Consider the following 57,539-nt stretch of genomic DNA (forward strand, 5'->3'; position numbering starts at 1 on the left):
AAGAGCAGTCAGTGCTCTTAACTGCTGAGCCATCTCTCTAGCCCCTTAAAATATTTTTAACCTGAATGTGATAGTTAATAGTGTACACTTGTAATTCCAGACTTGGGATGAGGCAGAAGGATTTGGAATTCAAGGACTAGAAACATAGCTCAGTGGTAGAGTGCTTGCCTACTGGTATCCTAAGTCCCTGGTTCAAGTGGGCCACATGTGCCTGACCTGTTCTATGACATTCCACAATTGCTTTTTTGGGGGAACGGGTCTTTTTGAAACAAGGTCTCCCTGTAGCCCCAGCCGGCCTGGAACTCACTATGTAGACTAGACCAGGCTGGCCTTGAACTCACAGAGATCCACCTGCCTCTGCCTCCCGAGTGCTGGGATTAAAGGCATGTGACACCACGCCTGGCTCCACATTTGCTTTTACAATTGAGCTGAATTCTTGTTGGTAAATTATAAATAGCTCTGAACCCAGTGTGCCATAAAGGAAAACACAGGAACTCTCAGGACCCTATAGCACAGCAAGGTTATTCTTTCCCTGTCCACAGAACTCCAAAATATGTAGAGTTTATGAAGGTTTTGTTCAGACAGGGAGAGTTACAAGTGCACTTAGGACAGAAAGGAACCATTTACTTCCCCAGAGTATTCTGCTCCAGGTATTTTTCCCCCAATTAGGCCAAGATCAATACACAGAGAACGAGGTGATCAGTGACAAAAGAATAATTAAACTAAAGAGGGTGCAACTGGTCCCAGGGATTGGGGAAAGCTGAAGGGAAATGGAGATCTGATACCATTGACCAGACTCTCCTCAGCCTCACCCCAGCTTCAGTGCTGCTGTGGGTTGGACTGTTACCCTCTCCCTGAAAAAGGCATGTTGATGTCCTCTCTCCTGGTACCTGCACAGGATTGTTTTTAGACAAGGCAATTTTAAGCCAGGCGTGTTGGCGCATGCCTTTAATCCCAGCACTCAGGAGGCAGAGGCAGGTGGATCTCTGTGAGTTCAAGGCCAGCCTGGCCTACATAGTGAGTTCCAGGTCAGCTGAGGCTACAGGATAACCAAAACAACCCTGAGCACAAACAGCAATGTTGGGGAGGAGTACTATACTAGACCTCAAACTATATTTCAGAGTTATAGTCATAAAAACTGCATGGACTGGCACAAAAATAGACACATAGATCAATGGAACATAATTGAAGACCCAAACATGAGTACATGAAATTTCAGTCATTTGATATTTGACAAAGGTGCCAACAAATGGTGCTGGCAAAACTGATCTCCACCTGCAGAAGAATGAAACAAGACCCTTATCTTTCACCTTGCACAAGAGTCAACTCCAAATGGATCAAAGACCTCAGTGTGAAACTTGAAATTGAAACTGCTAGAAGAAAATACTGTCAGTAACCTACAAGATATAGGTGTAGGAAAGGAATTAAGGTCAATAATCAACAAGTGGGACCTCATTAAACCAAAAAGCCTCTGTACACAAAAGAAACAATCAAGAAAGTAAGAAAAAAACACACAGGGTAGGAGAAAATCTTCACCAGCAACACATTTGACAAAGGTTTAACGTCCAGAATATATAAAGAACTCAAAAAACAAAGACTCAAGAAAAAACTGACCCAATTAAAAGATGGGTTAAAGATCTGAACAAAGAATTCTCAAAAGAAAAAATAAAGATAGCTAAGAAACATCTTGAAAAGTGTTCAATATTGCTAGTAATTAGGGAAATGCAAATTAAAACCGCCTTAAGATTTCATCTTACTCTAGTCAGACTGGCTAAGATCAAGAGAACAAATGATACCAAATGCTGGTGAGGATGTGGGGAAAGGGGTATGCTCATTCATTGCTGGTGGGATTGCAAACTTGTGCAACCCCTATGGAAAGCAGTGTGGAGAACTTGTAAAAAACTAAAAGTGCTCTGGGCCTAATGGCCCACACCCTTTTTTTTTTGTCTTTTTGAGACAGGGTTTCCCTGTAGCCCCAGCTGTCCTGGAACTCACTATGTAGACCAGGCTGGCCTTGAACTCACAGAGATCTGACTGCCTCTGCTTCCCAAGTGCTGGGATTAAAGGCATGCACTACCATGCGATGGCCCACACCTTTAATCCCAGCACTTGGGAGGCAAAGGCAGGCAGATCTTTGTGAGTTTGAGGACAGCCTGGTCTACATAGGGATTCCAGGCCAACTGGGACTACAGGAAGCCCCTGTCTCAAAAAAGACAAAAAAACAAAACAAAACAAAACAAAACAAAACAAATGACAAACCCACCCAAAAAAACAAAAACTAAAAATGAACCTACCATATGATCTGGTTATATTACTCCTTGGCATATACCCAAAGGACTTATCCTATTGCAGAGATACTTGCACAATCATGCTTGTTGTCATTCTTTTCACAATAGCTAAGAGATAGAGGCAATTTAAGTGTCCCTCAACTGATGAGTGGATAACGAAAATGTGGTACATTTACACAATGGAGTTCTACTCAGCAGTAAAGAAAGATGAAATAATGAAAATTTCAGGTAATGGATGGAACTAGAAACTGTTATACTAAGTGAAGTAACACAAGCTCATAGAAACAATGTATGTGCTTCCTCTTAAGCCATCTCGACAGACATCCCCTATAATACTTTTTGAAAAATTATTTTTTGATTAATTTCTTTCTGTGTGCTGAGAGGGGGCTGCTGTTTTCTCCACAGATGAGCGCCCTTACAAGTGTGCCAAATGTGGAAAGAGCTTCCGGGAGTCAGGTGCACTGATGAGGCATCTCAAGTCTCTCACTCCATGCACAGAAAAAATTCGCTTCAACATGAGCAAGGACACGGTTGTGGGCAAAGAGGAAGTACCTGCAGGTCAGCCTGGTGAGGAGCTGCCCAAGTTTTCAGTGCTGTTGTTCCCAGCATTAGCTGCCAGGCTCATCATGGGCTCTGCCTTAAAGGGTCCAGTGACTCCACTGTGGGGACAGTTCCACCATCCTCAGTGACAGGAGAACCCATGGAAACATCACCTGTGATCCACCTGGTGACAGATGCCAAGGGCACCGTCATCCATGAAGTCCATGTCCAGATGCAGGAGCTGCCCTTGGGCATGAAAGCCCTGGCTCCAGAGGTAGGGGCTTCTCTGCCCTCTGCCTGCTCTGCTTTCAGACACTGGTGTCAGCAGGACCAGGACAGACTTACACCTACCCCCTCTTTAGTAGATGGCATTCCACAAGGCAGGGAAGGGGCAGAGGAGAGTGAGCTGAAGTCTAGGGAGAAGGGGAGGGGGCTGGGCTTCCCTGAGTGAGAGCAAAGGCAACTGGCAGTGCACTGAGGGGCTCCTGGGTGGGTCTGTCATGAGTCTGCCATGTGGGGCGGCTGCGGGTAAGTGCCTGTGCTGGGCTTCCTGGCAGGCCTCCCTCCTCCTTTCCCTCCCTCTACCTCCCCTGCAGCCCCCAGGCCCAGAGGACCTTCCCTGTTCCAGTGAGAGCAACCGTGAGAACCTGCTACACCAGGCCATGCAGAATTCTGGCATCGTCCTGGAGCGGGTCACTGGGGAGGAGGGTGTCCTGGAGCCGGCCCCTCCCTCTGGGTCCAGTCCTCAGTCTCTGGGAGATGGATCCCCGGAACTGCCACTGCTGGAGGTGGACCAGATGGAGACAGTAAGTGTCTGGTGCTGGCATGTTCCTTCTCAGTGCCTGGTTATCACACTGGCCTGGGCTGCCAGCCTCCTCATGCAACAGAAAGTAGCATTTTTGTTTGTTTTGAGACAGGGTCTCATGTAGCCCTGGTTGGCCTGGAACTCACAGAGATTACCCTGTCTTTGCCTTTAAAGGCCTGTGCCACTCTACTCAGCTGTTTTTGCTTTTGTTTGAGACAGTCTTACATAGCCCAGACTGGCTTCCAGCTCCTTAATGTAGTCAGGGTTGGTGTGGAGCTCTTGGTCCTCCTGCCTACATCTCCCAAGTGCTGGGATTACAGGCCTGCACCAGCATGGGGCTAGAAAGCAGCATTGCTTCCTGCTGTAACTTTGCCCTCTGCTCTGTTGACTGCTTTTCCTGGGCCAGGAGGGAAGATGGCCACGGTCTTGTCTTTGGAATCATTGGGGCACAGCTTGCATTGGGTGCTAGAGGTCTGCCTGTGGTTCCCCAGCAGGTGGCCAGTGAGGCCTCAGCTGTGCCCAGGACGCACCTGTGCCCTCAGTGCAGTGAGACTTTCCCGACAGCAGCCACCTTGGAGGCCCACAGAAGAGGCCACGAAGGTGGGTAGGTCCGTGGGTAGGCAGCTGGGGGTCAGGTGGGCTGTGGGTGGTGGACCTGGCCTGATGTTGCATGTGGCCCCAGGGCCGAGGCCGTTCACCTGTACACAGTGTGGCAAAGCCTTCCCCAAGGCCTATCTGCTCAAGAAGCATCAGGAGGTACATGTGCGTGAGCGCCGCTTCCGTTGTGGAGACTGTGGGAAGCTTTATAAGACCATCGCCCATGTGCGCGGCCACCGGCGTGTCCACTCAGATGAGCGGCCCTTCCCTTGTCCCCAGTGTGGCAAGCGCTACAAGACCAAGGTGGGCCTCTCGTCCCTGGGTCCCGATGCGTGACCCCCGCCCTCCACTCCTCAGTCAGAGGGGCTGGCTATACCCCTTGCCTCTGCCACACCCAGAGGTGGGGAGTGGGTAGGAGGCTGCAGTCTTGTGGCTGAGGTCAGGCTGTCACAGACTGGGTCTCCCTAGATTGCCCAGCAGGTGCACTTCCGGACGCATCTGGAGGAGAAGCCCCACGTGTGCCAGTTCTGCAGCCGAGGCTTCCGGGAGAAGGGCTCGCTGGTGCGACATGTGAGGCACCACACAGGCGAGAAGCCCTTCAAGTGCTACAAGTGTGGCCGTGGTTTTGCAGAGCACGGCACACTCAACCGGCACCTGCGCACCAAAGGTCTGGGCCAAAGGTGGCAGGAGGGGGTGAGGGCTGGGATGGCCCGGCCCTGACTGAGCTCCCCGTTGGCAGGGGGCTGCCTGCTGGAAGTGGAGGAGTTGCTGGTGTCGGAAGAGAGCCCCTCGGCAGCTGCCACTGTGCTTGCAGAAGACCCCCACACTGTGCTGGTGGAGTTCTCGTCTGTGGTGGCTGACACCCAAGAGTACATCATTGAGGTGGGTGTGGGGCTGCTGGGGCAGGGATGCATTTGCGTCAGCACAGGCTGACTTCTGACTGTTTCCCCAGGCCACTGCAGATGACACAGAGACCAGTGAAGCCACAGAGATCATCGAGGGCACCCAGTCTGAGGTGAGAGTCTGGGTGAAGTGTGGCAATGTCGTCTGACCACTGAGCAGCCCCCGAGTCTGAGCCACGGTCTTTGCAGGTGGATAGCCACATCATGAAGGTGGTGCAGCAGATTGTGCACCAGGCTACCTTGATAGTCTCTTGATGCTGCCCTACTCAGTTGGATCTGTGACCTCAGCTTCCTCAGCTCTGTCAGTATGTGAGGTGCTCAACTTCTGATCTTGGGTTGCTATGGGTTGGTGAGTAGGTCTAGAGACATAAGACCTTGGGTACATCGAGGTTTGTTTGCCCCACAGAGCTGAGGCTCCACCCATCTTCTTCCAGACTCTTGCCATTGGCAACCATTTTCTTGTGGAAGGGACCTTCAAGTCTCATTGACACCTGAGGTGGTTAGGATATGCCATCTGCATACTCTGGCCACCAGCAATGGACCCATTGAGGATTCAGGGCACAGTCGGCTGGTATAAACCAATGACCATGGACATATGACAGAATTACTCATCTCTAAGATGTTAACACAACCTAGCTCATAGAGTTGTAAAGAGTACTCATGAAGGACACCAGATCAGTGCCTGGCACATATTCGTGTGCTTAATATACAATCCACTTTGGGCCAGGACTACACACAGGTTGGATGAGGACTTTGACCTTTCTGAGGACCCAGCCATTCTAGAATGCAAGCATTATTCTTACTGCCCACTGGAGCTGTTTCCATTGCTCTTGCCCACCTCATATTGTGATGGAAATTGGCTACCTCTAGACCATGTGTGTGTGCCTTTGGAGGTCAGAAGAGGGTGTCAGATCTTCTGGAGCTGGAGTTACAGAGAGTTGTGAACCACCTGATGTGGGTGCTAGGAACTGAACTCAGGTGTACTTAACCCCTGAAACATGTCTCTAGCCCTGTGCTGGTTTGTCAACTTAACACAAACTAGAATCAACTGAAAAGAGGTACCCTCAGTTGAGGAATTGTCCCCATCAGACTGTCTTGTGGACATGTCTATGGGGTATCTTGATTGTTAATTGATGTAGGAAGGTCTGGCCCACTATGGGCAGTGCCATCCCTGGACATGTGGGTCTGGGATATATATAAAGGTAGCTGAGCAAGTCAGTAAGCAGCATTCCTCCATGGTCTCTGCTTCAGTTCATGACTCCAGGTTCCTGTACTGACTTCCCTCAACCTTTAGATTATAACCTGTGTCATAAACTGAAACGAATCCTTTCCTTTCGTAGTTTTTTGGTTAGAGCATTTATCATAGCAACAGAAAGCAAGCTAGGACAGTATCCTTGCTTCCTTTGGGCAAACTCAAATGCTTCCATGAATTTCATTCTAGATGCAGTAGGGCAGTTATGGTTTCCTGGACCCTGGTGCCCATCCTGGCTCAGGGATCCTTACACACTAATCTGAATCAGAGGCTGTGTCTCATCCAGTACTGCAAAAGGTGGTCAGAGAGGCTGGGCCTATGCCCCAGCAAGTCAGCTCTTCAGGGAGTCCTGCAAATAAGGCAGGCTGTTGGGGGCTTAGATCCTGCACATTTGCCTGGGTACAGACCTTTGGTGGTACTCTCCTGTATAGTTTCTTCCCTAAAAGCTTGGGCTGGGAAAGGACTTGGAGGATGGGGGCTTTGAGCTTAAGTGGGCCATTACTTTAGGAGCAGGAACAAACAGGTCTGTGAATACAAGGGCTTCATGAAGTTTCTGGTTATTTCTTCTTTTTTTTCTTTAATGTGTATGAGTGTATTGCTTGCATGTGTGTAAGTGCACCCTGTCATGCAATGCTCAGGGAGGTCAGAAGAAGGTGTCAGAGTCCCCTGGAATTGGAGTTACTGATTGTTGTTAGCCGCCATGTGGTTGCTGGGAATTGAACCCGGGTCCTCTGTAAGAGCAGTCAGTGCTCTTAACTGCTGAGCCATCTCCTTTTTTTTGGTCTTTTTGAGACAGGGTCTCCCTGCAGCCCCAGCTGGCCTGGAACTCGATACATAGACCAGGTTGGCCTTGAAATCACAGAGATCCACCTGCCTCTGCCTCCCAAGTGCTGGGATTAAAGGTGTGCACCACCACACCCAACTAGTTTCTGGTTATTAAAACATCTCATCTCTGTGTGTGTGTGTGTGTGTGTGTGTGTGTGTGTGTGTGTGTGTACCTGCAGGCGTGCTTGTGGAGGCTCAAAGACAATAAAATATCTCATCTTTGGTAGTATTAGAGAACAGGCCTGAATCATATGGGAAGAAACTTTTTTTTTTAAATGGATCAGACAAGTTTGACTCTCTTTTTAAAAAAAATTATTTAAATTTATGTATATGAGTGTTCTCCATGCATGCATGGAGTGTACCACATGCATACAATACCCATAGAAGCCAGAAGAGGGCATTGGATACCTTGGAACTGGAGTTATAGATAGTTATTAGTCATCATGTAGGTGCTAGGAACTGAACCCGAGTCTGCTCCAAGAGCAGCCAGTGCTCTTAACTGCTGAATCACCTCTCCAGCCTGGTTCTGTTTTTTGTCTGTCTTAGTGTGTTGCTGAGAATAAAACCCAAGGCCTGGTGCATACTAGGCAGGTGCTCAATGGATGCTCATTCCCCAGCTGACAAGTACGGTTCTTAAAAACTCTTTCTAAAGATTCAAGACTAAGCAGAATAAGCAGGCTGGGGATGCAGCGAGGTTGGTATAGTGCTGGAAACCATGGGTTTGACACCTAGTACTACATAAACCAGGAATGGTGATGTGCCCCTGTGACCCCAGCACTGAGGAAATGGAGCAAGAAAATCAGGAGTTCAGGGTAATCTTCAGTTAAATAGCAAGTTTGAAGGCCATCCTGGCTACATGAGACCTTGTCTAGAAATTTTTGTTTTTTTATTTTTTTTGGTCTTTTTGAGACAGGGTCTCCTTGTAGCCCCAGCTGTCCTGGAACTCACTATGTAGACCAGGCTGGCCTTGAACTCACAAAGATCCGCCTGCCTCTGCTTCCCAAGTGCTGGGATTAAAGGCGTGCACCACCAAGCCGATCCAGAATTTTTTTTTTTAAAGGGAATCCTTACTGTCATCTTCCTCCACATTTAGTTCCTCAGGTTCCTCTGATACTCTTCTTTCAGAAGGTGGACACCAAGTGAGACCTTATAAGGCCCAGAGGGCCTTCTGCTGTTTACCAAGTAGAAAGATACTTGTAGCTGGGTCTTAGGGCAATGGACTTCAAAAAACCAGGAACTTCTGTGTGTGTGTATATTCGTGTGTGTCAACCTTGGGTGTCATTCCTCAGGAACCATCATGTTTATAGACAGGGTCTCTCACTGAGATCTGGGACTCACTGATTAGGCTGGCTGGGAAACAAGCTGCAGCAAACTGCCAGTATCCATCTATCCAATACTGGGGGTACAAGAACACACTACCATACCATGCAGAACTGAACTCAGGTCGTTATGTTTGTATACCAAGTACTTTACTAACAGAGTGATTCCCTCATTCCAAGGAAGAAGACTTTTGAAAATCACATAAAATAAAGCCAAAAGAATCTCAAAGTGGAAAAATACCTTGTTTATAACCCACTTGGGGCCAGTGGGTCCCTGGAAGGCACATGTGAGTGAACACCCAAGCGCAGCCTTGCTTTAGCCTTTCTTTTGCTTGAGCTTTTCTAAGTACGTGTGCAGGGACTTCTGGATGGAGTCTCTGGAAATGAAGCTGACGAAATTCTGGATGTCAGCCTCCCGCTGCTTGATCAGGTTGTCTGCCATGGCCTTTCGCATCATGTTCTTGGTCAGCTGTCGAGAGTGGTCTTAAAGAAAATGGGGTTACCTGTGACACTCACCTTCAGAGACAGGGGGGTCATTCCCATTGTTCAACAAGTTCTTCAAGTATTCAAACACAAACTCTGGTAGAGAGTTTAGAAAAATCACAGATAAAATGGGGTGTGGGGGCTCATGCCTGTAATCCTGCATTTGGGAGCCTGAGGCCGGAGGATAGGTACTTCAAAGCCAGCCTATGAAGGCTGCATATGAACACCTTGTATATACATACTAAGATAAATAGCAGATAGGATGAGACTGTAAAATCTTTTGTTGTTACCACTGTTATTGTATTATGGAGCATCTTACTAGGTGGCTTAAGATGATCTTGAATTTGTAGCAATCTTCCTTTGGTCTTCCAAGTGCTGGGATTGCAGGTATATACCACCATGCCTGGTTCTTAAAATTTTGTTTGCGTAAATTTTCAGGGCTGGGTATACAGCTCAGTGGTAAAGCAGCTGTCTGGCATCCACAAAGCCCTGCGTGCTAGCCACAGGACCACAAACAACTGATGTGTCATTTTTGTTAGTCATTATTAACAATATTTTCTGTGTCACTAAATACTCATTTATGCATATAGGGATTGGCACACTTGCTCCCCAAGAGAGGAAGGCTGCCAGGATATAATTTTTAGATATGATTTCTTTTTCAAAAAATATTTGGTCTCCCTATAGCCCCAGCTGGCCTGAAACTCACTATGTAGACCAGGCCAGCCTTGAACTCATCAAGATCTGCCTGCCTCTGCCTCCTGAATGCTAGGACTAAAGGTGTAAGCCACCACACCCCACTTAAAATATTCTTATGTATACGAATGTATTGCCTACATGTATGTAAGTGCACCCCTGTTGTGCAGTGCCCACAGAGATCAGAAGAGGGCATCTTATTCCTGTGAAACTGGAGTTACAGATAGTTGTTAGCTACTGTATGGGTGCTGGGAATTAAACCCCTGTCCTCTGCAAGAGCAGCCAGTTCTCTTAACTGCTGAACTATCTCTCCAGCCCCTAGATATGATTTCTCAGGATTTTATGATATTCTATTTATTTTTATTTTATTTGTATGAGTGTATGCCTGCATGTATGTAAGTGCACCTGTATCTTACAATGCTCACAGAGACAAAGTGGGCATTGGATCCCCTAGAACTGGAGTTTCGGGCATTTGTTAGCTGCCATGTGGGTTCTGGGAATCGAACCTGGGTACTTTCTTTGCAAGAGCAGTCAGTGCTCTTAACCCTGAGCCATCTCTCCAGTCCCTAGATATGATTTCTCAAGATTTTATTTTTTAATGTGTACATGTACATGTATATGTACATGAATACTGGAACCGATGGAACCGAAGTGTTGAATTCCTGGAGCTGGAATTACAGGTGGTTGTTCACCTGTTATGAGATGGATGAGAGAATTGATGAGGTGATGAGAATTGAATTCAGGTCCTATGGAAGAGCAGTTACATGCTCCTAAACCCTGAGCCATCTCTCTAGCCTCGATTTTTACTTTTGTTTGTTTTCTTGAGACAAGGTCTCATTATGTAGCCCTGGCTAGCCTGGAACTCACTAAGTAGGCCCACCTGGCCTCATACTCACAGAGATCTGTCTGCTTCTGCCTCCTGAGTGCTGGGACCAATTTTTACATTTTGAAATAACTGGGAAAAAATTCAAAAGGAAACTTTGTGACATGTGGGAAATACATGACACTCAAGTTTGGGTATCTTAGTTGGGCATGGTGGCAGGACTACAAATTTGAACCTACAAATTTGATTGCTGCAGGCCAGTAAGTAACTATGTAGTGAGACCCTATTTCAAAAAATAAAGCAAAAACCAAGAAGTCTCAGTGTCCCTGTAGTTTCACAGGGTGCAGCAGCTGTGTTCCTTCTGGCTGCCCTCTTGCTGTAAAAGCCCCATGCAACACCTACTTCATGACCCATGAAGCTGATCCCTGCTCCTAATCATCATGGATATGACTGGCTCTATTTCTTTCTTTCTTTCTTTTTCTTTTTTTTTTTTCGTCTTTTTGAGACAGGGTCTCCCTGTAGCCCCAGCTGTCCTGGAACTCACTATGTAGACCAGGCTGGCCTTGAACTCACAGAGATCCACCTGCCTCTGCCTCCCGAGTGCTGGCATTAAAAGTGTGTGTCACCATGCCTGGCTTCGGCTCTATTTCTATAAGCAGACTGACAGTGTTTTAATTGTCTTTGCCGTGGGTTGAATAGCAACAGGAGCTACTTTTCTTTCTTTCTTTTTTTTTTTGGTCTTTTTGAGACAGGGTCTCCGTAGCTCCAGGTGCCTGGAACTCACTCTGTAGACCAGGCTGGCCTTGAACTCACAGAGGATCTGCCTGCCTCTGCCTCCTGAGTGCTGGGACTAAAGGTGTGCTCCACCTGGCCAGGAGCTACTTTTCAAAAGGTGTATCAGAGTTCTGGAACCTAAATATGTGACCTGACTTAGAAAAAAATTTCCATAGATGTGATTAAGATGAGAGCATCTTAGCTACAGGGAACTACCAGATCTAGTGGAGGTATCCTAGGAACAGAGGGAGATGTGGGACAGATAGTCTTGAGAAAGATCACTATGGTGGGAGACAGAGACAGAACAGATGGGGGCACAAGTCATGGAATGCTTGGAGTTATCAGAAGTTGGAAGAGGCGGCAAGGGAGGATTCCACCCAGGATAGCCCTGATGACACCTTGAGTCTGGACTTGGTGTCTAGGAATAACTTTTTTTTTTTTTTTTTGAGATAGGGCCTCCCTGTAGCCCCAGCTTGCCTGGAACTAGCTATGTGGACCAGGCTGGGCTCGATCTCACAAAGACCCACCTGCCTCTGCCTCCCAAGTGCTGGGATTAAAGGCATGAGTTACCATGCCTGCCTAGGAATGACTTATGTTTATAAGCTACCTGGGTTCTGGTCCTTTGTCCCTGCAGCTGTGGACACCAGCACAGCCTACTTCACAGAACTTCTGGTTTCATCAGGATGGATCACCAGGACAGGGAGGAAGGAGGGAGGGAGGGAGAGAAAGTTCCCTTAGCCACCTGTTCCAAAGCTACTGCCCTTCCCCATGCTCCTCACCTGGAATGGCCATCCACTGGGCCATCACTGATTGAGCCTTGCTGTGTACCTGGTCTTCGGGTACCACCTCATCTACTATACCCAGCTTGAGGGCTTCTGCAGGTGGGAAGAGCAGCCCCAGTTGCAGGGCATGCTCTGCAGTTCGGTAACCGACAGTGTTCACGAAATTGTCTTTAAACCTGGAATGCAGATATCCATCAACTTTGAGCTAGGTAGAGGGATGGTATGTTGGGCTTGGGTTCAAGTAGTGTAGGTGCAGTCCCCTGTCTTACCAGAAGGGGGCAACAATTCCCAGCTGGCTCTCATTCAGTCCTATGGTGTACTTGGGATTGTCAGCCATAATCCTGTGGTCGCAGGTGAGGGCCATGAGGCAGCCTCCAGCAGGAGAGGTGCCCTGCAGGGAGAAGCAAGAGTCTTGGCCTATGGAAGCTGCTGGACCCATGAGTATTCCTGAGAGTCAGGGTAGAGGTCACCCAAGGAAGGGCTGAGGGTGGGCCTGGGCTCTTAGCCCCACCAGGTGCTGCACTCGCATCTGGGCAGGCTGTGCATGATAGGCATGTGAGCAGAGACCAGAGGACAAGCTAGGGTTTCAGGGGGTGGAGGGTGGCATGGGAGTAGGGGGAGGTCCAAAGGCCCTGACACAAGGTTCTTCAGCTTTTAGGACCCAAAAAACGACTCCCTTTAGGATGGCAAGTTGCTTCTCCTTTTGTAGCTTTTATCTGATGCTAATGCTCAAAATGAACATTTAGCTAGAGCTATCAGGCCCCACAGGGCTGTTATCACCCCCAGCTGCCAACCATACCAGGTGCTCTGGGAGCTCCAAAATAACAAAGTCCTCACATCATGCACCCCAATTCTCCCCACCAAGATGGATCATCAGCATCTCTTCTCCAGACTCCTACATCTGCCTATCACCTAACTGTCTCTTGTCTGCCCACCATCCTTCAATTTCCTCTGGGTTTGATCCCAAGTGTCTGGGCCCCACTCCCCATAGTACCCCACTTCCTGAAGTTGAGCGTTATTTCTTCCTCAACCTCCCTGTCTTTCCAAGGTTAGAACACAGTGCCACATCTAAAAATGCAGATCTGTTCTGGGTTCATTCTGGATAGCCTCTCAGCCAGTTCCTTGCATGCAGTTCCTGCATGTTCCTTGCCCTGAAGAACTGGGGACGGAGTGTGGGTGGAGACACTCACATTGATGGCACACACCAATATCATGTTGGACAGGTAAAGCCTCAACCACAGCTCCTGCACAGCCCTCCAGTACTCAGCATAGTGGGCTGGGTTCCGCCCATACATCTCCATCAAGTCCAGGCCGGCTGAGAAGACACCTGGGCGTTCCTGGGGGTCGGGGGAAAAGCCAGAAGTCATGTTTAGGTGGCAACATACTGCTTCTAAAGAATCTAGAACAAGGAGCTCCAAGGACAAACTGTGGACTTGCTTCTGGAACTTCCCAAAATGTTCCTTTTATCAGTTCAAACTGGAAATGACAGAACAGGTAAGGTTGGGTACTGCTCAGAGATAACTATGTACCAGCTGTGCACACGTCTGCATTTCTTATTCTGTAATCCAGGCTGAAGACCTCAGGAGCAATAGGAATCCTGATACACTGTGCAAGGGTACATGTTCTGACTTACTTTCAAGGGTCAAGCAAGGGCAGAAAGTGCTAGTGCAGGAAAAAGATCTAGAGGACTTGTTGGTTCTCGGTTAGATGACTCATGACTAACACAGCTACCAGAGAGGGGCTGGGGAGAACACAGGTAGAAAAAGAACTGATGGGCTCCAGAAAAGCTAAGCAAGACAAGGCCATGTATCAAATCCTGGGCACTTTCTTTAGGATTTCCAGAGAAATGGCCCAGTAGTGGCCAGGTAGAAAAACAGTCAGGGATGTCCTCTGTGTGCTGGCACGTGTTTTCCTCCCCTGGGCTCCTTGGTGGAAGACTTGTTACATCCCCAGACCCATCCTGCCTTCCAGGAGCAAGAACTGGATGCCCCACAGCATCTCCTGTCAGGAGGTGAGGGCGTGGACATAGATATGTTTGGAGTCTTTACACAAGGGAGAGTCAGTGTGGGCAACTTCACTCTTCTGACACAATTTCTCCTGTGCACAGTATCTGTGTGGGCTGCTCTCATGTTTTAATCCATGAAACACATTCCTCTTTTGTAACTTAAAAGACTCAACAGAGATGAAAAGATGAGTGACTACTATGCTAAACTCAGATGCTTCTTATGAGACTGGGTTCAGAGGATGGCAGGAGGGAGAAGGCAGAGGGGGCAACAGCCATGGGGGAACAACAGGAGCTTTTTATTTTGGACTTGGTGGCAAATGCCTACAATCTTAGCACTTGGAAGGCAGAGACAGATTTTAAAGTAAAAAAATAGACTGAAGTACTCCTACTGGTCACACCACTTGCCAAATGGATTCGAAGAGCTTTGGGTCAGCCCATTTCTGTGCTTTCAGAACATACCTGTTGTTGGCTGAACTGGTGTCCTTCTAGGTCACATTCAAATTCTTTTTTTTTTTTGAGACAGGGTCTCCCTGTAGCCCCAACTGGCCTGGAACTTGCTACATAAACTAGGTTGGGCATGAACTCAGAGATCTGCCTGCCTCTGCCTTCTGAGAGCTGGGATTAAAGGCATGCCACCTTGCCTTGGCTGCATTCAAATTCTTATCTCTAGACTAGAATAAGACCTATGAAGAAAGGGAGTTGTTAAAAAGCTAGAGATTAAAGAGAGTAGGCCTAGTGGCACACTGGTAATCCCAGCATGCAGCAGTGGAGGCAGGATGATCATGAGTTCAAAGCCAACCTGACCTACATAGCCAGACCCTAATTAAGAGAGGGGGAGGTAGAACCAGAGACACAGGGAGAAACCATCTGAAGGAAGACCAGAGGGACTCTGCCATAAGCTCAGAAGCCAGGGGAGCTAGAAGAGCAGCAAAGGATTCTCCCCTGGAGCATCCAGATACCACCTCTGTGAGTTCTGTCATTTTGAACTTTGCCCTACAGAACTGTGAGAGAATCAATTTCTATTGATTAATACATTTTACTCAGGGTTAGAGAGATAGGTCAGTGGTTAAGAGCACCTGCTGCTCTTCCAGGGGACCCAAGTGTGTTCCCAGTTCCCTTATCAACAACAGCCTCTACCTCTAGCTCCAGGGGATCTGTTATCCTCTTCTGGCTTCTATGGGCACCTACATACATGGCATACACTCACAGACACATACACATAAAATAAAAATAAAAAAAAATTTATTGGTCGCCATAGAAATTTTATACACGATGATTATCTGTTGAGTACTTATGTTCAGTCAGAACCTGTGCTATGTACATAGTAGGTGCACAATACAGAACACAAACGCACCAACAAACTGGCTTCTGAGGGACAAATGTTACCCTCTTCTCCCAGCATGGGGAGACTAAGGAGAGTGAGGCTGTGGGACCCTCAGTGTTGTACATGTGATGTGATACCTATACGCGTGCCCAGATTAGACTGGGTAAGAAGCAGTTGTCTTCATTTGGAAAGCTCTATATTAGTAACATGAAGCTCTCCCATTTCTAGAGCATTACAGAGATGTCATGCTACAAAATGCCATCTAGAATGAAGTACTCCAGGAAGAATTTGGGAAGACATTCCCAGTAGGTTGGCTGGGACTGTGGGAAAGCTCCTTGGGATTCTGCTGTTACTAGAACTCCAGTCTACCCATCAGCAGCAGGCCTGCCATGGGAGGAGCACAGCAACCTCTGCCCAAAGGCCAGGGCAGGACTGTGCTCTACAGCCCCAGCTCCCCAGGGTTAACAGTCAACCTGGTCTGGAGATGCCCCTGGTGTTTCCTGTCCATGGTAGTGATGGTTCCCTATTAGGCAGCCAGGCCCTTTGGAGATGTGACAGGTAGCTGCCACACCAAACCTTGACTATTGGCTTCCTACTCCTTTACTGACCACAACACTAAGACATACTATTGGTGCCTGGCCTGGTCAGGTCTCTTATTACTGTGGCACTTAGCACTCGGGAAAATCTGTGTTTTCATCCTAACTTGAAAAGTGGTGGGAGTGTCATCCTACTTTAATAAGGGGCTGAGGGAAGAAATTTAGTGGCAGAGCACTTGCCTAACATTCCGAACGCTGTGCGTTCATCCCCAGTACCACAAACAAGAAAGGAAAAAAAGTATTAGGGGCTGGAGATGTAGCTCGGTTAGTAGAGTATATGTCTAGCTTGCACAAAGCCCTGGGTTCAATTCCCAGGACCTTATTAAACTGGTATGGTGGTACTCCAGCCTTGGCTACATACGAAGTTGAAGGCCAGCTTGGAATACATATGAACTTGTCACAAAACCCAACCAACCAACCAACCAAAAACAACCAAGGGGCTGAGAGCTGACACCACATCTGACTTTCTGTCCTGGCAATGGTGTAGGGGAGGGGACATGATGCCCCTCAAAGGTGCTCAGTGAGTCTAGAAGCCAAACCTGAGAACTTTCTTAATACTGTACAACCTCCTCTCTGGGGCCACTTACTACTGCAGTGATGCTGTTGTCACTGGTATTGTTCCTGGCCTTTGCCTGCACTTAGGGGCAATGCCAAGATTCCCCTCAAGAATTCAGATGGGAGAAGAATTTGTCCCCTGAAAACTTGACCTCAGATGGCCCAAAGAGCAGAGTACATGGCTCTTAGGGCATGTGTCCTGGTGGGACCAGCTTAGGTATCAGTAGCTCCTGGAAGGAGGCACCCCAGGAGCCCCGGTCATGTTTGCTTATGGTTGCTTGACTTCTGGTGGCCCTTGGGAAGAACTCTGTCCTCCACAGGTTCCCATCTAGACTGTTGAGCAGAGTCCTCTAAGGACAGCCCAGGCTGGGCAGTGCCTTGGAGCCTGCCCTATAGAGAACGATATGGCTCAGAGGATCCTAGTGGTGTCTAGGGCTACCTGGTGACTCTGCACTCCATGGAGGGCTACAGTGTTTCCCAGGTTTCTCCTCTGAGCACAGATGTGGCCCCTGAACTACTGAAACACCTACCGAAGTAAGGATGACACCACGGAAGTTCTTGTTGTTCTCTAGCTTCTCCAGGCTTATGAGGAACTCGGTCAGAAACTCCAGGCTGAGGCTGTTTACGGGAGGATTTTTTAACTTCATCACTGCAATCCCTAAATAAAGAGGAAGAACCTTGCATCCAGCACTGGAAAAGTACTCTGGCCAGACCACACCCGGTCCTAAGCCTGGCTATAGGAGCTGCAGTTTTGAGGTTTAAAAACTGGTAAGATGGTTTAGCAGGTAAAGGCAACATGCAATCTGGAAATTCAGGTTTCTGGTGAAGATGCAGATGGTGAGTCCTGTGTGCCTTGGGCAGCCTCAATCCGTTACCCTTGCTTTTCAGAGTATTAGCAAGGTCTCAAATTCCCTGGATGATGTCACCTGTCTCTTCAAGATGAAAGCTGAGAACTGTCTCAAGTACTCTGAACAATGTCCTGAACCTGAAGCTTCCTGTAGTACCTGGAACATATGGATGAACCCAAGTATATTCTAAAACATGAATGACCTGAAACATGTAGAGGGGACACATGTAGACACATGTAGATGTGGACCATCATTATTAGGACTGGAGGAGCCTGTCCTTGTATTTCTCTAACTACTGTGTGCTGCAGAAGACAGGGGGCCCTCAGAAGGCAGGACCTGGGGATGGGGTGGGAAATTAGCTATTATTAGCCTGGGGCACAAAGCCAAGTTTGCCAGAAACTTCCACTTCCACTTTGGGTAGTAGTACAGGAGGCCCTGAGGCCTGCAAAATTAGAACTACTACAGCCAGGCAGCCCTGTCAGCACTACTTTACAGATAAAGTATGATTTTTATACATTCTACTTTGGTTTTGAGACTTTGAACTCAAAGTCTTCTTGCCTCTGAGTGCTGGCATAACAGGCATGTACTATGACCCTTAGTCTAACATCCATGTTCAACCTTCAAGCCTGCAACATGATATCATCATCTACAAAGTTCACATTTGAGAACTGCATAGCCTAGTTACAAAAACAAAAACCAAAAAAACCCTATAGTGTTTTAAATAGATTTATAATTTTGTGTTAGGCTATCACATGCAGCCCACATGTAGCCCACGGGCCACAGGGTAGACATACCAAAAAACTGTCACTTTAATACAGGCTTGAATATTAAGGCTCATCCCCACAAAGAAGCCCACAGCTGTGCTCTTGGGCAGGCTAGGACACTCTGGATGCCCCACTTCTGACTCTGTCTACCTTTTAGGTCCATCCTTTCAGATAGATTTCATCCAAAAGCAGGAGGCAGGTTCTGTGGTGGTTCAGTCAGACCTTGCTGGCTTTACTTAGGTAGGTAATGCCTTTAGGGGAGATACAAGATTCTAGGAAGCAATCACTGAGACCTACCCGAGAAGAAACTTTGGGAAAACCAGGTAGATGGGGTCACTCCACAGGCCAAGTCCCAGAAAGGGGAGGGGAAGCAGAAAATATACCCTGCAGTAATGTTTTTGTCATTAAACCAGTTTTGTGTGGACAAGTAATCTCCACACAATTTTAACATTTGAGACAGGAGTCTGCTTTCCTTTTTCACAAAGCAAGAAAACTTGATAACTTGATAAACAGGAACAAAATATTAAAAAAATATGAATCACAGGCTGGGCGTGGTAGCACACACCTTTAGTCCCAGCACTTGGGAGGCAGAGGCAGGTAGATCTCTGTGAGTTCAAGGCCAGCCTGGCCTACACAGTTAGTTCCAGGACAGCTGGAGCTACAGGGAGACCCTGTCTCAAAAAAACAAATCAAAACAGAAAAAGAATCACAAATATCATCCTATAGTTTCTAAGGATTTTGACCCAGTGGCTGGGTCAAAGTGTCTTTGGAAGTGAACTTAAAAATGTCCTGAGAGTATTTGCTGACCTTCCACTTCAGAAAAACTTTACACCAGGGAGTATTTTCAGTTTTGCAGGCCAGAGTCACAAGTAACCAGTAGGAAGGCAGCAAGTTACAGAATGTGTGTAGCTCTGTGCCAGAAGAAATAATTTATAACCTCAATATGGTGGTATGTACTTACAGTTTCTCACCTGGGATGAGGATTTGGAGTTCAAGGTCTGCCTGTGCTACACAGAGTTTGGCCCAGACTAGCTTGAGTTCCACAGCAAGATATCAAAGTACCGTTTCAAAATCAAGGTCAGTCTGGTGAGATGGCTCAGTGAATAAAAGTTTGCCATAAAAGTTTGACAACTTGAGTTTGATCCCTGGATACCCAGTAGAAGGAAAAAAGTGTCTCCTGAAAGCATCTCTCTGCCATGGCATGTGCCCCAACTCACATACACATCTCTTACATAAGACCAATAAATAAAAAGTATTTTTTAGCTGGGCATGCTGGCACACGCCTTCAATCCCAACACTTGGGAGGCAGAGGCAGGCGGATCTCTTTGAGTTCCAGGCCAGCCTGGTCTACATAGTGAGTTACCGGTCAGCTAGGGTTGCAGGGAGACCCTGTTTCGAAAAGACACCCCTCCGCCCCCCCCCAAAAGTAAAGGTTTCCCTTGACATTCAGGTCTACACTCAAACCTGACAACAGTGTGGCTGTTTGTCACTTCCACTCTGGGCAGACTGCTTCAAGGACATTAAGGAGTTGTCACCAGAGATAGAGTCCCATGGATCTGGGTCACTGACTCTGACCTCTTACAAAATGACAGTGGGTAGAGTTGGTCACTGATCTCCTGAGTTGCTTCTCATCAGCTTGTTCTTTGTGTCTGTCCGTCCTATAATTCATTGATTTCTGTAATTCCTCCTTGTTTTTCTCTACTAGCAAGTCCTGAGTTTTCAGGGGAAGTACAGCCCTGGTTCCCTGAGAAGCAAGAAAAATCAAAGAACTGAATGTGGAGGAGGGTTCTAGTGTGGCTCAGCTCACACTGTTAGGGACTATGGCTAAACATGTCAAAGGCGATGTCCTTTCACTGTCCTTGGCCCATTGATCATTCTGCCTACAGCACACAGGCAAGTAAAGGGGCCCACAAGGGACATTGCAGCTGCTAGCCTCCATCATCTCTCTTTGCCTGCAGCCCCCAGGACTTCCAAAACAATCACGAGGCATTTCCTTCTGAGGACTGGAGTCTCTGGATGTCAATACAAACCCACTCCCTTGAATGAGTACCAAGGCTCAAATGGACTCTTTTAGTATCTTTGATTTAAAAGAAAGAGGTAACTGACCTAGTCACAGGCATGCATAAAATAAACTCCTCAAGCTTAGTTGGGAGGAAATTATCTGAAGTTGGCCTTGAAGTCTAGTAGGACAGGGGACACTAGGGGAAAGGTAAGGAGGCAAAAGGTAAACACTGAGTTAACAAAGAAAATTTGGATGAACTTGGCTATCTTGGGATAAGCAACCAAATTCCTGGCACAGAGTGGGTATTAAATAAATGCTTCTTGAATGATGTGAATAGAATCTAAATTAACTTTAATATGGCACTTTAAACACTTTTTTTAGACAGGGTCTCCCTGTAGCCCAGCTGGCCTGGAACTTACTATGTAGACCAGGCTGCTTATGTGTTTGGGACTACAAGGCTTTAAAAATGTGAGCTAGAGGCTGAAGATAAACCAAATAATCCCAGCACTTGGTAGATGGAGGCAGGTGGTCAAAAATTCAAGGTCATTCTGCATTTTGGTATAGTTACATACTGAGTATAAATGAGCTCCTGTCTCAAATAATCAAAATAATCTCTTGAGCTAAAGGTACATTTTTTTCACTAGGGAACATTCCATTTGTTTTTCAACTGGAACCTTTACCTACAAAACAATAACAAAAACCAAACAAAACAACAAAAATTAAAATAGTTGCTATTTCACTTTTGTTTTCTAGTGCAGATATATGTTTATATATACTTAAATTATGGTAAAATACGCATGACATAAAGTCTAAAATTCTAATTTTTAGGTATATAATCTATTGACTTTGGCATGGTGTATAGTTACCACTACCCATTCTAATATTTTATTGTTGTGGTACTAAGGGATTAAAATTACAGCCTTAGCCAGGCATGGTGGCACACGCCTGTAGTCCCAGCACTTGGGAGGCAGAGGCAGGCAGATCTCTGTGAGTTTAAGGCCAGCCTGTTCTACATAGTGAGTTCCAGGACAGCTGGGGCTACAGAGAGACACTGCTTCAAAAAGACAAAAAAAAAAAAAAATACAGCCTTGTGCTGGGCGTGGTGGTGCATGCCTTTAATCCCAGCACTCTGTGAGTTCGAGGCCAGCCTGGTCTACATACTGAGTTCCAGGCCAGCTGGGGCTACTAGGAGACCCCGTCTCAAAACGACCAAAAAAAAAAAATTACAGCCTTTTACATGCTAGATAAGCATGCTAGATAAGTTTGTGTTTTCTGTGCTATTTGAAATAGCACAGAAATACGTTTGTGTTTTTTGTGCTATTTGAAATAAATTCAAATATGTTACAGAAATGATTCTTTCAACATTTCAACCTTCTGTTGGATTCATCCCGTTTGAGCCCAGGGTCTTCACTGCTCCATTTGGGAAGTCCCAACTATCAAGAACCAAGTAGGGAGGCACAGAGAACAGAGACCGTGACCTGCAGGCCTACCTTGGGTAGCACTTCCGCCCAGAGATGGCAACACCTGGAGCTGAGAGGACACAGGGCAGCCTGCTCTAAATAGGAAATGCTGCTGGTCTCCAATTCTAAGCTCTGGGCCCAGCTATTCTCCAGTCTCAGGATTTTCTTTCAAAAGCCTGTTATCTGTTTATCTTGGAAAATTCCTGCCTTACTATTCCCATCTGTTTTTTTTTCCCCTCTTAAAAGCAGAGGCTCAGCCGGGCGTGGTGGCACCTTTAATCCCAGCACTTGGGAGGCAGAGGCAAGCAGATCTCTGTGAGTTCAAGGCCAGCCTGGTCTACATAGTGAGTTCCAGGACAGCTGGGGCTACAGGGAGACCCTGTCTCAAAAAGACAAAAAAAAAAAAAAAAAAAGAAAAAGTAGAGGCTCTTTATGTAGCCCAAGCAGGCCTTAAACTCCTTCACCTGTCTCCAGTCTCAGCCTTGTGAGAGGAGGCGGTTCCTAGGGAGTAACCTACTTGTGTTTCCTGACTTCAATTAGGAAAATACTTGCTGGCTCTGTGCCAAGCGCAAGTATTAGGGTATTAGGAAAATATTCGGAAAAAATTTCCAATTCTTTTCTTTCCCTTCATTGCCTTTTTTCATTTTTTTTTTTCTGACACATGGTTTCATGCAGCCCAGACTCTCCTAGAACTGACAATCCTCTTGCAGAATGCTGGGTTTATAAGCCTGAGCAACCACGCACAGCAGGCTACCATCATTTTAAACTAGTTTAGTTGGTGTTCTCCAAACTTTAAAAAAGACACACTTCTATCTTCATAACAAACAAGGCACATTTAAACTCCCTGGTGTGAACTTCAGTTTTAAACTGAAGCCGCGTTTACACGGGTTTTTTTCTCATTGCTTTCGGAAAATCCAGACGCTCACTGCAGCTGGTTTCCCACGGACTTGCAGCTGCAGACACTGATGTCCACCACTGGTGGACATCTCCGCCGTGGAACCGGGGAGCTGCGGCGCCCACTCACCTGCGGCCTCGTCGGCCTCCACCTCCACCCGCTTGTTTGCAAAGCGTCGCGCGCCATCCACGACTTCCCTGCGCCCGAGCCGGGAACCTGCGGGCAGTGAGCACCATCAGCAAGTGCGCCCGGGCCTGCCGTGCGCTCGCCGCTCGGCCTCTGCGGCCATGTACCGGGCCGCCAGCATGCCCTTCCCTTCCCGACGCCGCCCGGCACAGGCCACTCACCTGCCTGCAGCAGAACGCGCCCCGCGGCTGCCAGCGCCATCTTGACTTTCCGTAGGGGTTGTGGAGCAGCCTAGTGGCCGGAGGCGTTCCCTACAGGACTTCCTCTGGGGCTTTTCTGCCCCTCGCCAAGGTAGCCATTCGAAGGGCCTCGCGAGAGCCTGGGAACTGCTGGTTCAGGTCCAGGGCGCCCGCCCTCAAGGCCCGGGCTGCAGCAGTACTGAGCAGGCAGCCCGTGCCAGGGGCGGAAGGGGAGGGGTGGGGAGCGGCTGGAATCAGCCCGAGGGGCTCACCTCTCTGCAGCAGGCAGCCCGACCTCACCACACCCAAGCCGTGCAGCGAAGTTGGGGCTTCTGGAAGATAAATTAAGGATGGAGATCGGGTTGTAGAAAGTGGGTGGCAGGAGCTTGGTAGCCTGCGTTCCCCTCCCAGGAGTAAACCTGGAAGGCCTGGGGTGTGGGGGGGAAAATTCCCTCGTGTGTATTTTTATTTGTATCAATAGTGAAAGTGGCTTCCTGTATTTATTTAAAAACATTTTTATAAAATTATGTTTATGCGTGTATTGCCTGCATGCAGGTAAGTGCACCCGTGTCATGCAATGCCTGTGCAGGTCAGAAGAGGTTGTTGGATCCCCTAGAACAGGAGTTAGGGACAGTTAGCTGCCATGTGGGTGCTGGGATTCAAACCCGGGTCTTCTGCAAGAAAACTAGTGTTCTTAACTGCTGAGCCATCTCTTTAGCTCCTATTTTTGTGTGTATGAGTGTATCACCTGCATGTATGTCAGTGCGCTGCTGTCATGGAATGCTGCAAAGGTCAGAAGAGGGTGTGGGATTCCCCTGGAATTGGAGTTAAGGTCGGTTTGTAGCCACCATGTGGGTGCTGGAAACTGAACCTGGGTCCTCTGTAAGAGCAGTCAGTGCTCTTTACTGCTGAGCCATCTCTCCATGACCGGCAACTTCTACTCCATCATTTAAAATGTGTTTTACTTGCACTGTACCAAGGTGCACAGCAGGCATTGCAGTGCCCAGGGAGGTCAGAAGAGGGCATCCAATCCCCTGGAACTGGAGTTATGGTTGTTGGTTTGCTACCAAGTGGGTACTGGGAACTGAACCCTGGTCCTCTGCAAAAACCACTGCTAACCACTGAAACTCTCCAGATCCTCCTCTATCATTTTAAACATTTCCAAATCTTCCTTGTGGCATGAACCCCTTTTTTCTTCGGTGCTGAGGATGTAATCAGACAGAGTTCCAGCAGGCCAGAACCAGTATTTGAGGCAGAAAAGCTTGTTATTCCACAGCTTCCTAACATAGTCTCAGGTAGAATGTGAAGCTTATTTGCTCTGCTGTTCACGTTTATGACCAGCCTCATCCCAGGCACACAAATGCTGTGCTCTCCTGGAGAGGAGCCTTGGGAGCTGTCCGTTGGGCACCAGAAATCATCAGTTGCAGGAAGAGGCAGTAAAACCAGTACTCAAATTGCATTCTAATTCTGTTTATTTAACACATTTTTTTTTTTTTTTTGTTTTTTTGAGACAGGGTCTTCCTGTAGCCCCAGCTGTCCTGGAACTCACTATGTAGACCAGGCTGGTCTTGAACTCACAAAGATCCACCTGCCTCTGCCTCCCGAGTGCTGGGATTAAAGGTGTGTGCCACCACGCCCGGCTTCAACACAATTCTTTTACTCTACACAAAGTACAAACACAGCCTTATCTAAAATGCTACCAAGTTACAAAACTCAAAAAACAAATTTTATAGTACTGACTGTACAATAAAAGAAAAAAAGCAATATACACATTGCCTGCAATTTAACCTGCAAGACCAAGAATGGCAGGTGAAATGGGGGTGGGGTAGACTCCATGATGACCCTGTAGAACTGGCTCACCAGTTTCAGTGAGTATGACAGACATGGAGGCATGAAAGACAGCCATCTATGGGGTGGAGGGACCCTTCCAAGGTGTTTAACCTTAGAAGTTGAAAAGGACTCAGCAAGAACCATGGCCAGGCCTAACAGCAGCTTGGTCCTCTTTCCTACAGATGTGGCACAGCATCAGCAAGGATGTAACAAGGTTGCCTGACTGTTCCTAGGTGGCCATAATGAGGTTTGTTTGCCCCAATTGGCTCTGCCATCAGACTCTCAGGAATTGGGAAGGGTGAACTTTCTAGCCAGAAAACTACAGGGCACTGTTATGAACACAGTCTGAACCAATAGCAGCTCTGCAGCAAGAATCCTCCTGCAGAGAGCCGTCTCAACTGATGTCTTCAAAGACTGGGTAAGGGATCCTTCCCTACTGATCCTCCTTTGGCTAGAAGTGACAAAACTGAGCTGGGGGAACTTAAGTTACAGGAGTGAGCTTTAATGGCTTTGCTTATCGGGAGGAATTGGAGCTGGAGCGGCTCCTGTGGCGTCGGCGGCCAGGAGAGCGGGACCTCCGGCGCACAGGTGATCTGCGTCTTGGGGAGCGAGACCTGTAGGAAGAGCGAAACCATGTCAGTCAAAACCAAAACCTCCAAGCAGCAAAGCTGTGGAGGCAAAATTGCCTTTTTTTTTTTTTGGTCTTTTTGAGACAGGGTCTCCCTGTAGCCCCAGCTGTCCTGGAACTCACTATGTAGACCAGGCTGGCCTCAAACTCACAAAGATCCACCTGCCTCTGCCTCCCAAGTGCTGGGATTAAAGGCATGCACCACCATGCCTGGCTTAAAATTGCCTTTTCTAAAAACAATCCTGTGCTTTAGTTCACAACTGTGGCTTCTGCTATGCCCCTGATGGCCTAGTGTTGTCTCAGCTGTTAAAGGGCAGAGGGCCTGTACTGACCTCACAGGACCCAGGACAGCTCAGACTCAAGAAGTAGTACATGTAGCCAGGCATAATGGTAGCATATGCCTTTAGTCCCAGCACTGGGGATAAGGCGGAGAGTAGGTAGTGCTGGCAGAGATTAGCTGGGTGTAGCAAGTTCTAGGTCAGCTAGGGCTAAAGGGAGACCCTGCCTAAAAACAAAGAAGCAAACATGTAGTGCACCTGGCTGTCACTGTCATGCACTGATGATCCCTTTCCCTGACCAGTCCCAATGCCACCAACTTAGGTGTTTGAGTGTTTTTGTTTTGTTTGAGCAGGGTCTTCTGTAGCCTGGTTAGCCTGGAATTCAGAGATCACTTGTCTCTGGCTCCTGAGTGCTGATGCACACCTGGCTCACTTAGGTTTGTAAATCACACAAGGAGGCCAGATGGGTCCAGAAAGACTCCAAATTGACTCACCTCCTCCTCATCCGTGGGGGTGACCTGCGCCACATGGGAGGTGGTGGTAGCATTCTCCTGGGAGGGCTGAATCGCCGAGGGGGTGGCCGAGGCCAAGGGGCCAATACAGCAGTAGCAGTGATCTCCTGGCCATCAATTTGCCCTGTAGAATAAAGAACCGAACCATAAGATCTCTAAATAAACATTTATACCATGCCAGATACGGTTTTTATCTGAAATCCCAGTACTCAGGAGGATGAAGCAGGTGGGTCACAGTTTGAGAAACATACTGAGAGATAGTCTCAAAACAAAACAAAAACACACCTACTGAGTACTGAGCATGCTAAAGTGAACAAGAACAGGTCTATTCCAGAAACAGCTACATCTTCACTTAAGTTTCACCAGGAAAAGCTACAACAGGCATGAGACCTAGAAAGGGGCAGTAATTGAGGCATTAGGAGAGCTGCTCAGAGGATTCACTACCCAAGCAAAGCTAAAGAGAATGTGCTGGAACCTGCTAGGTAGAGGCACAGAGACCAGCAGTGGAACAAATGGCAGGTAAGCCCAGGGGTCGAGGGCCGGATGGAAGCTCCTGGTAGGACCGGGCTCCTGACCTGAGGACAGTGGGAAGCTAGGGCTGGGTGAGAAAATGGACACCTGATGGTGGCCTGCTCTCCTGGCTGCCACCACAGGAGCCACTCCAGGGCCAATTCCTCCCAATAAGCAAACCATTAAAGCTGACCCCTGTAACTTAAGCTCCCCCAGCTCAGTTTGGTGGTGTTCACTTCTATAACACTTCTACAACTAATATATGATCAAAGGAGAAAGAATTCAGAAGATGACTAAGAAGTTAAAACAGTCATAACTGGGGCTAGAGCGATGGGCTCATTGGTTAAGAATAGATACTGTTCTTGTAGAAGCCCCAAGGCTGATTCCAGCACTCATGTCTGGCTGTTCAAAATTGCCTGTAACTACAGTTCAGGGGATTCTAATATTTCTGACCTCCTCATACAACTCTTACGTACCCCCGCCCCCAATAATAATAAATCTTAAGAAGTCTCAGGAGGTATCAAGCACTTTGCCTTAAAAGTCTGAAAAGGGGGGCTGGAGATATGGCTCAGTGGTTAAAAGCATGTACGAGTCTTCCAGAGGACCTTAGTTCCACTCCCAGCACCCATGCCAGATGGCTACTAACCACTTGTAATTCCAGTTCCAAGGGATCTGATGTCTCTGGCCTACCTGGGCTCCAGTACTTAGGTGCACAGACAGACAGACACATACATATATGCAGAGTAAAAATAAATCTTAAAAAAATAAAGTCTAAAAAAGAGACCTCTAGGATGTTAGTTTGTAGACAGTATTTAAGCAGGTGACATGCACGTACGTATATGCACCACAGTATATGCAAAAGGGAGAGAAGATGGCAGTACCTGAAAGAAGCCCTGGGAACTTTCCATGTCTCAGGGAGAAAAAAGCAAAGGACACTGAACTGCAGACCTAGGAACCCAAACCCAGCTCCTTCAGTGTCAACTAAGGGCATAGGGCTGTCATCCTCTCAGTTCCTACCCTGAGAGAAGCTAACCCAGGTACACTCATTTATACTCAAGAGGCCTAGCTAAACCCAGCCTAAGGTAGCCCCTGGCCCATAGGCAAAATAGCTCAAATAAAGATTTCACTGCACTAACTAGATAAGAGAGAGCACCTGGCCAGTTCCAGTAAGGGTCACATACACAAAAGTTTATCGGAACCTTAGTCAGGCTTAATGGCATACCTTTAATCTCAGCACTCAGGAGGCTGATTGCTTGTTGAGTTCAAGGCCAGTCTGGTCTACACAGTGAGTTCCATGCCAGCTGGGGCTAAAGTTTAGCATTCTTTTTTAAAATTTATTTATTATTTTATGTGTGTGCGTGTATTGTTGTGCAATGCCCTTGGAGGACAGAAGAGGCTGTCGGATCCCCTGGACCTGTGGACAGTTGTTAGCTGCCACATGGGTGCTGGGATTTGAACCTGGGTCTTCCTCAAGAACTGCCAGTGTTCTTAACTGCTGAGCAATCTCTCCAGCCCCATGGTTAGAATTCTTATAGTTAAACCCACCCTGGAGGTCTCCAAGTTCCCTGAGTTCTTAGCTGATTAGCAAATGCTCAGACTCTGACAAACACCAGATGATGGGCAGACTCTAATAAAGGTGTGATTCATAGGCTTAGGTGAATGACAGGGGCAGCTTATACTGAGCTCCTGCAACATTTTAGAGGGACTAAAATGAATTAAAAGAAAAATGGCCAAGTGTCAAAGAAAATCCATACTCAACAGCAATTATCAAAAACAACCAACCAACCTAGGAGCTAGAGAGACAGCTTAGTGGTTAAGAGTACTTGCTGCTCTTGGAGAAGACCAGGGTTCAGTTCCCAGCACCTATAGGGTGGCTAACAACCACCTATGGCTCTAGTTCCAGGATATCCAACACCCCTTCTGGCCTCCCTGGGCACTGTATGCATGTGGGGCACTCACATACATGTAGGCAAAATACACATAAAATAAAAATTAAAAACTGGCCACCTAAACTATTTCATAGGTGCTCAGGTGCTCCAAAAACACTCTGACCCACAAATCAGCTATAAATATTACAGTTAAAATTACAATGTTAAAGAGATGGATGCATTTTGTGAATTTAGCAAATGTATCATCCAGCAAAGTAATCCTAAAAACCCTGAAATGTTGACAGAATAGAAAATGACTCTCAGAAATGACTAAAGGAAATAAATATTCACACATCAAGAGTCAAATATATTCTTTGTAAGAAAAGTTTCATGTGATCCATAAATTTAACAGATTGAAAATTTCTTAAAATGCTAATATATTCATATTTGCAGAATTTTTCTTCTCAGAGTAGTGCTCCATCAAACATGTTTTTGGTAAACACACCCATACTGCATAAGAAGCAGAACCTGGAAAGAACTCTAGTGTGAGTCTGAGAGGCATCTGGGTAGGAAAACAGCTCCAAAGGTCCCCACAAGGTATAGGGTTTCTGCAAGAAGAGGTGGTATGTGTGGGGGGGGTGTTTGCTCCCAGATCACCCACCTCCATCCATGTGTTTCAGTGCTTTCTCGGCTTCATCTGGATTCTCAAATTCCACATATGCATAGCCTTTGGACAGATGAGGATGCATCCTTTCTACAGGCATGTCAATCATTTTAATTTTCCCATAGGTGGAAAATATCTCCATGATGTGATCCTAGAGGGAAAGGTCACACTATTGTTCTCCCATCCATCATTTAAGAGTCAAAAAGAATTCATGAGATGCTGAGTAAAACCTCAGTAATGTGGAAACATTCTGAAGTCCATTAAAAGGACTCAAATCATGGACCACCACACCAATCCTCTAGAAGAAAGTCTGCATTCTAGATGCACGTGTGGTCACAGGCCTGCTAGTCTCTTCCTCCCGGATTGCCCCATGGATGTGATCCTTACCTTGGTCACATTCCTGGTGAGCCTCCCAATGTGCACTTTGGTGGGTTTTGGGGAAGGGCTCCGCCTTTTCCTCTCCTTTTCATCTCTTTTAGGTGGTTTGGATCTGACAAAACATAAAACATCAGAAAGAGTCAGCTTCTGTCAATTCAGAATATAATGGAATTGGCTGAGGCTGCAGTTCAATGCAAGGCCCCAGGTTTGGCACCTAGCACTTCAAGGAAAAAAAAAGGGGTGGGGGAGATAATGAAAAAGTATTAGCTGGATGTGGTAGCACATTCCTATAATCCCAGCGAACAAGTTGAGGAAGGAGGACTGCCCTGAGTTGGCTGCCAGCACTTCAAGAAAGGGAAAACAAAACCAGGAAATGCAATTAGCAGGGCCTGGTGGTACAAGCCTATAATCCTAGCACTCATGAGGCCGAGGCAGGAAGACTGTCAAGAGTGCAGCAGTAGCCTAGGCTGTATAGTGAGACCATGCCTCAACCAGAATATATTGAAATTCCCTTTTACTGTGATATTATCTGTAACAGCTTCTGCAAAGAAGGAAGGAAAACTCTTTAAAGAGAGTTTTAAGAGAGTTTTACTGTATAGCTCTGGCTGGCCACAAACTATGTAGACTAAGATGACTTTGACCCATAGAGATCTGCCTGCCTCTTCCCAACGCTGGGACTAAAGGTATGTACCACCATGCTCAGCTTGATCTACAACAACAAAATACATTTGCCTGTGAGCTACAATGTATGTGTGGTAGTCAGAAGACAATTTGAACTATTGTTCTCACCCACCACATGACTCCCCAGGGATCAAACTCAGGCTTGTCATAGGCTCGGCAGCATCTAGCCAGCCCTGGATCTACTTTTCTAATAAACAGAGTAATGTACAATCTATGCTTATCAACTTGGGACTCACTTGGAGCGGGAGCGCCGTCTATTGTCGTGCCTTCGTCGAGAAGGGCTTGGAGAGCCAGAGGAGCTGCTGGAACTGGAGCTGCGGGATGTGCTAGAGCTTCCTGAGCGGCTAGATGCAGAAGAGGAGCTGGAGCCACTGCTGGAACCCGTGCTGGTGCTGGAGCCCGAGCTGGAGGTTGAGCTGGACCGAGACCTGAGGACATGGCAGGGTGTAACAGCAATGAAAAAGAGCCACATATCTACACTGGAAACTGTCCTGTAGAGGAAATGCTGTCCTAGTATCTTCAAGCCTCACTGCTTTTCCCAGTGAGGAACATACTCCCTTCTCTGACAAGTACCAACATTGTAGGGAGACAGGAAAAGGACAGGCTGCTGTCACCTGTATAGACCCCTTACTTTCTTTTTTTTTTTTTTTTTGGTCTTTTTGAGACAGGGTCTCCCTGTAGCTCCCGCTGTCCGGGAACTCCCTATTTAAACCAGGTTGCGCTTGAACTCACAGAGATCGACCTGCCTCTACCTCCCGAGAGCTGGGATTAAAGGCATGCGCCACCACGCCCGGCAACCCCTTACTTTCTTTTTTTTTTTTTTTGGCTTTTTTGAGACAGGGCCTCCCTTTAGCCCCAGCTTTCCTGGAACTCACTATGTAGACCGGGCTGCCCTTAAACTCACAGAGACCCCCCTGCCTCTACCTCCCGAGAGCTGGGATTAAAGGCATGCGCCACCACGCCCGGCAACCCCTTACTTTCTTTTTTTTTTTTTTTGGCTTTTTTGAGACAGGGCCTCCCTTTAGCCCCAGCTTTCCTGGAACTCACTATGTAGACCGGGCTGCCCTTAAACTCACAGAGACCCCCCTGCCTCTACCTCCCGAGAGCTGGGATTAAAGGCATGCGCCACCACGCCCGGCAACCCCTTACTTTCTTAATGAAGGTAAAGCAGGAGTCCAGCACAAGTCAGACCCCCAACTCAACTACAAAAGGGCTATAGGAGGGACAAAGGATAGTTTTCAAGTACAAAAACAAAACCCAAATAACTCAACAAGCTCTAGATTTGGAGCCACCCAATCACAATTCTGAATGAAGACACACTTAAGAGCATATCCAGATACAATGTACATCATATATTAAGACTGTGTTCCATACACAATGAGAGCAGATACCAAACCAGTATGCCCTAACTTAGGATCTTAATAACCTGAGGGTATAGATGCTTGTAAACTAGTTAAGAAAAGGTAGCCTTCCCTTGGCCAGGCAGCTCTACTGAATTGGTGAGTGTCTCAAAAACCAAAATGAACTGCTCTTGAGGAATGACACTCAAAGCTGCCCTCTGGCCTCCATCAAGCATACATGAGCATCCCTCTCACCCTACCCTTCCATGAGGAGGAAAAAAAGAGGAAAAAGTAGCTCTCTCAGGACTTCACAGGAAGGGAGACATGGCTATAGCAGTGGCCCATCTGCCCCTACCTGGTACTGCTACTTCCACTTGAAGCACTGCGCCTCTTCCGAGTCTTATCCCTGCCACGGTCCTTCTCACTTGATTCCTTAGTAGCCCCTTTATCTTTAGAACGATCCTTGGACTTCTCATCAGAACGGTCCTTGCGTTTGGTAGGAGAGGGAGCCCTGCATGGTGAGGAACAGAGTGAGGTGGCATGTTCCCCTGACCAAACCCTGAAACAGCACAACCCAAAAGAGAATTCCAAAAAAAGACTACAGAGATCCCAGAGCAAAATGATCTGTGGCTTAGGACATTCACTGTAGAATGCAAAAATCTCCCCTCTCTAAGGGTCCCTAGCAGCAAGCACCCCCAAAATAGCACTAGAAAAATCTTACAGAAGGATTACCTAGTGGACTTTTTATTATTTTCTTTGACTCCTAGCAAGCTCTTCTTTTTCACTCCTGATAAATCCATTCTCCCCTTCTGAGGTGTTCAAAGCAGCAATGGCGGCCTCACTTATCTGAACTCTCACTTCTAACTTGAGTCTGAGAAACGATCCCTAATCGATTGCAATTTACGCCAAAGAGCAGCCTAATAACAAGATAAAAGGATTTACATAGAGTGAACGAATTGGTAAGGCAATGAATCTACGTTGCAATAAAAAGTTGAGCGCACAAGGGAGCAAGGGAATAGAGTAAAAAGCAAGTGTCCACACAGTGAGTACACTCAGGGGGACAGTCATGTCCTCATGGACAATCCTCTACCCCTATAAGAGGAACAGTCACCTTGGTTTGTCTTACTTTTTTTGTAAACTGGAAAAAGACCATAAATAATTTATTACATGTCTAAGGCATAGGAGCATTAAGATTCTTCAGTTTGTGTTTTCCCTAAGGAGGTGGGTGGTAGCTGCATCTACCAGTTATTTTAGAAGTTCCACAACATTAGCAGTCACTTAAAAAAAAAAAAATTATTATTTTTATTTTATATGTACGGGTATACTGCCTGCATGTAGGTAAGTGCACCCGTGTTGTGCAATGCCCACAGAGGTCAGAAGAGGCCGTTGGATCCCCAGGAACTAGAGTTATGGACAGTTGTTACCTGCCATGTGGGTTCTGGGATTTGAACCCGGGTCTTCTGCAAGAACAACCAGTGTTCTTAACCGCTGAGCCATCTCTCCAGCCCCTAGAGGTCACTTTTTAAGTTTGATGATGAGCCCTCTATAGTCCTTTCAGAATACCACACTGGTTACAGACGAGAAATATTGAACATGTAGACCTCCTGACAGGCTCATTTGTGTCTTACTGTGGTAATTTCCTTTGGAGATAAACTGGATGACGATGAGTAGAGGCAAAAATCATTTTGAGTGACCAGCAGCAGCATCAAAACATTTAACACCAAATACAAATGGATAAAACATTCCTTAGGAGCATTAAAAAGCAGGAAAAAAAAAAAAAAGTCTGGAGACACAGCTCATCAGTTAAGAGCACTCGCTGTTCTTCTAGAGGACCAGGGTTTGGTTCCCAGCACCCACACGGTGGCTAACAACCACCTGTAATTCCAGTTTCAGGGGATTTGATGCCCTCTTCTGGCCTCCACTGCCACTGTATACACATGGTGTACTTACATATGCAAGCAAAATAGACAGAAAAATGGACACATACACACACACAGTAGCAGCAGCAGTATGCTGAATCTGATGGCACAGGCTTTTAATCCCAGTACTTCGGAGTCAGTGACGCAGATTTCTGAGAGATTGAAGCCAGCCTAGTCTACATAGTGAGTTCCAGGTCAGCTGGGGCTACAGAGAGCCCCTGTCTCAAAAAGCAAAATTAACAACAAAAAGCAGCAAAAGGGCTTAAGGTGGTTATTGAAAACACCCAACTTTTTTGTTAATGATTTATCAGGCATATAGAATTCAATTTATTACTACTTTAAAAATGAAAGGTGAGATCATCATGTGGGTAAAATGATATAGAAAAATATGACTTGTTAGACCTAGATAGCAGTCATGTGGGCATAACTAATTGTACAATACGTTCAACCTTTCTACACCTTGAAGTTTTTCAAAAATAGGATGGAAGGAGATGCTGGAATGGGGTGAGATCTTATGTGCCACATACGGTTTAACAATGTGCTTGATAAGAGTAACAATTACTCAAAGACTAAATTATTCCTCATGTTCCCTACTGTTAGGGAGCAAAATACAAGCAAAGGCCTCAGGATGTTACCTGAACTTTTCCTGCCTCATGTTCCTTGACTGTAACTAAGATAAGACATAGCACACCATTGAGATTCTGATTTTACACAGGCAGGGTGTGTCTAAATACTGTGGAATAAATATTCTGACAGAAGAACCCTTGACTTAGGACAAATGAATGGAAGGTATTATCTGTGTAGGTCCTTTCCAGAACTACAAAAATTTTCCAAGCTGTCTTGCCCTAGAACTACATGTTCCAGACACCCACCCACCAGACAACCCCTGATAAGGTTAGGGTTCTTAGACAACCAGTGGGCATAATCCAGTAGCTCAGTAAACATGCCTGGGTTTGATTTCAGGCTTCCCTGAGTAATCTTGGACACATCACTCATCTTTTAATACTTTATCTTTAAAGACAAGGTCTCTAGCCCAGGCTGGCCTCAAACTCCCCATGTAACTGATGATCTGGAACTTCTAATTCTCTGACCTCTGAGTGCTGGGATTACAGGAGTATACCACCATGCTGTTATGTGGTTGACCCCAGGACTGAATGTATGCTAGGCAAGCACTCTACCAAATTACTCTATAAATCTGATGTGGCACCCAGGAAAAGCTCAGTGTTAGCTGCTATTTGAAGAGTTGCTTCTCCACCTAGGAGCTCTATGCCACACTATACCACATCCACTCTTACCTTGTTACACCTCCATTCTGAATGCTTAACAAAGTCCTAACAGTTCACCTTAAAATCACTGGGGGAGGGTGTCACTTAGAGCAGCACCATCCAAAAGTGTGTGAGCCAGGTATACAATCTCCAATTTCCTAGTGTAGTCACACCAGAAAATAAGTGCAACCTATTTCTCTGATTTCTTCCTTGCAGTGATAGAAAACAAGAGTCCAGGGCTTGGGGCATACTAGACAAGCACTCTATCACTGATATATACCAGAAGTCCAAAATTAAGTTTAATATGATAATAAGTATTATCTTTTTTTTTTTTTTTTTTTGAGACGGTCTCACTATAGCCCCAACTGCCCTGGAACTCGCTGTGTAGACTAAGCTAGCCTTGAATTCAGAGAGATCCACCTGCCTCTGCCTCTTGAGTGCTGGGACTAAAGGCGTGCGCCACCACACTTGGCAATAAGTCTTTCTTAGAATATTTTATTTATTAATTTTTAGTTTATATGTATGAGTGTTATGGTAGCTAGCTGTCATGTGGGTGCTGGGATTCAAACCTGGGTCTTCTGGAAGAGCAACCAGTGCTCTTAAAGGCTGAGCTGTCTCTTCAGTCCCAAGTACTATCTTTCTAACATATCAATATAAAATTACTAAATACTTGTGGTTTTTCCACACTAAATCACTCAAACCTGGTATGAACTTTAACATTGCGGTTTGGGTTGCTATCCAAGGGCTACCAGTGGCCAATAATTACGTACTGAATAGGACTGATCTACGCCCCTCCCCAGTCTATCCAAATAAAACAAGCACCACCTGTTACTTTTAAGCAGTCTAAAAAGAAAGAATCACAGAGGAAGCGAACACTTTGCTGGGTGTGGTCGAGTGCTAGAAAGCAAAGGTTGAGGTTCTCTGTTCACACAAATTCAGGTAACAGCTCAGGACTTTGGTCACCTCCCCCATCCTCCGGAAAGGTGTGCATCCAATAGCCAAAGAGAGGAGAGAACAATTAGTCAAATCTCGAGCAGAAGGCGTTTCAGCACAAATCTTCAGAGCACTCTCCACATATAAAAAGTACATTTCAGACACTGCATGCAAAGTAACAAAAGGCAGAGAAAGCCTACTCCACATCGCTCTGCCATTAATCACAACCTTCCCAGATCCTCCCTGTGAGCTCGGTAAGCGTGCGAGCCGGATCCCCAAGACCTACGAAAACGGCCCGCAGGAGCTTGATAAACACCCCTGGAATGAATGAATAAATGACTCCGGAAGGAGGCCCGCTTTCTAGGCCAGCCGGCAATCCGAACCCGCCCTCACACGCCCCGAACACCAACCTCGTCTCCCGCCCTTTTTCCACTCACTACGACTCAGGTAGGGCCCAAGTCTACCGTCCAGCGAGCGACCGCCGGAAGAGGCCGCGCTCGCAAGCGCCCTAAGTCCTGCAGGCTTGGCTGGGTCGCTGCCGCGGAGACGAAGCGGGGTCGCCCTTCCGTCGGCGATAGCCACGACCACTTCCGGGCCGCGGCCTCGACACCTCCCACTCCGCCCGTCCCCGGCCAACACTCTTTCTCCTAGAGTTCTGCACCTCGCCGGCAGGTCTCTACCCAACCGCGGGACTGCGGAGCAGATCAGCTCCAAAATGCGCCCCGCCACGCCTGGCAGACGGTTCCCGAAGCTCGGATGCCGCCGGATTCCTCCCCGGACTTACATCTTCCCGCGGCCGCAACCTCCTCCAGCTCTTTTCAGACGCTAAGGCCGGCGCGACTCTGTCGTCAGAGTTGAGGAGCGGGAAGGCGCTGCCATCCGGCGCGCAGTGATGACGTCAAGGCCCCCCCCGCCGTTGCATGCGAGCATCCCAGTGTTAAAGGGCAAAAGCTGTTTGTAGGCGGAGCGACGCGGCGCTTACTATATTATTCTGAGTAGCAGAGTCTGGGGTTGCCGGGAGTCGTTCTCTCATGCTGGATCTCGAGGACTATTGGCTGGTTGGGGCTGGGAGGGCTGTGCCTCCTGGCAGCCTCGCGGACCTGGGTGGACGTGATTATCCTGCAGGCTCTCCCTGCTACGCCTGCGCTTTGGGACCGGGGCGGCTCCAGGCTCTGTGGCTCGGCTTTGTGTAGTACTGCGGCCCCAGTCAAAGCCAGTAAAGCCCAGGGAGTTCAGAAGGGATGGGCCAGTAAGGACAGTGGGTTCGTGCAATCAAAAGTGTCTGGGGGTCGTGTAGACGCGGTCTCTGAGCCTGCGGAATTTAGCAAGCTTTTGCGGCGGTCGGCTAGTGAGGCCAGAAAGAAAGAGCTTGACGAAATGAAGACGCAGAGGGTGAGGTGCCTCTGAGGAGGATACCTCCCTGAAAGGGCATGTACGGCAGAGGGAGCAGCAAGTGCAAAGGCACCCAGGCTTGCTGGGAGAAAAGGGAGTCCAGTTGTATGGCTAGACTGAACGAGGGTCACTCATTGCGTAGATGTCCCGGGCCATGCCCAAGGCTATTTAGTAAGTCCCGCCGTGGTGCCTCTGCTTACCCACTCTGCCTGGCACTTTCCTTGCTCTGATTATTTGCAGAAGGAATGGAGACGCAAAGAGCCCCAAAGATTATCTAAACAAGTCTGAAACAGCAAGGAAGAGAGAAAGGGGCAGATCCAACATGAGTTTTAGGAGAAAAGAACTAAGGTGACTAAGAATTCCATTATATTTTGAAGTGAAGGACAGGAAGAGGCCAGGGTGCAACTTGGTGACCCTGGAGAGAGAAGATATCGTCCAAGGAGCTGGGCACTGGATACTGGGAAGAAGTATTCAGTTGAATTTCCTTTTTTACTATCTTATCTGCCTTGGTCAGGCATGAAGGGTGAGTGTATGTAATAGGGTTCTCTAGAAGAACAGAACTGATAGACTATGATACACATTAGATTTACTTACAGGATTCTGTCTGCATAGTCCAACAATGGCTGTCTTCACACTTCACAGTTAGCTTCTCAGCCTAAGAGATTAGATGCCTTCACATTCTCAGTCTGGCACTGAGGCCTGGAGGATTCTTAGTCTTCAGTTCCAAGATGGGAGCACAACAGAATAGGTGAACTAGCCAGCAAGGAACAATGAAAGCAAACCTTGGACCTCCTTATATATGGGAGGCCACTGGAAGTTGCAGCTTACATTTAGGGTGGGTCTTCCCACGTCATTTAACCTAATCATGAAAATCCCTAACAGGTGTGGGAAGAGGTCTTTTTGTTAATTTCAGATTCAATCAAATTGATGAGCAAGATTCACCAGCAAAGTGAGTCTAAAAGGGCAGCCTCTTGGGGGCTTGCTGTAGGAAAGAGGCCTGGAGGTTCTGAGATGAGTGTGGGGTGGCTTTATGGTCAAGCAGGCAGTATGTAGTGTTCTGAGGATTCAGTGGAGCCAGTGATCAGAGAGGCTTCTGGCAGCCTTAGACCTCAGAGCCTTGGGTCCAGAACAGCAGTGATGAGGGGTCAGCCCAGTGATCTCAGCATAACCAGAAGATGGTGAGGACAGAACTAGCTAACAGCCCCTCTGCTTTTCCCCCTAATCTTCCAAAGTAACTTAATTTGGTATGTCTACAAGCTTTAACACATTTTATATTAAATTTAAGAGCATGATTTACTCAAACATTTTGATCATATTGTTGGTAAATATGGATTTTCCTAATCAAATCTACTATAAGCTGTTGGGCTTTGGAAGATGAAGGTCTTGGGTTTTGTGGGTTTTTTTTTTTAATATTTTGTTTTTATATGTATGCATGTATTGCCTGCATGTAAGTAAGTGCACCCATGTCGTGCAATGCCTTCAGAGGACAGAAGAGGCCATTGGATCCCCTGGAACTGAGTTATGGACAGTTGTTAGCTGCCATGTGGGTGCTGGGATTTGAACCCAGGTCTTCTGCAAGAACAGCTAGTGTTCTTAACCGCTGAGCCATCTCTCCAGCCCTTGTGTTTTGCTTAATATTTTTGAGACAAAAAGTCTCTCTTGTAGCCCCAGCTGGCTGGGAACTTGCTGTGTAGACCAGGCTGGTCTCCGTCACAAGGAGATCTGCCTGCCTCTGCCTCTGCCTCTGCCTCCTGAGTGCTGGGCCTAAAGGCATACGCCACCAAGCCCAGCTTTTTATTTAAAAAAAAAATTTTTTTTTTGGTGTTTTTGAGACAGGGTCTCCCTGTAGCCCCAGCTGTCCTGGAACTCACTATGTAGACCAGCTGGCCTTGAACTCACAGAGATCCACCTGCCTCTGTCTCCCGAGTGCTGGGATTAAAGGCGTGCGCCACCACACCCGGCTAAATTTTTGAGACATAGCCTCACTGTGTAGCCCTGGAACTTGATGTGTAGACTAGGTTGGCCTCAATCTCACAGAGATCTGCCTGCCTCTGCCTCCTAAGAGCTGGGATTAAAGACATGTATTACCATGCCTTACCTGACCTTTGCCATTTATGGATTAGCAGAAACATTTAGAATAGTGAGAGCTGCAGCTCTGGACCCCTTCCAGGAATTCTAACAGCTCTTATCCTAGCCTAGTGCCAACCTGCTGAGGCCATGGTGGCTAAGGCTCATGGAGCTGGGGTCTTTGGGAACAGAGGTGTCCTTGGCCCTGTTTTGCTGGAGGGTGCATTAGTAGTTGGCCACAGCCCATCATCACAGGAATGCTGTGAGCTCTGGCCATTGTTCTGAGCTCTCTCCCTTCTTCCCCTTCCCAGGGCTCACAATCTACTGCTGGTGATATCAGAGCATTTTTTTTTTTTCCCCCTGTCCCTGTAGCCCCAGCCATCCTGGAACTTACTATGTAGAACAGGCTGGAGCCTGGATATCAGAGATCCATCTGCTTCTGCATCCTGAGTGCTGGGATTAAAGGTGTGGGCTACCATGCCCAGCAAGCAAAGAGTCATTTTAACTTTGAGAATTAACCAATGTTAAGGCAGAGCATTTTCCCAGGCCTAATGGCCTCTGAGATGTCCAACTTTGGAGACTGACAGCTGAGACACTGCCAGGGTTAAGGCCAACCTGGGCTGTGGTAGAGGCCAGGCCCAACCTTTGGATGGGCATCACAACCTCTCAAGTTGTGTCAAAGAAGCTCTTTTATCCACTGCTCAAACCAGGTTGCATGCCAAGGCCAGGTTAGGCCTGGTAGGTTGAAGAGAGGGAGGTGTTGGGGAAACGGAAGAAGGCAGCTGAGGGTCTGGTCACCAAGGCCTGGGGCCTGACTTAGGAGGGATGGAGTGGGGAAGAGGTGATAACCAGAATCCTTGAAAGGGCTATCAGTTTTCATTGTAAGGGGTGACCCTGAGGGTCTGAGTCTCTAGCAGGTAGAATTTGCAATACAGACCAGGGTGGCTTGAATCTCATAGAGACCCACCTACTTCTGACTCAAGGTGTGGGTCACCATACCTGACTACACCTCTGGACTCTTTATGTGTATGAGTGTATTGCTTGTATGTGTGTAGGTGTACCTGTGTCGTGTGGTGCTCTTGGGAGGTCAGAAGAGGGTGTCGGAGCCCCTGGAACTGGAGTTATAAACTGTTGTTAGCCACCATATGCGTACTGGAAATTGGACCCAGGTCCCCTGTAAGAGCAGTCTGTACTGAGCCATCTCTCTAACCCTACCTCTGGACTCTTGTACTAGGCACAAGATGCCCTCTGGAACAGCCCATGGCTTCTAAACTGCAGGGTTGGGAGCCTGGGCTTTTCCTCAGCTTAAAGCAATGTGTCCGTTTCTGCAAAGAAATCAAAGGTGTTGATATCTGAGCTGTTTTTGAGGGTATATTCCTGTGGTGGAGTGGGTGTGGTCTCATGTGGCAAAGCCATGAACTGTGTCAGCTGATCCTGGAGCAAGTCTGCAGTTAAGCTTGCCAATATGACCAACTATATCCTGGTGACAAACTGCTCCAACCTTGGAGGCATTGGATGCTCATATTTGTGGGGTGTGGGCTGGGCCCTAGGAGTGTCTGGGAAGTCCCATGTGTTGAAGAAGGCAAGGACCCCACTTCAGTTCCCTCCTGCCTGCCCAAAGCTCTGACCAGAAGGACCTGTTAGGTGAGGAGAGGACCTGGCTTAGCACTGTCACCAGCTCAGGTGGACAGTGCTGGCACACATGGTAGGGGGAGCCACCCACCCTCTGCTGGACATGTCCTGGTATCCAGGTTTCCTTGTACCAGTGTAGAAGAATGTCTGTGCTTTGGACAACACAGTGAATGATGTCCTGGAGCTGCTGAAGGTTTGGGGTCAGCTGTGCCTTCCTTGCCCCGACTCCCCACAGCCCCAGCTTCCTACAGATTCTGTACCTGGAAAAGTAACTTCAAGGGGGGAGGCCCTCTGTGGGATGGCAGAAAAGGTGGATGGATGGAGCTCTAAAGATGAAAAGCTCTGTACTGCCTTCTCTATACTTCATACATGGCTGAGAAACTTCTAACTAGTGATCTGAAATTTCTGATGTTTGTAGCAGGCCCTTTCCAGGGACCTGGGAGTGAGTTCTCCTTGACCTGTAACCTATATTGTCTTGGATGAGGACAGCTCTTCTATTTGTTTTAGACAGAGTCTGTCTATGTAGCCCAGGCTGGTCTCAAATTTCTGGTGATCATCCTGCGTCTGCCTTCCAAGTGCTGGGATTACAGGCATGGGCCACCATTCCTGGCAGTCCTTTCCCTTCAAACCTAGGAAAGCAATGAGGGGTTGGCCACAGCCCACATAGGGCTTCCTACCCTCTCTCTATCCTCTCTCCCCTACTCCCATGTTCTATGTACAGACACTGAGTATTTCAGTTGAGCTACATTGTTGGAGCAGGCAGGATTAAAGCATAAAATACATAAGCTGTCCCACAGGCCTTGTTCTTGGCCCCATGGGAACTGGGTCAGGCCATGGGGAGCAGAGGAGACAACCTCTACAGCCTGGTGCAGCAGCCAACTGGAAAGAGCTTGAGCCTTAGTGGTCTGGGAGTGAACATGAAGGGGACAGGCTACACTGTTGTCCCAGGAATCTATTGCTCCTCCCCTTGCTATCCCCAGAACTGCAACAGTTCAAAAAAGCCAACGGATATGGGCTCCTGAGGTTTGGTCTTGGCTGTGCCACTGATGACACTCCAGTACTGACTATTCAGCCTTGTAGATGCCCTAGAGGGGCCACATTGGATCCTTCCTGCAGCTCCTGGGGTCCCCTCTAACTAGGTTTGCTCCCTCAGAATTTGCTTGGGTGCCACTTTGGGCTCCTCCCACAGACATTCTGAGTCCAGGATCCTGTCCATAGCTGTGTATTGTATGTGTTTGCCCCTCCTGATCCCTATGCAGTGGCCTGGGCCTCCTTTCATGGCTAAGGATGAGTTTGTCTTGATTAGCCTTAATTGTTAACTTGACAAGCCTAAAGACATCTGAGAATCCTCAGTTGAGTTACTGCCTGGGTCAGGTTGGGCATGTCTGTAAGAGATTGCCTTGGCAATTAGTTGATGTAGGAGGCCTGTCCACTGTGGGTGGCACCACTCCTCAGGGCTGTGTACAGAAGTTAGCTAAGCATGAGCCAGTAAGCAGTGTTCCTCCAAGTTTTCTGCTTCAAGTGCCTATTTAAGTTTCTGCTGACTTCCCTCAATGATGAACTGTGACCTAGAAGTGTAAGCCAAATAAATCCCTTCCTCCCCAAGTTGCTTTTGGTAGAGTGTTTCATCATCAGCATGAGAAAGAAAACCAGGACAATCCTCCTAAAAGGATCTGGTTGTGACAGTCCTCATAATTTGTTGGCAGCTTCATCCCGCTCTTGAGAAGACAGCAAGTTCTCTATATGTACTGATGTAGACTTATTTCATATGTATGTCTTATATAGCTGTCCCCCCTGAGTCAAAATACCTTTTTTAAAAAAATATTTTTATTTTATGTATATGAATGTTATGCCTGCATGTAAGTAAGTGTACCCATGTCGTGAAGTGCCTACGGAGGACAGAAGAGGCTGTTGGATCCCCTGGAACTGGAGTTATGGGCAGTTGTTAGCTGCCATGTGGGTGCTGGGATTCAAACCCAAGTCTTCTGCTAGAACAGTCAGTGTTCTTAACCGCTGAGCCATCTCTCCAGCCCCGAAATACCCTTTTGTACCCTTTTAAAAAGGTGGGAATACCTTAGAGACAAAAGTTATGCAATTTGGGAGTCTTAGACCCACTGAAGGGGTACTCCAGTTGCCTCATACTGCATCCCTGTTCAAAAATGGAAGAAGCCAGAGTGGTTGGTGTCCCTATTCCCTATTGGCAATTTGGGTAACCCCTTCAGATGATAGTGTGATAAGAATAGGAGGTAGGAATTGGCTAGGCAGTTAGGGTAAAAAGACCCCAAAGAAATGTAGCCAGTTTCTTGGCTAAAAGTCAAAATGTCCTTGGGCCTGGTAGCTTCATACTCTGTTCCAAGGCCAAAAATGTCAAAGTATTTGGGAGCTTGTATCTAATCCTTAAAAGATTTTAGAGTTACCTCTTCAGAGGGCGGAATGTTGGAGGGGGAGGGAGTGGGCATGGATTTGATCAAAACACCTTATATGCATGTATGAAATTCTCAAAGTTTTTGTAAAAATTAAAAAAAAAAAGGTGGGGATACTGGGCATGGTGGCACATGCCTTTAACTCCAGCACTTGGGAAGCAGAGGCAGGGGGAATCTCTGTGAGTTCGAGGCCAGCCTTGCTACATAGTGAGTTCCAGGCCAACTGAAGCTATAGGGAGACCCTGTCTCAAAAAGACTAAATAAACAAATAAATAAAAATAAAAAAATAAAAATATGGGGGTTTGGGAGAAGGGGAAGGAGAATCATTAAAACACACAGTTTGAAAATATAATGATATGGGGCTGGGGAGATGGCTCAGCAGTTAAGAACACTGACTGTTCTTGGAGAAGACTCGGGTTCGAATCCTAGCACCCACATGGCAGCTAACAACTGTCGGTAATTCCAGTTCCAGGGGATCCAACAGCTTCTGTCTTCTGTGGGTGTTGCATGACACGGGTGCACTTACCTACAGGCAGGCAATACATGTATACACATAAAAATAATAAAATATTTTTAAAAATATATAACGCCTTATATTCTCATTTAAAAGTTTTTCTTTTTGAGACAGGGTCTCCCTGTAGCCCCAGCTGGCTTGGAACTCACTATGTAGACCAGACTGGCCTTGAACTCACAGAGATCCGCCTGCCTTTGCCTCCCAAGTGCTAGAATTAAAGGCTTGCGCCACCACTCCTAGCAAAAATTTTTTTTTTTTAATGTCAAAAGACCTGGGTGTGGTGGCACACACCTTTAATCCCAGCACTCAGGAGGCAGAGGCAGGCGGGTCTCTGTGAGTTCCAGGCCAGCTGGGCCTACAAGGAAACTGTCTCAAAAAAGACCGAAAGAATAAAAAAATGTTATCGAAGGAGAAAAATGGCAGATTCTTAAATCTCTAATATGGGCTTAGATCAAGTTCAAGGATGCCTCCCTGTGGCAGGGCTCTTGGGCAGGTGTGGATGTGGCCAGGTAGCCATGTTCTCTCTGGACTCTATTTCCTAGCACTTTCGACAAGAGTTCAATTCTAGGCCAAACCCAGAGACTGCAGACCTGCTAGTGAATCATTTCTCTTGGGCAGTGTTTAAATCACTTGGGACATGGTCTTCTGGGCATGCCCCTGAAGGATTCTCTTAGGTTAACTGAGGTGGTTAACTTAGGTTAACTGACCTGTCCACTATGGTTTGCAATGTTCCCTGGGATCATATCCTGGACTTATAAAATGGAGATATTGAGTTGAGCAGAAGCATTTGTTGCTCTTTATTTGATTGTAGATGTAATGTGACCAGCTATCTCAATCCACAATGGGAGTCTAACCTGGAACTGTGAACCCAAATTAACCCTTTCTTAAGTGAAACTTTCGGCATGTGTTACTCAGACTGTGATCATGCCTCTCAGTCTTTTTCTGGACAGCCACAATATCTTCAGTGTATCTTCAAGAGATGGCCACTCAACTCTATAGTGGCCCCTGACTGTCCCTAGTGGTCCCTGACTGTCCTGTGGCCAGTGACTTCTCAAAGGCAAAGTTTTCCTAAAACTAAATTCTAGAATGCAGAGATTTCTAGAAAGTCACAAGAAGTAATAGTGCATAAGAGGGACTCATGTTGAAAAAAATTCTGGAAATTTTCTGTGTGCCTATTGGTGATGTTGGAATCAGGGGTCCTATACTAACCCACATAGTTTTCTTGGTTGTTGTAGATGGGATTTGTTAATTGGGCAGTTATCTGACCTGCTTTTTCACTTATCTTTGGGCTTTTTGGGACCAAAGATGGTTAATCATTTTTTTTTAAATCATCTTTTTGAGACAGGGTCTCCCTGTAGCCCTAGACAGCCTGGTACTCAGTGTAGACCAGGCTGGCCTCAAACAGAGCTCTGCCTGCCTCTGCCTCCCAAGTGCTGGGGCTAAAGACATGCAATACCACACCCAGCTTTAATCTTGTTTTCTTTGAAAAGATTTATTATGTTTCTGTGTGTGTGTTGTATGTGTGCCTGACTGCATGTAATGTGCACTACCTGCATGCAGTGCCCATGGAGGCCAGAATAGCCAGGGTCCTTTAAAACTGGAGTTATAGGTGGTTGTGAGCACCCATGTGAGAACTGAACTCATATCATCTGCAAATGCAGCAAATGCTCTTAACTGCTGAGTCATCTCTCTGGCACCCCTGCCCACCTTTTTTGAGGCAGAGTCTCATGAGGTAGACCAGGCTGGCCTGGAGCTCACAGTGATCCACCTGCTTCCGCCACTCAAGTGCTGAGATTAAAGGAATGTGACACCATTCCTGGCCATTATAGTTAATCTTGATGACTGTCAACTTGATTTAGACTCACTATAGAAACAAATGTTTGAGCATGTATGTTGGGGAGTTTCTAGATTGAATTAATTTAGGTCTGGTCTCAGTTGCTGTTTATCTCCCTCTTCCAGCCTCCTTTGCTTGGCCCCCTTCTTGGCAGACTGAGCCAATGCCAGGAAATGTGGGTGGTATCATTCCATGTGCTAGGGTCCTGTACTGAAAAAAAGGAAAAAGCAAAGCGAGCTGAGCACCAGTGTTCCTGAATACAGATGCAATATGACCAACCATCTCAAACCCTGCCACCATGACTTCCACCACGATAAGCCTACCTTGAACTGTGAGCCAAAACAAACCCTTAAGTTGCTTTGTCAGGTATTTTGTTTTTAATATTTCATTATATGTGTATTAGTGTATTGCCTGCATGTATATAAGTGCACCCATGTCCTACAATGCCCATGGAGGTTAGAAGAGGGCATCAGATCTCCTGGAACTATAGTTACAGATGGTTGTTAGCAGTCATGTAGGTTCTGGGAACCCAACTGAGTCCTCCAAGAATAGCCAGTGCTCTTAACTGCTGAGCCAGCTCTCCAGCTCCTTTGTCAGGTATTTTATTACAAGAAAAGTAGCCCAGGCCTGTTCCTTTACCTCCTAGATTAAATTAATCTTCACCTCCTAGCAGTAAATCCTGTAAGCTTCCTCTCTGTTGAGAAAAGCCAATTCCTGCTTTTGTTTATCTGAAACTTGGTAATGAGATCATTGTATTTGAAAATTGGATTATGGGACAGTGATCGAGTCCCACACCCCCTCCCTCTCAGAAAATGTGTGACTCCAAGACTGATCATGTCCCTTCAGCCTTTATTTTCTGGACAGAATCACAATATATTTAGTGTATCCTCACGAGATGTCCACTCAGTCCTGTAATGATCCCTGACTGTCCTGTGACCTCTCGAAAGGCACAGAGTTGGGAACAGAGGATTGTGCTTCAAGTCTGGCCACATCTTTCCTGTGCTGCAGATCCTGTGGGATGACACCTGGCTCAGGATCAGCTCAGCCTGGTGTAGTGTCCATACCCTAAGGAACACTGATGCCCAGGATGCATCTTCAGATGCACTGGAAGCCAAGGTTTCAGCACCTAGTCACAGCCGACATCTTCCCTTCTTGGATAGTGATTTGCAACTTTTCTGCCCATTCATGGAAGCCTGGAGGTCCATGTTGTAGCTAATCCTTGTTGGCTTCCTTTTTCTTCCTCAGTGAAGCTTAGTAGCATATGTAAACCTGGGTACTCTCTGTGAGCCAGTAGAGAAATTCAACCCCCTTCCCCAGGCCAGCTACAGTCTGACCTGGACCAACTTTCCATCTAAAGACCACAGCCTGTCTGCATACACTGCAGGGTGGCTTTGGGTCTGGGACTAGAATTCCAGAGTCTGCCTTTAGGAGTGGATATCTGCATACTGATTCCAGCCTGTAGGCGTTGACACATTTGGTCCAATCTCTGCATACTGCCTTGATTTTTTTTATGTCCATCATAGAAAAGAATGATTAAAAATAAAGGAAAAGAATAACTGGGGAGGAGAGGATGCACAACTGAGCACTGGCTTGCCCCTTCCTTGCCTGGTGCCCTAGAGGCAGCAGACAGGTCCTCATCATCCTTCCTCAGTGGCAGGGGGCTGCAGGTGGGCAAAGCTCAGAAAGACTTGCTCCAGAGAGATCTGGCTCACTGAGTAGTCGTCCACTCCATACTTCTCCTTGGCCTTTTCCAGGATACCAAACACCTTTTTGAAACAGAAAAGCTAATGGTAAGTGAGCCCAGGGCTCAGGTAATGAGACCTCTGGCAATGGGAAGCTTCCCTCAGGCCCTACCATTGCCCACCCCTGTCCTACAGCCCCTGGAAAAATCAGTCCCGTGAGGTCAGCCATGTTCCTAGGAGAGGACACAGGCTGTACAGGGGCAGTAAGGTAGAAGCCAAGCTTCCTCCTGGTTCTGCTTTCAGCTCAAAGCATGACCTTTAGTAAACTGGTTTCCCCTCTCTGGGACTATTTCCTTTCATGCAATTGATTCCTTTCACCTCAAATATTTTATATATAAAAACCTAAGCCTGGTAGATATTAGGCTGAGTGTTAAAATAGAAGGTAATTCTACCCTGAAAAGAGCCTGGGATCATATAGAAGGGGGAGCTCCTAGGGGGTGCTCTAGAAGTCCTTCCTAGTCCCTGCTAGGACCTTGTGGGATTCTGGGGTCTAGACTCACCTTTGCCCAGCTGAGGTCATGGCCAGATAGATGGTAATGGACCATGTCTTGGTGCTCATCTTCTAGGATGCTGCCTGCACAAGAGACCAACATGTTCCCAAGTGGGTCAGTCTAGGAAGATGACTGGGGGTCTTTGTCCCAGGGGTCAGCCATGTGGCAGTGGCTAATAAGCCTAGAGAGGGGCCCAGGGTTCATCTAGCATCAGCACACACCTGGGAAGGTCAGGTCCACAAATGCCTTGAACTCCTCTAGCACTTCTTGCTGCCCTTCGCTCCGGACCTTGGCCTGCAGGGAGTAGCCACTGCCAAACTTGCTCTTGAGGTGTTGTGGACTGCCCAGGCACTTGAATTGACCCTGTACCATGATGGCCAGCCGGGTACACAAGGCCTCACACTCCTCCATGCTGGAGAAATGGGAGAGGCCTGAGATAGGGGCTCAGGGAGGCTGATACCCACCCTGAACGTGAAAGGCTTGTGCAGACAGGAAGGTATCTATGTCCAGATCAAGCCATTCCTGGATTCCCCATGCTGAGTGGGGCCCACATGCAGAGCCTGGGAAATTTCCTGGTAGACTCTGTGCTAGCAGCTGCCGTATCTTTTGCTCACTGGTCACCCCAGCTACCCATTCTGGCTCTTACTGACCACTGATACCCAGGCTCACCTGTGGGAGGTGATGACAATGGCCTTGCCAGACTCACGGGCCCGGGCCACAGTGTCCCAGAGCAGGCGCCGGGCGACAGGGTCCATGCCAGTGGATGGTTCATCTAGGAAGATGACTGCAGGCTCTCCAATGAGGGCAATGCCAGTACTCAGCTTGCGCTTGTTGCCACCACTGGTGATAGATGGGTGCCACCAGGTGGGAGGCAAGACCAATAATTAACATGAGCACCCTGGGTACTAGCAGAGGCCTATGCCCAGTGACTTCAGAACACTCCAACAGGGGAGAGATGAATGGTACTGGAAAGCCCATTGTATAGGGCTAGAGGTACTAGAGGGAATTGTGCCCAGGGGTCCTTTGACGTGGTCAGGCAGATGGCCTTGATTCTGGATGGCAGGAAATGTCAGGGCAGCCCTCTCAAGAGGTAATTCTTGAGTCATGCTATCAAATCTTGTATGATCCTGGAGCCATGAGTGGGAGCTTGGACCACTGACCCATCATTACCTTGAGCTCTAATATAAGACAGACCCTAAACTATCTTGAAAAGGGTCAGGGATGATCTTACAGAACAGGGGCTGAGTGCTGGTCCCACCTGTAAGTCTTGACCAGTTTGTTGGCATGTGGCTCCAGGAGCAGACCCCGAAGTGTGTTTTCCACATAGGCACTGATGAGGCGTTCTGGGATGCCTCGGAGCCGTGCATACATGACCAGCATCTCCCTGCCGGTCATGTGATCTAGCAGTGCATCAAACTGGGGGCAGTAGCCCATCCGCTGCCGGACCTAGGTTGGAATATGGTGTAGAAGGGTCAGGTCTTCCAACGAAAGACCACAGCAACCACCAGCTGTGGTGTCTGCCTCTCTCCTGTCCTCAATCTCTTCTAATGAGTCTGTTCAGAGTTGTCTAAGGAACCACTCAGGCCCTGGTGACTGACCATAGGCTGAAGTTCTCTGAGCAGCACCCCAGAGAGGACACATGGAGTGGTTCATGGAGACTCTAAGAGGTATCAGATATGGGTCAGCAAGTGGTCCAGCTGAGAGCCTGGTCCATGGCAGGCAACTGTGGAGGTAGGCTGGTTGTAAGAATGCTTTCATTATTATACAAGTGTTTACCATGTAAAACTTTATAGCTGATAACTGATTACACACTCCCTCAGGTATTATTCATCAGGTATACAGCTAATAAGCTAGGATCTTTTTTTCCTTCTTCTAAGAGGTGTTTACTGATAGTGTTCTTGTGATGGGCATTATTCCTCAGATGTGCCTGGGTTCTGAAGAATCCAGAGATTAGACTACTTTTTTTCCTCCTTGGAGCTCTAGAGTCTGCTTTTGGTTGATTTGGGACAATTTTTAGCCATCACCTCTTGGCTTATTAGCTCTCCCCACTCTCTCCATTCTGAACCTCAGGTTAAATGTGTTTAGCACTGCTCACCTTCCCCCTCATTTTTCCTCTGGCATACATTTCTGATCTTTAAATGTAGCAAACTATTTATTTAAATTTATTGTGTATGAGTGTTATATCTGCATGTATGTAAGTGCACCTGTGTTGTACAGTATCTGAGGAGGTCAGAAGAGGGCATTTGGATCCGCAGAGCTGGAGTTACGAATGGTTGTTAGCAGCCATGTGGGTGCTAGGATTTGAACCTGGGTCTTCTGCAAGAGCAACCAGTGCTCTTAACCACTATTTCTCCAGCCCCCAGCAAACACTTTTATAACTTAGGCTACATAATTGCAAATCTAAATCTGAATTTGTTCCTTCCCTAAATTCTATGTCTTCAGATTCAGGTCATGGTGTTTGCTTGGTTGCTTGCTCTGCTCATAGACCACAACACAGTGTTTGGAAATTACTAAAGCTTAGGATAAGCCTTTCCTCCAAAGGGCATACTTGCACTCTGGGGCCTGGGGGTGTCACAGTCCAGAGCTCCTTGTCACCAGCTCAGGAGAGGATCTACCACCCTTCTCAGGCTTAGGCTCATTCACTTTCCTTTTTCTGGCTGTTTGGCACACAAGGACTCCATATTGTTCCCAGGCACTGGTGAACACATGGGCTACCCCAGTCCACCCTCACTCTGTGGGTTCAACCCAATGTGGCAGAATCTGTGGATGAGTCCTGGGTCTTCTTTCTCTTACCTATTTAGGTCTCCAAACTCACACTTGTGTGTCCCGGACACAAAACAGTTTTGGGTGGATGGAGGCGGTTTAGGTCATACTTCTTTGCTGGCATTTCTCTCTTCTCCACTACTTTAAGCATGGTCCCACAACACTGCCTTGTCCTGATGTCCACACATGTTGCTGTGCCCAATGTGAGCCTGAGACAGGCATATCTGGCCAGCTCCAGCTCAGTAGGGCATCCCCACTGTACCTACCTTCCTGATGTCAGAACCGATACTGTAGCCCCCAACAAAGGCATCCCCTGAGGTGATGGTCTCCTCCCCAGTCAGCATTTTGAATGTTGTGGTTTTCCCAGCTCCATTGAAACCCAGCAGACCGAAGCACTCCCCTTTTTGGACTGCAAGGGAGATCCTGTCCACTGCGAGAAGTGGTGCTCGCTGGTCATACACCTACAGGGGGCCAGTCAGAAAGCTCCAAGTGAGGAGGCCTGAAGACACTCCAGACTTTGGCCTCACTCCCCACTGGAGCTCTAGTGCCAGCCTGGTGGCCAGTGGCAGGCAGTGCTTGTTACCTTGGAGAGCTCATTGATGAGCAGAGGCACGTCGAGCATGGAGTCCAAGCTAGGAGCCAGGACTCGGCTCCTCTCATCTGCCACATCTTGGTCCTCAGGAAGCACCGATGTTCTGTTTTGCAATTCTGCCTGATTATTTGAGATGAAGACCGCACATATGAATTCCAGCTCCATGGGAAGAAAGGGAGGGGTCAAGGTTGACATGGGATACCTAGTAGGACTACAGCCTTTGAGATTTCTCACCCCAGGTTGACATGGGATACCTAGTAGGACTACAGCCTTTGAGATTTCTCACCCCAGTCCTCAATACATGCACTCTTGACTTTTACAAGAGGCAGGTGGCCTCAGAGGCTGAAATTAGCATCCAGGAAACAAACCACCACATGGGTAGTAACACAAGAGCTGTGTAGGACTCAAGGAGAAAATCAACCATCACTGAGGTGAAGGAAGATCCTTTTTTTACTTAAAAAAATTATTTTTCTTATGTGTATGAGTGTATTGCTTGCATGTAAGTAAGTGCACTGGTGTTGTGCAGTGACCTTGGAGGTCAGAAGAGGGCGTCGGATCCCCTGGAACGAGTTTTGGACTGTTGTTAGCTGCCATGTAGGTGTTGGGATTTGAATCTGGATCTTCTGTAGGAGCAGCCAGTGCTCTTAACTGTTGAACCATCTCTCCAGCTCCTTTTTCACTCTTAATGTTATTTAATATTTGTGTGTGTTTCCTTCATCAGAGTGTGTCCATGCCATAGTACATGTGTGTAGGTTAAAGGGCAACTTTGGAGAGTCAGTTCTTCTTTGAATGTGTGCTTTAAAAAAATCTTTTTAAAAATTATTTTTAGAGGCTGGAGAGATGTCTCAGCAGTTAAGAGCACTGGCTGCTCTTGCAGAGAACCTGGGTTTGAATTCTAGCACCCACAGGGCAGCTAACAACTGTTCATAACTTCAGTTCCAGGGGATCTGACACCCTCTTCTGACCTCTGAGGGCACTGAAATGACACTGGTGCACTTACATGCAGGCAATACACTCATACACATAAAATAAAATTTTACTTATTATAATTGTTATTATTTTTGGCTTTTTTGAGACAAGGTCTCCCTGTTGCCCCAGCTCACCTGGAACTTGCTATGTAGACCAAGCTAGGTTCGAACTCACAGATATCCTCTACCCCTGCCTCCCAAGTGCTGGGATTCAAGGCCTGTGTTACCATGCCCGGCTTTTAAAAAAGTATTTTTAATTATGTGTGTATGTCTGTGTGTGGGCACATGCACATGAGTGCAGGTGCCCATGGAAGCCAGAGGTGTTGGCTCTCCCTGAAGCTACAGTTACAGGTAGTTATGAGCCATTGAAGTGGGTGCTGGGAATTGAACATGGGTCCACTGCAAGAGCATATGCTCTGAACTGCTGAGCCATCTTTCCAGCCCATGGAAAGATGGACTCAGTTCTCTCTTCCAGAAGGAGTTCTGGGGATCAAATTTACATTGTCAGACTTACATGGCAAGTGCTTTTACCTGCTGAGCCATCTTGCCACCTCATTTCTTCTTTTTATTTAAAGAGACAGGCATCACTGTGTTGTCTAGGATGGCCTCAAATTTTTTTTTTTTTTGTCCTTTTGAGACAGGGTCTCCCTGTAGTCCCAGCTGACCTGGATGGAACCAACTAGGTAGACCAGGCTGGCCTTGAACTCACAGAGATCCTCCAATCTCTGCCTTAATTTTCTTTCTTTTTTTTTTTTTTTTAAATACCATTTTTATCTTATGTGTATGGGTGTTTTGCTTGCATGTATGTAAGTGCACCATGTGCATGCAATGCCCTGGAGAGGCCAGAAAGGGGTGTTGGATCCCTGGAACTGAAGGTATGGATGGCTGTTAGCCACCATGTAGGTGCTAGGAATCAAACCTAGGTCCTCTTGGAAGAACAAGTGTTCCTCACCACTGAACCATCTCTTTAGCTCCTGGCCTCAAATTCTTGAGCTCAAATAATCTTCCTACTTTGTCCTCATGAGTAGCAGACTACAGCTATGCACCACTAGATCTGCTTGGGAAGACAGTACATGTGGAGAGAACTCATCTTGGAAAAGTTGTAATATTTCAGAGTAATCAATTAATCTGGATATACAACATGATCCCAACAGACTGTTTTATGGAGGAGTTAACGGAGACATGAAGTGTATCTGAAAAAAAATGTGTGGAGCCAGTGAGATGGCTCAGTGGGTAAAAGTGCCTGCTGCCAAGCCTGATGGACCTAAGGTTCCATCCCAGGACCCACATGTTGGGAGTCTTATTTTGTACCTCTGGTTTGTTTAGAACTCAGTATGTAGACCAGGCTGGCCTTGAACTCATAGAGAGATCTGCCTGCCTCTGACTTCCCAGTGCTAGGATTAAAGGCCCTGCAAGTTGTCTTCTGACCTACACACCTACACCCACACCTATACACACACACTAATTAACTAAAAAAATGAATGTATGTGGTAACAAGTGGAATGGCTGCCTATTTGGCTGGGCAGCCCATATGGCCCTAGGTACAGTCTCTGCCAGGCTGATGCTGTAGCATTAGGGTCTCAGGCCTTGTGGTAGCTCTTGTAAATGATGAGGGCCGAGACCCCTCTCTATGCTGTGACAGTGCACTTGGATCTGGCTGTATAGGTAGCCAACACCATATGTTGGCCATGAAGAAGCCTGACAAACAGGGTGGGCTACCCAGGGAGCATGAGCTTCAAGGCTGGCCTCACAGGGAGGCGGTCCTTCACTGGCTTAGGCACAAGCAGAGAGCATCTGGACAGCATTCCTGAGAGGCCAGGAGCCACTCACCAGTGTCCACCTCCTCCGGAAGGCACAGATGAAGGTCCTTAGTCTCCACAGCAGGTTGGTCTCAATAAGGAAGAGCAGGGTGAGGTAGATACACCCTGAGGAAGCCATGGAGGTCACAAACCTGCCGACCCCTGGGGTGCTCCAGGCGTAGAAGTTGTCTTGGTACTGGATGTCTGCAGGGCAAGGAGCAAGGCTTGGCCCCTGGCTGAGTGCCCTCCCTTCCAAGACCCCAGCACTTTCCTCAGCTTCCTAGGCTATACAAATTCTCAGCCCTTCCATCAAAACTCTGCTCTAATTCTTGAGGGCATGCCCCGTGTTTGTCAATATCAAACAAGGGCCTAGACGCTTTCCAGCTCTGGAGGAATTTTGCCATGTGAGGTGTCCCTTGCATATTTGTGACAAGGGACCAATCACAAATCACAACCTTGTCTGTTTCTCACACTTGCAACCTGAATTGGGACTGGGCTGAGATGTGAAAATGCCCAAGTCACATCCCCCCTATTGGCACTCAAGTTTAGAGAAGGGACAGCCACATGATGAGCAGTTATAAGCCCTGTTCTAGGGTAATGATCAGCAACAGGGGGTGGGGGTAAGGGTGCAGGAAGACTACACTGGCCAGAGGGTATGCAGGGCTTTGTAGAGGTGACTGCTAGGCTGTGTGTGGATGCATAAAGTAGATCATTCCAGGCATAGGTAGGACCCCACAAAAATAGGGCAAAGTGTTAAGCCCCTGAACTTGTGAATGTGACTTTGTTTAGAAATCAGATCTTTCATGGGGTATGGTGGTGCAAGTCTTTAATTCCAGAACTTGGCAGAAGCAGGCAGATCTGTGAGTTTGAGGCCAACCAGAGCAGTCAGAGATACATAGTGAAACTGTCTCAAAATAAAAATTAAAAAATGAGATCTTTGAAGATGGCATTAGTAACAGACCTTAAGGGGTGATACTGGATTTGATTGGCAGGAAATGTGAAACCCAGAGATACAGGAGAGGTAGCTGTGCATAGACAGAGGCAGAGGTATATTGACATAGCCACAGCCAAGGACCCTGTGGAACCATGAGAAGGGAAAGATTTCCCCTGAGTCTTTGGAGGGTGAATGGCCTTGCCTACACTTTAACTTTGGACCTCTGGCTTCCAGCCTCATGATTAGGTAATGTGTCTCTTGATTAAGCCATAGGCTGTGGTTCTCTGTTCTAGAGGCTACAGGGTACTGGAACAGGTGGGAAGAAGAGATGCCTAGATGCAGGCCCAAAATGTGTGTGCAGGAGTAAGGGGCTAATGTGGGATTTGGGGGTGATGTGGGCAAATGTCTGGTCATTCGAACATGGGCCCTGCTATTAATGTTGAAATGTAATTCTCATTGTGAAGAATGAAGAGGGTAGGAATTTGATTCAATTAATGGTATTCAGAGGTGAGGTCTCTGAGAGGTGATTAGGATTAGATACATTCTACAGGCTAGAGGCCCATGATTGAACTCCAGTGGCTTTAAAGGATAGGTCAGAAGACACACATGACTTATTTTAGAATACATGATACTCTGCACTGTTTTGGGACTCTGTCAGGAAGACGGCCATTGCCAAAAGTGGGTCCTTGTCCTTGGATGGCCATAGACCAATATATACCTCTTTGCTCTATAACTTAGTCTTTGACACTGTGTTATAGGGAACAGAAAAAAGATTAATATAAGAGCCTTATCTTGGGGATGTTCTGGCTGCTCTAGGTGTGAGCTGAGGAAGGGACTACCCAGGGGAGCCATCTGGACACTCACTGTACTTCTTGCAATAGTGGGTGGCAACCTTTGAGGAAGTACAGTACCGCTGTGTCTCATAGTTCTCATAGAAGCTGCTGACTGCCATCCCCAGGCAGTGGTTGGGCAGTACCAGGAACCCATGATCCAAGGTTCTGGAAAGTTCTTCTAACTTCACAGCTATGAAGAGGTTCAGACCAGTTAGTGTTGGAGGACATAGCATACTTGCCTAAGGACAGATCCAGACAGGGAAGGTAAAGTCTCAGGTATCCCTGCAAATCACTCAGCTAGGATGTAGCCTGGGCTGGGCCAAGGAAAGTGGTCTCTCCTAGTGTGGTCCCTGGGGAATGGAATGCTGCAGGCAACCCCTCCCCCAATGTGCTGACTGGGCAGAGGCTCCTTGGACAAAACATCTAAGTGGGCAACCAGTGGGCTAGGGTGGTGTCCATGCTCCCACCTGGGATGCGCATGATAGTGACCATGATGAAGGTGGCGATGCCCGACAGGATGTTGAATATGGTCAGCCTGGTGTAAGCCGTGGATGCGGCAGAGAAGAAGAAGCTCATGAGGTACATGAGGGGGATGATGGCCCAGCCATACAGCATGAGTAACAGCAGCATGTCGGCCATGTGGCCATCCCGTGTGAAGGCGTGCACATCGAAGGCTCGGAACACCACCTGCAGCAGCACAGATGAGGTAGCTCAGTACACAGGCCAGTGGGCAGCTCCCCAGGGACAGGGAAAGAGACTGTTGGGAGCAATCAATGGTCCTTGGGCCCTGACTGGCCATCCCAGGCCAGATGTCTTTGATCACAGCACAATTGCTGTCAGCCCTGGGATCTCTCTGAGCAGCAGTTTCTTCTTCTTCCTGTGGCTGGTGGGGCTGGAACCAAGACAGCTGGCTCAGGTCCTGCCTACCCAAGGGAGGTTAAGGGTAGCAAACACCTAGTGTTTCCAGCAGTCCTCTTGGATCAGGAATGGGCTATGAGATGGACTTCTCTGTTGGTCCTGGTTCTACAAGGGGACCCCAGGTGAGCTCTTTGGGCTCTACAGGGTGGGGTCCAGCATACTCAGCACTTACCAGCAGCAGCAGACTGGGAATGAGGAAGGAGATGAGGTCCCACAGCAGAGCAGAGAGCCAAAAAGTAGCCACATGGACACCGCTCACAAACTGGACGTGCTTGGCCTGGACAGCCCTCTCACTGACTGCCAGGATGGAAAACGTGCTGGCCAGAAATGCCATGGCAAAGAGCAAATTGAGGGCAATGTCAAATCCCTTCCGGCCCCTGTGGAGGGCAGAGCACAGTATGTCTGGGTAGTGGGAAAGATTGTGCCCCTGGTCATTACCACCTAAATCCACAGACAGTAGCCAAACTGCTCAGTGGAGAAGGGGGAACCACAAAGCTGGGAGAACCACAAAGTTGGGAATTCTTACTTCCTGAGGGTGATTCCTCCCTGTGTCCTGAGTAAATGAGGACAGCATTCTCCCCCAGGCTCCTTTCACAGGTCTCTGTGCACTTGGGGTCAGTAACATCTGTACTTCTGCTTATCACTGTGTTCTCTGGGAACCTCTGCCTGCTCTCTTTAACACTCCTAGTCAGATCTCACTGCCTAGTGCCTGGACCTCTGCAGTGAATTCAGCATCCTGTCTTCTACAGCTAGTTGCCAGCAACACCTAGAAATAGGCTCTGAAGGCTTTACTACAGGGCTTTAAAAAAGCTCTAGGTAGCTGGGTGTGGTGGTGCACGCCTTTAGTCCCAGCACTTGGGAGGCAAAGGCAGGCAAATCTCTGTGAGTTCAAGGCCAGCCTGGTCTACATAGTGAGTTCAGGTCAGATGGGACT

The 57,539-nt window shown here is 47.4% G+C and overlaps 4 protein-coding genes across 16 annotated transcripts in view; 1 reads left to right on the top strand and 3 right to left on the bottom strand.

Annotated features, from left to right (window-relative positions):
• Positions 1 to 2,668: 2,668 nt before the first annotated feature.
• LOC103744796 (transcription factor E4F1-like) lies at positions 2,669 to 5,402 on the top strand (the record flags this gene model as incomplete). The annotated part of the gene is made up of 9 exons (XM_029569836.1): positions 2,669 to 2,846; positions 2,933 to 3,102; positions 3,425 to 3,634; positions 4,128 to 4,233; positions 4,316 to 4,533; positions 4,699 to 4,897; positions 4,970 to 5,112; positions 5,183 to 5,245; positions 5,322 to 5,402. Coding segments are annotated over 9 exons (1,353 nt in total), but the record flags the coding sequence as incomplete, so codon positions are not given.
• A 3,350-nt stretch (positions 5,403 to 8,752) lies between these two features.
• Positions 8,753 to 23,038, bottom strand: Eci1 (enoyl-CoA delta isomerase 1). Of its 2 annotated transcripts, XM_008845283.3 has the most exons (7): positions 22,880 to 23,038; positions 22,662 to 22,748; positions 17,094 to 17,221; positions 13,274 to 13,420; positions 12,353 to 12,474; positions 12,081 to 12,259; positions 8,753 to 9,011 (listed from the first exon to the last, which is right to left on the bottom strand). In XM_008845283.3, the coding sequence occupies exons 1-7, from the start codon at positions 22,917 to 22,919 to the stop codon at positions 8,845 to 8,847; spliced, it is 870 nt and encodes a 289-aa protein (XP_008843505.1). In that variant the 5' UTR covers positions 22,920 to 23,038; the 3' UTR covers positions 8,753 to 8,844. The 2 variants fall into 2 exon arrangements, with proteins under 2 accessions (XP_008843505.1, XP_029425684.1); XM_029569824.1 differs by lacking the exon at positions 22,662 to 22,748 and having other exon boundaries at positions 22,880 to 23,021.
• Positions 23,039 to 25,208: 2,170 nt separating this feature from the next.
• Positions 25,209 to 36,599, bottom strand: Rnps1 (RNA binding protein with serine rich domain 1). The gene is made up of 8 exons (XM_008845313.3): positions 36,488 to 36,599; positions 32,319 to 32,503; positions 31,942 to 32,097; positions 30,483 to 30,674; positions 29,575 to 29,677; positions 29,185 to 29,338; positions 26,128 to 26,269; positions 25,209 to 25,341 (listed from the first exon to the last, which is right to left on the bottom strand). The coding sequence occupies exons 2-8, from the start codon at positions 32,384 to 32,386 to the stop codon at positions 25,242 to 25,244; spliced, it is 915 nt and encodes a 304-aa protein (XP_008843535.1). The 5' UTR covers positions 32,387 to 32,503; positions 36,488 to 36,599; the 3' UTR covers positions 25,209 to 25,241.
• A 9,795-nt stretch (positions 36,600 to 46,394) lies between these two features.
• Abca3 (ATP binding cassette subfamily A member 3) overlaps positions 46,395 to 57,539 on the bottom strand; it is a 61,780-nt gene continuing 50,635 nt past the window's right edge. For 10 of the 12 annotated variants that reach the window (XM_029569720.1, XM_029569704.1, XM_029569701.1 and 7 more), the window contains 11 exons: positions 56,778 to 56,982; positions 56,155 to 56,374; positions 55,719 to 55,877; positions 53,952 to 54,124; positions 51,145 to 51,312; positions 50,828 to 51,022; positions 49,057 to 49,244; positions 48,468 to 48,638; positions 48,020 to 48,210; positions 47,808 to 47,881; positions 46,395 to 47,331 (listed from right to left, as the gene is read on the bottom strand). In XM_029569720.1, coding sequence (XP_029425580.1) covers positions 47,203 to 47,331; positions 47,808 to 47,881; positions 48,020 to 48,210; positions 48,468 to 48,638; positions 49,057 to 49,244; positions 50,828 to 51,022; positions 51,145 to 51,312; positions 53,952 to 54,124; positions 55,719 to 55,877; positions 56,155 to 56,374; positions 56,778 to 56,982 — 1,873 coding nt within the window. In that variant the 3' untranslated portion in view covers positions 46,395 to 47,202. The remainder of the gene's footprint in view (positions 47,332 to 47,807; positions 47,882 to 48,019; positions 48,211 to 48,467; positions 48,639 to 49,056; positions 49,245 to 50,827; positions 51,023 to 51,144; positions 51,313 to 53,951; positions 54,125 to 55,718; positions 55,878 to 56,154; positions 56,375 to 56,777; positions 56,983 to 57,539) is intronic. The other 2 variants (XM_029569726.1, XM_029569724.1) reach the window with 1 other exon arrangement.

Source organism: Nannospalax galili, unplaced genomic scaffold (genome assembly GCF_000622305.1).
Source record: "Nannospalax galili isolate Female #2095 unplaced genomic scaffold, S.galili_v1.0 scaffold471, whole genome shotgun sequence".
NCBI lineage: Eukaryota > Metazoa > Chordata > Mammalia > Rodentia > Spalacidae > Nannospalax > Nannospalax galili.

Bases quoted from the DNA above. Each gene is read 5' to 3' on its own strand.
- Eci1 (XM_008845283.3), bottom strand. From the start codon at position 22,919: ATGGCGCTGGCAGCCGCGGGGCGCGTTCTGCTGCAGGCAG. The intron at 22,749-22,879 runs GTGAGTGGCCTG...CACTGCCCGCAG, and splicing joins GCGCGTTCTGCTGCAGGCAG to GTTCCCGGCTCGGGCGCAGG. The intron at 9,012-12,080 runs GTGAGGAGCATG...ATTTTCTTTAAG, and splicing joins CCAGTGGATGGCCATTCCAG to ACCACTCTCGACAGCTGACC.
- Rnps1 (XM_008845313.3), bottom strand. From the start codon at position 32,386: ATGGATTTATCAGGAGTGAAAAAGAAGAGCTTGCTAGGAGTCAAAGAA. The intron at 32,098-32,318 runs GTAATCCTTCTG...CTCACCATGCAG, and splicing joins AATAATAAAAAGTCCACTAG to GGCTCCCTCTCCTACCAAAC. The intron at 26,270-29,184 runs GTGGGTGATCTG...TTTATTCTACAG, and splicing joins ACTGAAACACATGGATGGAG to GGCAAATTGATGGCCAGGAG.